The 71,938-nt window shown below is 47.2% G+C and overlaps 1 protein-coding gene across 3 annotated transcripts; it reads right to left on the minus strand.

The window, feature by feature from the left end:
• Positions 1–8,336: 8,336 nt before the first annotated feature.
• Smox (spermine oxidase) lies at positions 8,337–42,365 on the minus strand. 3 transcript variants are annotated; one of them, XM_038330427.1, is made up of 8 exons: positions 42,211–42,365; positions 22,074–22,307; positions 17,297–17,523; positions 13,105–13,278; positions 12,211–12,970; positions 11,284–11,444; positions 9,168–9,257; positions 8,337–8,765 (listed from the first exon to the last, which is right to left on the minus strand). In XM_038330427.1, exons 2-8 carry the CDS (start codon positions 22,279–22,281, stop codon positions 8,628–8,630), a joined length of 1,758 nt encoding a protein of 585 aa, XP_038186355.1. In that variant the 5' UTR covers positions 22,282–22,307; positions 42,211–42,365; the 3' UTR covers positions 8,337–8,627. The 3 variants fall into 3 exon arrangements, with proteins under 3 accessions (XP_038186355.1, XP_038186357.1, XP_038186356.1); XM_038330429.1 differs by lacking the exon at positions 13,105–13,278; XM_038330428.1 differs by lacking the exon at positions 9,168–9,257.
• Between the last annotated feature and the right edge of the window lie 29,573 nt (positions 42,366–71,938).

Raw genomic sequence — 71,938 nt, forward strand, 5'->3', positions numbered from 1 at the left:
TGCTACCTAGAACTGAGTAACCTGGAGGAATAGCTAAAACAATGGCTCATTGCCCTTAACAACCTGCCCACAGCCTTCTCATATGTCTATAAAATCTTGCTTGCTTGCCGGCGCCACCTTGTGGTTGTAGAGTATAAAATGAGACTACAAACTAGATCCAGCATCGAAGCCTTTGAGGAGCTGTCCTGGCCTGGGTCCCCCAGTGACATCTCCTCACTTCCACCCACTGCTGTCATAGTGCTTATTCCAGAAAGACTCCTGAAACAGTTCGAATGAGAACGCCCCCTAGAGGCTCAGATGTTTGAACACTTAGTCCCCACTTGGGGGCACTGTTTGGGGAGATTTCAGATGTTGGGCCTCATTGGAGAAAGTGGGTCACTGGAGGCGGCTTTGAGATACTCTAATGCCCTCTCCACTTTTTGCTGTGGTTAAGGATGGGAGCCTTCAGCTTCCTGCTCCAGCACCATGCCTGCCTGCCACCATCCCTCCCCACCAAGACGGTGATGGACTCATCCCTCTGGAAGAGAAAGTCAAAGTGAACCCTGCCTTCTGTAAGCTGCCTTGGGCCCAGAGTATTCTCACAGTCACAGAAAAAACTAATCACAACTACATTTCAGTAAATAAGTTTACTTTTTAGTGAAACCTTATTTTGTCCCCATGGTGTAGCCAGATTTAATGGGACACATATGTAAATTTATACCTAATACTTATTCCTCACACTTGTGTCATTTGCACTAAGACCTATCAGTATTGTGTGTACAACTCTGACAGCTAGCTTCACTAGAGCAGTTAACTAAAGTCACACTTCTTATTAATTTAGTAAATGCATTTTTTTTTCTCCAGATGGGGTTTCTCTGTGTTGGCCTGGCTGTCCTGGAACTCGCTCTGTAGCCGAGGCTGATCTCAAACTCAGGAGATCCACCGTGATGTGGATCTTCATCCAATAAACAGCAGGAAGCAGTTTGGAGAAAACTACACCCACATTCCCAAATGTTGTTTATAAATGTTTGTTTACATATAAAGGGGGATATGCTAAAGAGGTTTGCTTTGGTATGGATCTTGGTCTACTGATGCAAATTTAGGGTCAATCTTGTTATATGTTTATTTCTGCTCCTGATTAAGGTTTTGTGGTTATGTAGTTCATTTTAAAATGTAATGTACAGTTAAGAAATATAGGTTAATAGTCATCTATAACAGTCAAGCTTGTAGTCATATTAGTTAGATTTTCTAGATATATAGAGATATATTTCAGTTAGATAGGTATTCTTTAAATCTTTCAGAGACTTTCAGAATATGGTCTGAATGTTAATTGTTTTAATGTTAATCTTAAATGTTTTAAGAACTTAGGACTTTTCATGACAATGAGACACATATGCTCCTGGCAGCACCAATCTACTTCAAGAGGATGATGGGCATCAAAGAGGCTTCTTATGGAGTTGGTTAGCCATTTGGGCAAGAAACTGCTCTTGCCTGGACTGCTTGATGAACTGGACATGCAGGAAATGACTGCTAAACTTGCCTAAAGGTGAGACGGTCCTTTGGAGTTCCTGCTTCATGAAAGAGGCGTCACGACATTCTGCAGGGCACAGAAGAAAGTGACTGACAAACTGCCAATATAGGCAGAACTGTCTTTGAAATTTCCTGCTTCATGGAAAAGTCTTCTGGATACTATGGGCCTGCAGGCTGAACATGGATGCCCCAAGGATACAGAAGTTTGGGTGACTGACCAGGCAGCGAGATGTCTCTGTCAATTCTAGAGTTTTGGAAGTTGTTTACAATGTACTTCCTGTTTACTTAGGTAATATTATATTTTTTCTGGAGTCTTTGATGGGGTTGAAGAGCAGATAGAAATAATATAGTTTTCCTTAGTTATGATAAAAGATAAAGTAGATATAAATATCGTAACTGTAATTATTGCTTAATACCTGTTTTGTTATATTTAACTTTACTATGTAAAAGATAAAGCCTTTTTTATTTAAACAGAAAAGGGGAGTTGATGTGGGATTCCCCTCTGTATGCTGTGAATTCCATTGGTGAATAAAGAAACTGCCTTGGCCTGTTGATGGGGCAGAACTTAGGTAGGCAGGGGGAAAACTAAACAGAATGCTGGGAGAAAAAAGGCAGAGTGAGAGGAGAAGCCATCTAGCCCTGCCAGAGACAGACCTTGGAACTTGGCCAGTAAGCCACAGCCTTGTGGCGATACACTGATTAATAGAAAGGGGTTAAATTAATATGTAAGAGTTAGTCAATAAGAAGCTAGAGCTAATGGGCCAAGCCGTGATTTAAACAATATAGTTTCTGTGTGATTATTTCAGGGCTGAGCAACTGGGAACACCACCACCTGTCCCTCTGCCTCCCGAGCACTGGGATTAAAGACGTGTGCCACCACCACCCAGTCGCAAATGCATTTCTTGAAGCCTAAATAGAATTTCTCAGCTCAAGAGTCTGGCATAATAAATGAAACAACTAAATATCTGCTCAATGAACCAAAAAAAAAAAATGGTTGAACAAATGAGCGAAAGAAAATTCCTCATTAGGGACCATCTTTTCATTGTCAGTGGAAAGTCCACAGCAATGTAGGAAGAGCCACAACTACAATAATACGTGTTTGTTCAGCATTAATTAAGGGGACGGGTGCCCCGCGACGACTTGTTTGGGTCATTCTTTTGAATTCAGAAAGGCTCAGAGAATCCAAAAATTCTCTCAATGCAGCAAGCATTGTTCCCATATGGCCAGAGGGTGGCACCAGAGGTCAGGACTTGGTCCAAGGTTTGTCCTTTTTCCAGAGAACAGGCTTATCAATGTCTGCCCCTGCAGGCCTGCCTGTGAGCAGGGGAACCAGCAACTGCTGGTGTGGGCACAGGGGGATGGAGGACGCGCCAGGGGAGAAAACAGAATGTGACACTTGCCTGTGGCGAGGAGAAGGCAATGACAGCAGGAGGACATCAGGAGACTGGGACGTCAGGATAAACTGGGCCTGCCTTAGAGCGTGGGGAACACAGGTGGAGGGTCACCATAGCAGAGGCAGGGTCACCACCCCTCTCGTTTGGTCATGGAGATTCCCCCGAAGGCTGGAGAGCTTGCAGTTTGAGTGAGAAAGTGACCTCAAGCTTTTATTGGTCCATTGCCCGAGACAACCAAGAGAACAGTTGTGGGAAAGAGAGTGGTCTCAGGAATCTAAGGAGGAAAACCTGACACAGGAGGCCCAAGAGGGCTGTCACCAGCACGGGGGGGAGGGGGGAGGTCTCCAGGTTGACGTCATTTTTGCGTGGTGTCCTCATTCCCTTACCAATCCTGCAAACTTTGTCTGTTACCCTGCACTGTTGTTTCAGATGCACCGGATACGCAGTGGTGAACATGGAACTTACACCATAGTGGGGAGGGGCTGGATAGGCAACTGCACAGATAAACTAACACCAAAAACCAAAAGGGGAAGAGAAAATCTGTGAAGAAGAAACCAAGGGAGGGGAAAGAGTGGGTAGCCAGGAAAAGGGATGCTCAGGGTAGTGTCCCCCAAAAGTGACTGAGTAGAAATCCACAAGCAGCAAGGCAGGGTATGGAACTCCAGACAGAGAGCAGTCAGGACTGAGGAAGGACAAGGCAGGTGGATCTCACTGGTGCCTGCAAGCAGCACCCTGGCTCTCCAATGTGAGGGCTGCCACTGGAAACCGGGGAGGCTGGACTGGCCACCCTGTTTGCATGGCCAACGGGCTAAAAGAGGAGGTTACAGAGGAACACCACTTAGCAGACCGCTGCCGCCATTCGAGACAGAAAATACAGGAAAGCGGGGAACGTGTGAGGAGGGTTGATGAGACTGGCCTGTGGCAATTAAGAGGCTGGGGAGTGGACAGTGACGTGGGTGTTCTCCTGAAGTCAAAGGACGGCAGTACCACTCACTCAAACAAAGAAGCATGTCACTGGATCACACTGTGAAGGCATGAGAGGGGGCGTTCTGCTTGGGTCCATGGAGAGACGGTGTAGACAGCACTGCATGTCTGTGGAGTTTGCTTCCTCGGCTTTATTCTGGTGAGTGGGCACAGCCCTTCTCCTCCTGCTGTATGGTGTGGTCCAGGACTGAATTATGCTGACTGGTTTTAGGAGAAGAGGCCAAGTGACGCAATAGGCAGAGGTAAAATCCCAACCCCAGAGCCATTTACAACTGATCAGGACATACCACAAGAGAAATCCAACCCAAACTCGTAAGCAAAGGACAGCTACCTGCCCATGCAGGTAGACAGGACACTGAAGTCACTCAACAAGCAAGAAGACAATGTGGTGACGTGGCCTTGACCTGGGTGTATAGACGGCTGTGTGATCCCATGTGGCACCACACCCTGGGACAGAGGTAGTAGTAGATACAAGACAAAAAGTAGGGGGTGTGATGAAGAGTGAACCTCGAGCCCAACAGGCCCAAATCACACGTACACTGAACCTGTAAAATAAAACGTCCAACGCTTTGCTTTCCTTGAGAGCAGGTGTGGGTGTTGTTTATCATCAGCAACAACAAGCACCAGAATAAAGGGACATGATATGGCTTTATACACCTACCTCCACTCAGTTGTATGGGACAGGGCAGTGACCAACCTCTTTGTCTAGAAATATACAGCATGAGGTTAAATGTCATGGTCACCTTAGCAGGACACTTCCTGCCTGGGAAATGGGCTCAATAAACAGGTGGACCCAGAGAAAATCCAGCCTCCTGCCACTCTGCCATTAAGTTGGGAAAAAAATGTTAATTAGACAGGGGAACTAGCCAGCATTAGACAGGTGAACTAGCCAGGCGAACCAACCCCGCAGCCTGCCTTATACTACACCTTGGAGAGTTCCCTTTTCCCATCCCAAGAAACCCAAGCAAAATGCAGTTTTGCTACAGTTTGGATTTGACCATCCTCCAAAGGCCAATGGGGTAAGACTTGGTCTGTGGCACTGCTGAGATGCAACGTAACCTTTAAGAGACGGGGCCTTATGGGAGGGATCCAGATCATTGTGGGCCTGCTCTGGAAGGGCGTATCAGGACCGTGGCCCCTTTGTTTCATATCAGGACCCTGGCCCCTTCGTTTGTTTCCCAGCCACCATGAGATGGACAATCCTCCACCTCCTGCTTTTACCACGACCTACTACTAGCTGGATGCAACAGAGGCCAAAACCATGGGCCATGTCAAATGGTCCCTTGATTTAAGTTAATTATCTCAAGAAGTTTGTCTCAACAACAAAAGCTAACCCAGAGACTTCAATCCAAGATACTTCACTCCTCCCCAATGATCTAGGCACCGCCATCAAAAGTAAACGTCATTCAGATGACAGCAGCAATGACAGAAACAATGGCTGCCGAGTACCCTAATCCCCTGTGGAAGGAGTCTGAGACTCCCACAAAGTGGCAGCTGAAAACCTTAATTCTGGAGTTCCCGGTGCCTATGACACAAGGTGCCATGCTACTAAGGGCACAGACACCAGGATACGACACAGACAGCAGGAAAGAACTCTCTGCAAGTGAACTTCCAGGCAATGGAAATCACAAGGCAGCAACAGTGTGAGTGTTGACCGAAGTGCCGCACACTAGACAGAGCCCGGATGCCACTTCCGCTTTCAGAAACTTGGTCAGCATGTGGGAAGTTTCCCACGTTCCTGTTAGAGGTAGCTGTCTCCTTCTGAAGGGTTTTTCTGTTCCTTGTCCATAGCGGAGGAAACCCAGGTTCTCAGAAGGGCTTCTGCGGGGCTACCTTTCTGAGAACTTTGGTTTCCTCCGCTATGAACCCTCGCTTCCCTCACTCAGCTGCAGATACAGAGGCTGAGGAGGTGACAGGCAACACACCGAATACAACAATAACCTATTATCTGAGTTCAGGGTCAGTCCTTTTTACCAAGCCACCCGTGGGCTGAGTGATAGTTTGAAGGAGAAATGTCCCCTACAGACTCAAGCATTTAGTTCCCAGTTGGTGGGCTATTTGGGGACGCTTGGGAGGTACGGCCTTGCTGGGGAAGTCTGTCATTGGGATCCCGCTTTAAGGTTTAATTATTTTGTTTATGGGTGTTTTGCCTGCATGTGTGTCTATATACCGTGTGCATGCAGTGCTTGCAGAAGCCAGAAGAGGGTGCTGGATCCCCCACAACTGCAGTGGTTACAGATGGTTGAGTCACCACGTAGGCACTAGAGATTGAACTGGAGTCCTCTGGAAGAGCAGCCAGTGCTCTTAGCCGCTGACCATCTTTCCAGCCAACCCAAACCTGGGCCTCCAAGTTTCAAAGCTATTCACCAGTCTCTGTTCACTCGCTTTGCTTCTGGCTTGCGGTTTAAGATGTGAGCCCTCAGCGTCTGCTCCGGCTGCCATATCTGCTGCCTCCTGCAGACGTCCACCGTCAACCACTCTTTTCCCTCTAGGACTCTAAGCCCATTAAACCCTTCCATCTATAATCTGCTTTGATCACGGTGTTTTAGCAGCGGTGAATTTGGGATGTGAGTCCTCCCTTTTTATCTGCTCTAAAGATGTTGTCAGTCCTTTCTGCTGCATGAAAGAAACAAGCTGGGCCAACACGCCCGTATTTGGGGTTCGAATACAGCTTGTTTTAAACTGAGGCACACGTAAAGTACAGAAATCTTCAGTGCACAACATTTAACCCACATATAAATGCATCAGCTCCGGGCAACCATCCTCATCTCTTACTGCTCATACTGTAGATTCGTTTTGCACATTCTTGAATTTGTAATAAAAACAAAGTGCCTACTGCAGAGCCTTGTGCCTACATTCTTGCATTCAGTATTGTTGAGATTAATCCACTGTGTGGCAAACAGCCCTTTGTTTTATTCTACCACTGTGTAATAATCTGCTGTATTCACATAGCATGCACTAGTTCATTCTTTCTTCTGCCGGGGTACATGGTGGTCATTTCCAGTCTCTAGCAATTATGAATTCATCGCTTCAGTGGGCATCCATACTTTTATTTCTCTTGGGTAGAAACCAGGAGTGAAAGGCTGGCAGGCATGTGGCCAGTCATAGCAGGATCTGCCATATAGACTTCAAGTAGGGCTTCAGATTATTTTGGTGTGGCAGCCTCATTTTTTCAAGTACAACCTGAAAGGTGGTCTTGGCTATGGTGTAGGCAGACTTCACTGCCCACCTGAGACAAGCACACTAACGTTAAAGCTCTGCTTACCTGCAAAAACAAATCATCCTTTCCAACCAGGGCTGGCATCATCCACTGTACCAAGAAGCCGTGTGCTGGGCTGGAGAGATAGATGGCTCAGAGGTTAGAAGCACCACTGCTCTCTTCCAGAGGACTCAGGTTCAATTCCCAGCACCCACATGGCTTGCAATCATCTGTAACTCCAGTTCCAGGAGATCTGACATCCTCTTCTGGACTGTGGGCACCAGGTGTGCACATATACTCATGTAGGCAGCATATACACACATAAAAGTTTAAAAAACGAAAATAATGGGTGTGCCTAGCATTTATGATTGCTACCCTGCCAGCATGTGATTGGTGTTGATCCTGAATGTTCTCTGTGTGTCTGTCTCTGTCTCTGTCTCTCTCTCTCTCTCTCTCTCTCTCTCTCTCTCTCTCTCTCTCTCTCTCTCTCTCTCTCTCACACACACACACACACACACACACACACACATACACACACACACCTAAAGGTCCCCAACAGGCAGTCACCAAATAAACATTTGATCTTCCTTCCCCCATGAAGTTCTTTACAACTCTAACACCTGGTAATTAATTACTTCCCTCCTGCTTTATGTCAGTGGCTGCTTTTGTGTTGTCATTGCAGCCAGTGGAGAAATCCAGGGACCATGGAAGTTAGCCAGAATTTCCCAACACAAGTTCATAGAATGAAAGGTGGCTTCCAACAAAGGAACCTGGGCTACAGAGAAGGCAGCCGGCAGTGACCAAAGGAGGGCCCCGTTACATTGTTTGAGTTCTGTTACGAAAAACATCTAATACATATTGTTAGTTTAAAGCCTGACTTAGACTCACTGCCCTGTGGCCAGCAGTGAACTCATCAGACCCCAGCATGGAGCCACAAGCCGGGTATTCCCTCCGTAGAATTCACCTGCATTGAATACGGCCTGTCGTCCAACCAAGCTTCCAGAAGGGCAAGTGGTCAGAACCAGGCCCATCCTAAGGAAGTGGGCACTGGGCAGGGAGAAGTGCATATTCAGGGGGAACTCAAGGAACAGGCAGGAACAGAAGGTGTAAAAGGGCATCTCCTCAACAAACCTGAACACCGTCCCTTTTAGGAGCACAGCCACGATACTTGCCCTAACAGTCAGCAGAGACAGATTAAACAAATGTGCACACAGAGGCTCTGAACCGAGGAGAGAGGCTGGGAACACGGGAAGGGTCACTTCTTTTATTATCCCAAAATGCAAAGTATTGAAGGCACTTGCAATAACATGGAGGGGGAGGGGAAGGGGAGGAGCAGGAAGCCAAATCCACCTGGTCATTACCCAGCCTGGAGAAAAAGAAAAGCTACAGGGCCAGGTCTGAAGCCAGCCCACTGTCCACTACAAAAGATAAAATTTCATTCTGGAGACAATTAGGCAATTACGAGTACATGAGCAAGGGAAAGGACTAGCGGTCACGAGTTAGTGGTTCTTTAAGGAACACATTTGGCTGTGAGGACACCCTCAGGGCCCCTGCTGAAAGAGGTCTCGGTACATCTCGATGAGACGAGCGGCCTCGCGCTGGCCAGAGAGCAGAGCACCATGGGTGGTGGAGTAGTACTTGCGGTGCGTGGCCTCACCGGAGAACAGCACCTGCATGGGCTAAGTGGGAGGAAGTGGAAGTGAGGGTGGAGAAGCAGCAGAGGCAATGGGCTCCCTGGCTGCCCTGGAACCCCTATTCTTACAAGGCAGACACGAGTAAGCAGGATGTAGGTATCTTCCACAGGATGAAGACTCACCCACCCACCTCGCCACCTTCCCAATCCTTCCCCATACACCCATCCTCAGTTCCTTCTGTCCTAAGGCTGTGAGAAGTCCTGGCTGTACAGTCCCAAAGGCTCCATTTTCCTCTTAAGAATAGCCCTCCTAAGCCTTTATTTTCTTATCAGTCTAACAGATTTATACCACCTACTTCTGAGGCCGGCTGTAAAGATTAAACTATGGTGTAAGCACTTAGAATCTGGAAGAGTGTAAACAGCAAAGTCAGGTGGTGATTTAACAAACCTTCATGGAGCCCCTACTAGGGTCCAGGGACTGTTCTGGGCACTTGGATGAGAAAAGGTGACCAGGCTGCTGCTTTGTGGAGCTTCCATGCTGGTGGGGAAGCCAGACACGAAACCCAGTTACTAAACAGTGTCGTATGTGATGATAGGTGTTTGGTGAGGTGCTAAAAGCCCAGAAAAGAAGTTCAATGTCTGGGAGACCCCCACAAAGCCTCCTGGAGGACTGGACCTTGGCACTGCTTTTCAAAGGATGCTGGGTGAGCAATCAGGCAAAAGGAAGTCAGCCAGAGGGAAAAGTCACCACACGGAAGACAGTGAGTTCTCTGGATTAGCCCAGGCTCAGTCTTAAGAAAGCAGGTGTCCCAGTGAGTCCAAGGACGGTTCGGCTTCTTGCACACCATACTCGAATGTGAACTTCTCTAAGAATGCAGTGCTGAATCCTCCAAGTCTAGACCAAGAGCATGCACCCCTAACGAGCTCCCAGGTGAGCTGTTCCCACCAATAACGAGCTCGGGGGGGGGGGGGGCTGTTAAATGGAAAGACGGATGGGCTGTGGCCAAGCACACGCTGCCCACTCCCACGCTCACCCACCTTCTCTTCTCTCCTTAGTTAAGCCCTGGTTCTTCTGGTTAATGTTTCCTTGTTTTGAGACATAGTCTCAAAACATATAGCCTGGTTGGCCTGAACTCCTACCTGCCTCTACCTCCTGGGTGCTGGGATTAAGGGCGTGCACCACCACTCCCAGCTCAAGTCCTAATTCTTAACTGGTTCCAAAGTCATTCAAAATAAAGACGACATGGCTCAGCCTCTCTGTCAGCAATGTGTAATCATGTAACTAAATTCTAGTCAGTAAGCTTCAGAAGGACTGCTGTCTCAGCTCCAAGAAGTCCCCTTTCTGGTCCGTGGACTTTTCTTCCTGCTATCAGTCGAAGACATAAGAGCCATTGTTCTTGCAGCCCCCTTAGACCAAGGTGACTGACCATGGCAGCCAGGTGCTCACGATGTTTGGTCCTCCCACTAGCATGCAGATTGTTGTTCATTATTTCTGCTTTGCTTTGTTTCCGTCCACAACCAGGGGTCTCCTTTGTAGGACAAGGCCCTCTCTGAGAACAGCTAGACAGACACACCTTAGCTGACAGAAATCGCCATCGGTGACTCCAAAGAATTGCTTTAAATATAAGTGCAGCACTTTAACATTTAATGTATGTGCACACTTAGTGAACAGAATTTACTATTGGGAACATATCTCTCTCAGTTTTTAACAGTGCATGGATGCGTGCGTGTGTGTGCATGCACACACACCATGTTAAAATGGAAATCAGGACAACCTGCAAGAAACAGTTCTCTCCTCCATCTTTTCCATGAGTCCTGGGACTGAACTCAAGTCAGCCACCCACCAAGCCATCTTTCTGGCCTCAGATTGATGAGGCACAGAGTTGGCCCAATTTGGGGGGAGGGCAGTATTCTTAAGTTTTACTTCCCTCTATGTTATCTCAGACTCGCCTCGAGCTATGTAGCCAAAAATAGCTTCAAATCTCTGATCCTCCCTCTCTACTTCTCCAGTGCTATAGAATTATGGGTATGCACCACTACGCAGGGTTTCAGAGGTGCCAGGGATAGTACCTAGGGTTTCAGACACGCCAGGCAAGTATTCTACCAGTTAAGCTACAACCCCAATTTTGTCCTCTAAAACATAGTAAGGAAATATTGCACTGCTGTCAACAGACCATTTGTGCTACATAACCCAGTGTGGGAACCATTCGGCACATGAGGCTGTTGAATTTAAAATATAGGTATTACAACCAAAGGAACCAAAACTTTAATTTATTAATTTAAATTCTACTTAATTAATTCAATCTAACTGTGTGCTTACTGTCTAGCACAGCAAGCAACGATTTATGCTTCAGAAGCTCAGAAAATATTAATTTTCTATATGATTCTACTTTTTTCTTCCAGATGTTAAGTGTCTGATAACTCATTTTGTCTTTCACTATGGGAGTCACCCCCACCGCTCTTCACCATGGCACCCTTACACGACCCCAAGCCTTCTCCCCGGGACTAGACACATGCAAAATACCCCTTACAAGGCCTGTCCTCACCATTCACAGCCCACTCACCGCTGTCTTGGAGCTCTCTGTGTAGGGTAAGGGCTTGGCCAACTTCTCCACATCTGCCCCACTGGAGCCCACCTGTGTGTATGAATAGGAACCTCGGAAGTATGGGTTGCTGCCCCAGGCTGAGCGCAGGATTCGTCGAGGTTTTGGTATATTGGGGTTCCCTGTTGGGAAGTCAGAAGAGCCAAGACAAGGGAGCATAAGAAATGACTACCTAAGGAAGGTACTCCAAGACAGACAGTCTACCTCCCTCCTGGGCTCCAGAAGGTTCAGGCAGCCAGGAGGTAGGCATAAAAGATTGTGAAAAATGAGGGGGACCGGGCTCAAACTGTATTCCCAACTCATTACTTCCTGGTGACCCCCAGAAAACAAACACTACTCATCTCAAGGCCTTGGTCTTCCTACTTTAAAGAATTTGGGGGGTAGGGAGGTGCCTCCGTGGTATATCTCATGGTTAGCACTCAGGAGGCTCCAGGATTGATTCCCAGCAGCATTTAGATCAATTTCAGATACTCATGTTTTCCTTTCTTCCTAATATCATGGGCTCCTGGGAAGTTCTCCTGCAGGCGCGGGCAGGAAATAACCAACTAAAACAACCAAAGACGCTGGGTATGACAGCCTTTGACTGTGGTTCCAGCACTCAGGAGGCCAAGACAAGACGATCTTGAATTCAAAGCCCAGTCAGCTATAGCCCAATGAGTTCTAGGCTAGCACGGGTTATACAATAGCCAGGCTGGGCGTTACAAGAAGAAAAAAAGAAAAAGAAAAAAACCCTGTCTCAAAAAAAAAAAAAACACTCTATCAGAGAAAAACAAATCTACCTCTGAACAAGATGTTATGCAACAGGAAATAGCCATCTCATGGTGATGGCGAACCTAGGGGTTGAGAAAGCAGCCAGACCCCAGGGAGCAGCATGGACACAGGACCCACCTGTGAACTGTCGCAACATCTCTGTGCAGATCTCAGCCACGGCCTCGTCATCGCACTTCTCCATGACGAGAGCCTCTTCCCCACAGATCCAGCCACTCAGCACGTGGCCATAGCGCTCTGGTGGGTACAGGACATCGAAGCCACAGATCTTGCGGTACCACAGCTCAGGTGGGTAGGTGAGGGTACAGCTCTCTGCCTCATCCTCCCACACAAACTGCAGGCTGTTGCACTCAGGGCCCCAGAAGGGCTCCTCGAATTCAAGGAAGATCTTGTCAGTGGTACCGATGCCCAGGCGGTGGATGGCGGCCACCTTCTCCGTGGGCAGACACGGCCTAAAGAAACTGGTGTACTGCCGCTTGAGCACGCCCAGTGAAACCGTCACAATCACATGGTCCGCTGGGATGACCTCGCAATCCTCGCACTCCACGACCACCGGCCACTGATCATCCTCGTCCCACCTCCCCTGCTGGGGACTCTCTCCACTCTGGCTACCCTCCCCAGTGTCGTGATTGTGGTCACCCTCACCACAGGGCTGGATCTCAGGACCCCGGGGGTGAGCTGAAGCCTGGTCCCAGTGGATGCAGCGGACAGGTTTCCCCAGCTGAATGACATGTGGGGGAATCCCCTCAGCCAGCAGCTCCACAACTCGCATGAAGCCCGAGGGGATGATGTGATGGGCGCCAGGGATCTCTGTCCATTCTCCGAAGGCGCTCAGGGACACCTCGTCTATGCTGTGAGAACTGCTCTCACAGCTTTCTACCTGTGGAAAGACCCAGAGAGAAGCCAGGTAATGGCAGGGCTAGGCCAGAGAACGAGAGCTCTGAGTGGCACAGCTCAGACTCCCCCAGAACTGATCATTATCACTCTGGCATCTATACTCCGCAGCAAAGATACCTTCAGGTACTGCTGGATCATGGCGAGCTTCAGGCGCTTGGTGGCCTCTGTGTCGTCAGGGTCATCCCTGATGCGATTGCGCACCTTCTCCCGGGTGAACACCCCGACGCTGTTCTGACTCTCAGCATTGACTGGTTTACCATGCCGGAAGAACTCCTGGGTCAAGTTATAGACCTGCCAGAGAGAGCCCTGGAGACTGAGCACTCTGACCAACCTCCACAGCAAACAGGGCCCAACTAGAGAGCCACCTGCTCCCAGGTGTTCCTGGTGCAACTGTGGCTTCGGCATGAAACTGAGCAGGGCACCTGCCCAAGTCAGCCAGCTCCTCACCTCCAGGCCTAAGAGAAGTGCAATGGACCCATAGCTTTCTTAGGGACCCTTACTAGAACAAACTGCAAACATCTGGGACCTGTAGAACCTAGAAGAAGGAGCTGCCTCTTCATGGGCTGTGTGCATGTCTGCAAGGGCCCCACATTACCCTGGAGAATTTGATCTGCACACGTTACCTTTTCCAAGAACCAAGTGTAGGAAACTCACCCCCTGCAGATACCCCCTTGCACCACTCAGATCTGTAAGAATCACTTCATTTGGCCTGATGTACACGAAGTTAGAGGGAAGAGAGCAGCACAGAAGGGAGCATCTCTGGAGGCTCCAGCTATCCAAGAGACAGAAACCACCTGGCAACCATTTCTCAGCCAAAACACCAACCCACTCCTTATCCACGGTAACCATCAGTCCCTTGAAACAGGGTCCTTCTGCCTCCCCTAAAAGCCTGTCCCATAATCCCCCCATCTTCCACAAACACTGAACAAGTCTACTCCTAGAGAGGCCCCAACATTCACTCAGCATGCATGTGTGGGCTCCACACCCCAGATGTGTTAAGGAAAAGGAAGTCCTCGGCCCTGCCCATACTCCAGCTGATGAGACACTCTAAGGGGATTTCTACATAGCACTGATAACAAGGAACCCACGAGTGCTAAGGTCAACGCAGGCAACCCCGACTCATTAGGGGACACAGCACTGGCCATGAGACATGAGAGTGCTACAGGCAGAGGGATCTGCACACTCAAAGACGGAGGTGAGGCCGTCAAGAAACCTGAAAAGGGTCGTGGGGTGAAGAGGCAACAGGGAGAAGAGTGTGAGAAATAAATGGCCCTGGAGAGGGAGGCAGGCGCCAAGGCAGAAAAGCCTAGACACCACGCCAAGCCCTGGATCCCTGAAGCGCTGTGAGGAGCACTGTGAGGAGGTGGGCAGCAGGATCCCCACCTGCTGCTGTCATTTCCTGGGGCTATAGCAAATACGAGCTTCTCAGCTGTGACCCCCTCATGGCCAGGCTAACTAGTGGTTAGCTCCCTCCTTAAAGAGCATCTGGATTTGGCCAGAATGCATTCACGGGAGAGAGGTCTGCTCCGCACTGCAGCCCCAACACAAGCTGTGGGGCCACAGCAGGGTTCCCTCCAGCCAGCACTGTTCACGGGAGAAAACCTCCACACAAGACAGGCACATAAAGATGCCCCTGCAGCACAAATAGCAGGGAAGACTATGGGTGAAACTGTGCGACTTGTCCTGCCTCCAATCCCAAGATGCCAGATGGCCAGCAGCAGCTGGAGTCTCTGCAAACTCCTCCTACAGGATTACTACCAAGAACTTGAGCTGGGGACTCTCCTTCTCCTCCCTCCGTTTTCCCCTAACAGATAAGCAACATGGTAACTAATATTCAGCTCATGGTCACCAGAGACCACAAAGTCCAGCTCAGAAGTAGCAAATGTCACCATCACTAACTAGGGTATAGGTCTGTTATGTGGGTAGAGTATCCTCCCACACATAAAAGGAGGGTACGGGACGGGGCAGGCCTTGGACCACCACACCAATACTTAAGTGCTTTTCATTGGGATTACAATCCCTGTAACACTGGGTACTAGGTACATTTTACAGATGAGAAAACTGGGGGTCTGAGAGGCCCTATAACTTAAGGGTTCAATATTCTACAGCTAAGGCTAGGGATACAGCTCAGTGGGACAGCACTTGCAATGGGGCCTATCACAGGCAAGACCCTGGGCTCGATCCTGAGCACTGAGAAAGGAAAAAACAAAAACAGAGACGGCTCAGTGAGTAAAGAGCTTAAGCATGAGGAGCCAAGTTGGAATCCCCAGCATGCATCCATCCCTGAGAGGTCAGAGCCAGGCAGATCCTGGGGGTTTCACCTGCCAGCTGTTCCAGCTGAAACCGTGAGTTTCACATTCACTGAGAGACTCTGTCTCAAAATGTAAGGTAGAGAGCAATAGAGGAAGACACCCAACAACGCTGACTCTGACCTGTGTGCGTCTAAGTGTACACACATGAACAGCCCTTCAGAGTCATTGTTGCTAGTAAAGCCACCCTCCAGGCACGGTTCACAGGCTTTGTTCAGAAAGGTTGTCACCACTAACTAAAAGCCACACAAGGAAATCCTGACCTCTCCCTCTTCCTTCAGTCCCTAAGCAGCACGGCAGTTTGACAACCACCGTATCCATTTTATTTTCCACAGCTGCCACTCTTGGTGTTCAGAAGTGAAACTGACCAACAGGAAGCAGAACAAGTCAGGACCACTGAGAGTCATTCTCAGAAGGTATCCACATTGCCAGGCATGGTGGCACACATCTGTAACTCCAGTACTTGGTATCCACATAGCCAGGCATGGTGGCACACATCTGTAACTCCAGTACCCGAAAGGTGGGGGGAAAAAGAATCAGAACTCTAAGGCCAGCCTTGGCTATATAGCAAGTTTAAGGCCAGGCTGAGCTATATGGGATCTATTTTTAAAAATAAAAATAAAAAAATAAAAGCATAAGCATTCATGCTTAAAGCACTTACAATAGCCAAGAACCAGTATGTAGGCCAGCGAAGGCCACTTTGAAGCATCCAGGTTACTACCTGATCATTGGTAGTCTACACTGTGTGAGTGAAAAGAAACCACGGAGCTGCACTTGGGTCACTGTTGGTGCACACACACACACAACAGAGCGTGCACATCCTCCATGGGCCAGGGGCCTCTACACTTGTTGGTGCACACACACACAAAGCAGAGCGTGCACATCCTCCATGGGCCAGGGGCCTCTACACTTGTTGGTGCACACACACACACACAACAGAGCATGCACATCCTCCATGGGCCAGGGGCCTCTACACTTGTTGGTGCACACACACACAAAACAGAGCGTGCACATCCTCCATGGGCCAGGGGCCTCTACACTTGTTGGTGCACACACACACAAAACAGAGCGTGCACATCCTCCATGGGCCAGGGGCCTCTACACTTGTTGGTGCGCACACACACACAAAACAGAGCGTGCACATCCTCCATGGGCCAGGGGCCTCTACACTTGTTGGTGCACACACACACAAAACAGAGCGTGCACATCCTCCATGGGCCAGGGGCCTCCATAAGCAAGAGATTGACAAGTGTTCAGTAAGTGCTTAGTGGTCCATGTGCTAACCTGGACTGGGCCATGACATGACAATAAGAAAGTCAGACCTGTACTTCACCTCATTCGTCCAGTGCAACTTATAGCACTACTGAGAGATACTAAGAATATTGCCACTTTTCTAAAGCATGATGCTTCAATGGTGTGCAGTACTGCTACTTCTAATATTGGACTGCGATACTAACCAATGAAATAAGAATAATAAATACTCCGAGGATGGATTCTCAATATAGCAACCATTAGATACTGTAGCAATTGGGAATTTAATATCAGTTCCTGCATAGTCTCACTAGCTACATTTGAACTACTTGAGAGCCACAAGAACAGAAACTACCACACTGGAAAGTGCGGGCCCATCCACACATTTCCATCAGTGCAAAGAGTTCTCCTGCACAATGCTGGCTACACAGAATTTCAAAAATATTATTACAATACTAATTGATATACTAATAGATATGTTATCTGAATTAAAATAATAACCATCAGGGAATTGAGATCAATGCACAAAAATTAGTTCTATTGCTATATATGAGGAACAACTAAGATATGCTTTTAAAAAAATGTTGAGTGTCCATAAAAAAAAAAACCATAGTGTCCACTGTCACAACCAAACACCTAGCGAAGTCTAGCAGATGACACTTAAGGCTTTTTTGAGACAATCTATCAGCATCTTGCCTACCCCAGCACTTTTTTGTCATATCCCCAAACTGTCCTGGCATTCCCCTTACCTCGTTGTATAAATCGCTGAATTCCTCAACCACGTCCTTGGGGATCCGGCGGCCACGGTTGGTAAGGTAGCAGGCCACGCCATTCTTGGAGTAGAGGCTGATGCGGCCCACGCTGCGCTCCCCATCTGTTGTCTCTTCCAAAAGGCCGTTAGCTTCTGCTAGATGGTAGATAGGATTCCCATGGGACCCATGGATCCAGGTGGCTCCCAGTTCAAAGGTGGCGTGTCCTGGGTGACAATAACAGGACCCTTAGAGCGGTAGAGGTTTCTCCAGAGAAGGACAGGACTGCTTCCCTTCCTCCCATAAGAGGACCCCCACCCACAAATACTCAACAGGGCAGGAAAGGACTTGGGAGCTTGCTCTGACAAACAGATAAAGCCTACATACCGAGGACCATCACCTGACGTCAGATGAGGTGACCAGCAGGGAGCAGTCCTGCCCGCAGTGACCCTTGGATGTGTCCACTATCACCTCATGCCATCAGTCAGACATTTCTCCTTCTAGTCACCTCCCAAAACAATACTACACCCCAGATCCCTGACTCCTGCACATTCAAGAGGACTACTGAGGGTATCCACCAGTATGAGTCTAGCTCCTTAATACCCCATGGCTCTGAAGTCCGACCCCTTCTCTCAGACAGAAGATTCCACCCCCCCCTTCTAAAACTTCTAGGACAGAAAAGAGAGGACAACTCCAATTCAGAGCATTTTCCCCAAGGGTGAGGAATACAAACCAGATCTCCAGAGAATGTTAAGCCCTGAAATCCTCTCACAGGGTGGAGAAGGAGGAAGGCAGACTCTGAGATTCTGTTGAGGAGGGTTGAGGAGCAACTTGGATCCAAGATGTAAGAGCCCTAGGAATCCATCCTCCCTCCTCACCCCCAGTCAAACCAGCAGGTCTGAGGTGGCTGCCTCAGTCCTGAGCCTCAGTTTTTCTTCAGATATTACAAAGTTCTGAAGCAGTTTTCCTGCCTAGCTTCCAGAGAGGTTAACATGGTCCTAAGAGCACAGAGAAACAATTGGTGGTGTTTGCTTTTGCAGGCCAGGCTCAAAATCCATATGGTCCATTTCTTGTCAACTTCACGGTAAGTTCTCCCACCCTTGTGTGCACACCCTTGACAAAAATGACTGTGCATGCCTCCCAACCCCACCCCACCCACACCCCCCAGAGGCAGGCTCTACAGCTTCAATTTGGGTTAGACTGCAACATGCTCTGATTAGCAGAATGTGGCTGTAAAAAACCCTGCAGCTTCAGGGGCCTCAAGAGGCCTTCCTTAGTTAGCCTTTCTATTGCTGTCATACAACACCGTGACTAAGAGTAACCGGGGGGAAGAAAGGATTTGTTTTAGCCTACAGCTCCACCTCACAGCCCATCACTGAGGAAAGCCAGGACAGACACTCAAACTGGGCAGGAACCTGGAGGTAGGAGTTGATGCAGAGGCCATGGAAGATACTGCTTCCTGGCTTGTTCTTCATGCTTGCTCAGCCTGCTTTCTTATAGAACCCAGGACCACTGGCTCACGGTGGCATCACCTACAGTGAATTGGGCCCTTCCACATCAATCATCAACCAAGAAGATGCACCACAGGCCAATTTGGTGTGTGGGGGAGGGGTTAGTTCCAAAATGACTCCAGCTTGGGTCAAGATGACACAAAAGTAGCCAGCACAGGGCCTCATGGCTTCTACCGTCAACTTCTAAAATGATAACTATGGAAAAAAACCACAGGCTCACCTTGCTAGGAACATAAGCCTAGACCAAAGCCTATACCCCCACCACACAAAAGGATGAGGCCATCTTAGAGATCCTAACCAACTGACCCTGGACATGCAGGAATCAGGCAAAGCCCGAAAAAGACCCACCTACCTGAGTCCTGCCCCCACTTCACAATCCACCCCACAGATTGTAAGTAAAAAGACGTTTTAAGCTCTTTCATCTGAGGTGGCTCGTTCTGATACAGTCTAAAGATGGCAGCACTGCCCCTCACCCCAAGAACTGGGCATGTGCTCCTTATTTGCATGCTTTCCCTTTCTTGGGATGTTTCTAATTAAACTATCAGTTACTAAAAATAGCCCTGTAACATGAATGTGCCTAAAACTAGAAAAAGCACAACCTCATGCTCCAGCTTGCGAGGTAAGGACAGTCTGTGTATCTGAAAGGAGCAGGCACGCACAGGCCCCCGGGCGTAGGGTAAGCAGGCAGACTGAAGGCCACCAACGCTGAAAGTCTCAGACCTTGCAACAGAAGTGTCTGTTGTAGTTTGAGCTCCCAAAGGGAGCAGAGGAAGAAGAGGGATGTTACTGTTATCGCTATTATTAATAGTGAAGTTTGTTTTTAGACCATTCTGCACACGTACACAATGCAGTACCAACCACTCTCCCCTCCCCTACAAACTCCTCTCTAACATTCATGACTATTCCATTTTGTTCTGTGACCCACCCAGACTAACCAAGACTCTCTTGTGTGACCGTTGTCGACTACTGTCGGAGCCTGGTGGGGTCATAGTGGAAATGACTCAACACAGTAGTCTCCCTTTCCCAGAGAATTAATAGTCAGCAGTTCAGAGATAACAGGGAAAACACCGATCCCTCCCCCTGGCACAGTAGGAAGTTCCAAGCCACACAGAGACTGGGCAGGTCAGAAGCAAGGAGATACCTTTCCTGTCTTCTCTAGATGTTCCTCAAATGTGAGCAGAGGTGGGGAGAGAATTCAGGCCAAGGTTTACCAGGAGCTGGGAGGACCAGAATAAGGCCTCCGCTGAGGGTGTCTCTGCCACTCCATCTCTACCGCATCCATACTTCCAAAGGGCAAGAGGTGCCAGTCCATGCCCACTCACCTCATAGCATGTGGTGTCCTCAGAGTCTCTGGCTCTGGATCCCTGTTCTCACTGCTGACAGGGACATGGCCACTATGCCATGCTGAAGCATGTCAATCTACACAGTGGGCCCCGGGGCCTGCCTACATGCATACAACAGACACCCCATGCAGCAAGCTCTCCCCTATCTCCTTCACATTCCTCATTCCACACCACCTGTGCCCTCCTTCTTCTCTGCCCAGAAAACCTTCCCATCAAGCATTCTACCATCCCATGCCTTCCCTGCGCAGACTCGGTTGTCAGTTGCCCCAGAGACTGGGCCACCTATCTCCCCATCTTTTGTCTGTATATCAGACTCTGAATATGCCCCAAGAATCATAAGTGGGACTGCTCTTTCCTGAGGCTGCTAGCCAGCCAATCAACAGCGAGTAAAGCACTGGGGCTCGCTGGCTGCCCCAGCTTTATGAGCACTTGGATGGCACTTTCATTTTTAGTGCCAAGAGACAACCTAGTTTGTGCATGAAACGGGGAAACAAAACCTCCAATGTGCCTTCCAGGAATGGCTCTAGGGGAAGATACTTACATCTTCACTAGCTCTACAGGAAGGGAAAAGGCTCAAGGGTGTCCTTGATATTCGTGGATTCTCAGCCTGACCACCTATCTAAGCAAGCAAGCAAGCACATAGGCTGGCTCTGTGCGGCAAATACAGAATCCTCTAGAGGCGCAACTGTGGTGGCTCACACCTGCTACTTCAGTACTCGGAGTCAGAGAACTGGAGGACGAAACCCTGTCTCAAAACAGAAGGCAAAGCTAGGGAGACACCCCAGTTGGTAAGGTGCTTGCCATAAAAACATGATGACCTCAGTTAGATCCCCCAAAATCCATGTCCAAAAAAAAAAAAAAAAAAAAACCCAGGCAAGGTAGTGCATGCCCATAATTGGCCGAAGCGGGAGGACCCTTAGGGCTTGCTGGTCAGTCAGCCAGTCTAGCAGAATAACTGAGTTTCAGGTTCAGTGAGAAACAGAGACCCTAGCTCAGAAAGAAAGAAAGGGAGGGAGGGAGGGAGGGAGGGAGGGAGGGAGGGAGGGAGGGAGGGAGGGAGGGAAGGAGAGAGGAAGGGAGGGAGGGAGGGAGGGTGGGAGAGAGGGAAGGAGGGAGGGAGGAAAGAAAGAAAGAAAGAAAGAAAGAAAGAAAGAAAAAAGAAAGAAAGGAAGCCATTGAGGGAGACACCCAATATCATCCTCTAGCCTCTAAACACACACACACTAATCTAAGAGTATCCACGTCACTCATATACTCCATCCAGGTCACAGCATGAGGTCTCACTGGGTCATCATCACAGTCCCAACACACTCGACCCACCACTGGCCACAACACCCCACACACAGGCTATGGCTGTGGAAGCCCTAATCACCAGCTCCATTTCAGGAACTATCCCTGCTCTCTAGAAGCTTGGCAAAGTCTCGCTACCCCAGGGGCATGTCTCTTATCCGGCTGCTTTCTCCAGGGTTCTCACTATTTACAACCTGGATTGAGACAATCCCAAGACCACGCATCACTCACGAGGAAGCCTAAACCCCTCTTCCACTCCACCCAACCTTAGTTCCTGTTGCCTGTAATTCAGTCGTGATACACTAATCCATACTAAAAACTAATGACTAATCAGAACTTATACAGCCCCCCTCCTGTGACATTAGAAATGAGCCCCCACAGTCCCCAGATAGTTTGACTCTGAGTATGCCCTCTCCAACAAGCACCGTCCACCCCAAGTCTTGCACCAAGCCAGCATTCTCTAAAAATGGAATTGTTGGTGCAAGGGGCAAAAGAAGCTTCTGGAAAATACCCACATAGGTTGCATAATCAAACATTTATCCCAAGACCAAATCAGTAAGATTTCAGGCAGGACCAGGGTACTGGGGGAAAAAAGATGGCCCAGAGAGGTGGCTAAGCCCGAGGGACGCTTACCAAGTCTCACGCTCTGCACGCGGCCCCCAATGTGTCTGGAAGCCTCAAGCACAGTGACATCGGTGAAGCCCTGCTCGAGAAGTGCTCTAGCTGCAGCCAGGCCAGCCAGGCCAGCTCCGATCACCACCACACGAGGCTGTCCCCTTCTCCGCAGGCCGCGACTGAGAGGGTCATCCGCGCTGTCGCCACTGGGTTCACAACTTTGCATACCGTCCGTGCTCACCTTCTAGGAGCCTGTGACGACAGGGAGCGGGTGGAGGTCAGCTTACCCGACCCAAGGAACAGTCACAGCCAGCGCAGCTGCCCCCCCCCCCATCCCCAAGACCTGATCAGGAAGAGACACCTCCCAAAAATGCACAAAGGGAGACAGGAAGGGGCAAAGAGAGTGGAGAGCCAGGCAGGGAGACATGGGTTAGGCCCTACCAACAGGTAGACCCCATCAACCCCACCCTCAAATCTCTTGAGCTCTGCCTGTTCCCTATCCACAGGTCCTAGAGTGGAGATAAAGATGGCCTGAGAACAGAAGCTGAAAAAGGCCAAAGTCAGGGGACCAACCCTGACGTTAGTTCTGTTCAACTCAGCATGGCTGCTTTGTGCCAACCCCAGGCTGCTCATACAGATACCAGGATATTCACACAAACGAAGGATATTTGCACAGTCCCCATAATACTCACACCAGCCCAGGACACTTGTACACATGGCACTGGGCTCTGTCCCCATCTCACCTGGTTTTTCCCTAGTATTCTCTATCCCCTTATGCCTTTCTCTTCCTGGTCTTTCTGTCGGCTTTCCGAGTCTTGGTGAGGTGGCATTGTGGTGGGAAAGACAAAGGCTTCACCGCCCCACTCCTCCAGAAAGTGCTGGTGTCCAACAAGCCTTGCTATTCTGGGTAGGTCCTTTTCCCCATCCACCCGGCCCCACAGTCACCACAGAACAGCAATGAACCCAGGAAACAGTGAACTGTGATGACCCATGGCACCAGAGACCAGACATCAAATTGACAGTTATACTCTGCCAGTTTACTTAAAGATGCCAGCCTTTGAGCAGCTGGTACTGCAGGGAAAGGAGGTGGCCCAAGCTGGAATACACTGTTCCTCTAGTCCCAGAATGAGCAGGATGGTTTGGAGGTATCTGAGTACCACCATGTAGAAAACACTCAGCTCATATCCCTATCCCTTGCATTCCCTGATTCAAGCAACTTAAAGAGTCCAGCTGTCTTGGCTAAGGTTTGCGTCACAGATGCTACAGAATTTAATAGTACCAAGACCCAGCAAAGAAATGAATACAGGTGGATGAAGCTATGACCAAGAAGCAAATAAAAACCTGTCACCCACACCCATAAAGCAAGCACGACCTTCCCCGGACACAGCAATCCACCTCTAAGAACCCACCAGAGACGCAGACCACATCCCACCACACAGACAATGTCAAAGAAATTCATAAATAGCTTTACCCTGCTGACCAAATCCTGAAACAGCCCAAAGGCGTGAGCTATGCAGTGTGTCATCCCATGCAATACTCAAAAGCTTCAGAACCACGCTGCGGTGACCTTGACGGAAACGAGACTGAGCCAGTGGCCAGACACTCAGCAACACCTACTGTACAACCCCATCTATACAGAGTTCGGGGAGAGGCAAACACAGGGATTAAGGGAGGGGAGGGGAGTGAGAAGGGCAGAAGTAAGTTTCCTGCAGGGGAACAGAAGGAACGGGAGGAATGGAGGTCCACGGCATGTCGAGACATGCTGACTTCCATCTGAGCTTTCCATTTTTCTTGGGACAGTGTTCTCTAACACTTGGAGGTTTAGCAAAGTAAGTGTGGTTTTGGGGTTTTTTTTTTTTCTGTTGTTCTTTTGCTCTGTTTTTCCTAAATATACTCAGGCTAAGAAGCTGTTTCTCCCCAACTCATTCATATGATGCCTGAGCCTGAGCCGAGAAAGAAACTCCCTCCCCTGCTGTACCTCCTACCCCACTCCCAGACTCAAACTGGCCAAGGCAGGGTAGAACAGGTTTCCTAGACTGCAGGCAGGTGGCGCTCGAGGCCCAGACTGCCCCCGGGCAAGCCTAGCTTTGCCAGAGAAGGAGGCCACCAGGAGGTGGGCGCGCAGGCCTTTCCTACCTCCTCCTCCCCTACCCTCTTCCCCTGCTCCACGGTCCCCACCCTCCAAGGAACACGCCACGCAGGGCTGGCTGGACTCTCTCCCTCCCTTCCCCTCTGCTCTCGCCCAGGTTCCTGCGCACTAAATATAGAGGTGAGGATGTGGCAGACTACACGCGCTGGCAGGGTCAGCAACGATGCCACCGGAAGTCTGCCAGCCACCGCCGACGCCGTGACAAGCTAGTAAATACACAGAGCGACACGGAGGGCCTGCGTCAGCTGTAATGACGCCAGGGTGCTCAGGCATCGGGTGAGACGTGACACGGCTGCGTGCCCCAACCCAGTCTCTGGAACAAGAGTGGGGATTCCCCTTTCCAGCACCCCTGCCCCAGGGACACCCCAGCAGACTCATTTTTGCAATAAAGGGTGGGATGGCAGCAGTGTTTGTAACGCTTACTGGTGGAGCCACATCTTGAAATGCTACTAGGTTGAGCAGGTGACACAGGGATTAAACTGGAGTTCCCACTCTGACTGGGGCCACACACACCTGTAATTCCAGTACTGTGAAGGCTAAGGCAGGAAGATCGTGAGGTTCAAGCTAGCCCGGGTTATTCGGCAAGACATTATCTAAAAACAAAAACAAAAAAACAAACGAACAAACAAACAAAAAACCACGGGGTGTGTCCTGCTTATCGCAGGATCCCAAGATACCTCTCTAAAAGCCAGAGAGGTCTAGCTGACCTTTCTTCCCCTAGGCTTGGCTGGCTGGTCCTCACTCCACGCTGTGACTGTCAAATAAGGCTATCACAGACTGTCAGCGTCTAAGGACCTCACACATTAAGGATCAGGTGCTGCAAGTATATTATGAAAGAATTCTGGAGTAGACCACAGGCCATCTTAAAGATGACTACAGAAATAACCCTCAGCCCCCAACACCAAATCTCAAGAGACCTTGAACATGGGTATCAGAAAGAAGTCGTACAAGAAAGCAGAGCCCATGTGGGTCCCCTGCACCACTGACCTTCACAGCTAACCCCACAGTCCTGATCTTCCATAAGCCTTGTCCGAAACCAGCTTCATCCACCCTTGTTACCCACAAGAAGTCAGGGGCACCACACACACAGCCACAGAGGACAGAGGACTGTCCACCATGGCCCCCCTATCACCCTGCATCCATCCATAAGGTTTTTCCTGTCAGTTTTTATCACTTTCCCTTCTGGGGTTTTTTTTGGGGGGGGGGATGTTGTTTTGTTTTTATTGGGAGGGAGGGAAAGAGAGGTGAGGGAGAGGGAGGGGGAGAGAGAGAGTGAGAGAGGGGAGAGAGAGAGAGAGAGAGAGAGAGAGAGAGAGAGAGAGAGAGAGAGAGTTCTTATTAAGGAAGAAGAATCATTTAAATGGTCCTTGGTGCATGCCTGTCCCCTTCTTGCCTTGATCTGTATGCACAGGAGAAACAGAACGCCCTGTACTTGCCCACAGATAAAGGAATGAAGAAAAAGTGCTGGCTCAGCCAAGCGGTGAAGAGGGAGGAGGGGTGCTGAGGGAGGCACAAAACAATAGCCACTTGCCATCTTGCTCTGGCTTCCATGGTAAATTGGGGTGGGGGTCTAGGGCTTCCTGCCCAGTATCCATGTCCCCAAGCAGACCAAGTTCCAAAGCTTCAAGAAACCGGGTCAGCCAGAACATAAGTGCTCTACTTGAAAATCCCCCACTGCCTCCTGACACCACTTCCCTGGCCCTAGGCCACAGCTGCCCACTGCTGCCCAGGGCCAGCACACCTCTGCAGGATCCTGCTGAGCCCCTCCCAGAAATGCCCAGAACTCCTGTACTCATCCCATCAACAGCCCAGGGTCAAAACTGTAGGCGTCCTCAGAAGAGGATCCCCTTTCTCCACGGGGTCAAGCCAAACACCATGGCCTCTGCCTCAGTGTTCTCAGGGACCCTTAGCTTCCTCCCACTCTTGAACCTCACCTGCACCCAGTCCCAATCTCCACCCTCTAAAGCAGCGGGTCTCAACCTTCCTAACACTGTGACCCTTTAATACAGTTCTTCATGTCGTGGTGACCCCCAACCATAAAACTATTTTTGTTGCTAATTCATAACTGTAATTTTGCTACTGTTATGAATTGTAATGTAAATATCCGTATTTTCTGATAGTCTCAGGTGACCCCTGTGAAAGGGTCATTCAACAACTGTGGGGGTCACAACCCACAGGTTGAGAACCACTGATTTAAAGGCTAACTGGCTAGGCCTCAGTAATAGGACCAGAGAATACAATCCAGCAACTCACTGAATGTCTGCTCCACACCAAACATGGGCAAGTCCTTCATCCTCTGGCCATGCTGGCCTCAGTTCTCCAAGATATTCCCCTCCACATACAACAGAATCCCTGACTACAAAGCCTTGGGCTTCCCCGGCCCATCTAAAGCCTCAAGGGGAACATTTTCCTTGCCAACATCAAAGAAGCTGCCTCTGGTTCTAACCCGCACAGTCCTCATTGGGACTTAGGAGCTACGCCATCATCCCCCAGGGTGACTGTGGACTCCACATACTGGCTCTTAGGTACAACTTCACCTCCTTTAGAGTCTAGGACCACACCAGCTGAAACCCTCCAAACTAGGTCATTGCTTTAACCAGCATCCTTCCCCTCCCTCAAGCCTGATGTTTGCTCATGAGAGATCTACCCAGGACTCCCCAGGACTCAGGGTGCCTGTCCTCAGCTGTAGGAGACAGAATGCCTGCACCCTCCTCAACCAGCCCTGGGGACTTCATGACTCTTTCCAACAGGCGGTCTGGAGCAGTAGCCAGCTTCCCCTTCCCTATAGGGATGCTCTTTCCAAGCTTCTAGCAGGAGGAAAGGGAAAAGGAAGCTGGGGCTGGTCCGGGGGAACATCTCTGGACTGCCCGGCAGGTCTGCAGAGGGATTTGGAGTCTTGAGACCCCCTAGACAATGCAATTATTCTTCTAAGGTAAAAAAAGAAAGGGGGAAAAACTCCTCCCAGAAATCCCACACCAGCTGCCTTGCTGGGCTGGCAAACAAAGGGGCTCTGTGTCTGGACAAGCCTCCTCCCACCCTCCAGTCTGGGGCAGGCTGCCCCAGCCTCCCAGCCAGACCCTTCCCAGCCTTCGTGCCCAGGCCACAATGAGTATACTGCACAGCACCACAAAACCAGAAGGGTCAGGCCAGTGGAAAGGAATAGCAGGAGCAGAGGTAAGCACAGTGGGCAGAAGGGCAATGCAACTCTGTATCCTACTTTCTTGCTAGGGCCTGCCTTTCTCTGGGCCCCATTTGACCAGCACTCCTGAACTCGCCCCAAGAATATCACATATGCTCCCACCTCCTGAAGTCACGTGTCTCAGCCCCGTCGGACACCTACAGGCTTCAAGTTTCTCTATCTGTTAAGTGGGGGAGTCCTGCCTGCTTGTGGACTGCTGGGGGAACGAAACAGGCACTGGAGAGAAGTGTGGTTACCTATAAGTGCTACCTCACAAAGAAAGGTCAAGGAAGGAAGGTCCCCAAAGGACTATTATAAGAGATTGGAATCACCCCTCCAAGATCCCAAAGCTCCACTGCATGTAAAGAAACCAAAGTTTTGTCTTAGCTCAGAGCGCAGCATCAGCCTTGGCCCCAACCCAACAGGACCTTGACCTTGGTGTCAATCAAATACCCTCAACTTGACTCCCAGTTCAAGCCCAACTGGGTCTGAGCCCCTCACCCTTCCCAGATTCAATAGTCATTAGGCAACTCCAAGTTCACGACAGGGAAACACCAGAGGGACCTTATTTCACAGGCCAGCCGCAGCGCTGATGAGAACCAAGGCCCCAGCTTCCTCCTGGTGCCTGGCTTCTCTCCCAGCTCTGTCTTTGTTATGCACCTCTCTTCCCTCAAAATGTAGTTCTAAAAAGAACAACTTCAAAAAGCTTCTTGTAACCCTCTTTCAAAAGAGAAGAGGGGAGCCAGGCACTCTTTGGCAGCCACTGACTGGCAGGACACACACACACAGAAAGAACACACCTCCCTCATGGAAGGAGTGGGCAGAGTGGGAGGTACGCTGGGAGGGGTACAGACTCAATTTCCTGCCACACTGCAAAGCATTAGACACTTTTAGCTTCCTGAATGGGCAGCCCCAGTAAGAAACCTAGCTGGGGGATCACCAGCTCGTGCGCTCATGCGCTCTCTCTCTCTCTCTCTCTCTCTCTCTCTCTCTCTCTCTCTCTCTCTCCCTCTCTCTCTTTCTCTCTCCCTCCCCCCCCCCCCCCTCCCTCCCCCCCTCTCTCTCTCACACACACACACACACACACATTTAAGATCACAAATAGTCCCCTCCCTACAGAATAACTTTAGCGCCACGTTTTCATGTGTGTTCTAAAATGTGATCACCAACTTTCCAATGTCAGTAATCTGAACTTCCACCATGTATTAGGTGGGTGACAGGTTAATTGGCTTTTGGTTTCAAGCTAGAGTTATCTGTGAAGAGGAACCTCACCTGAGAAAAGGCCTCCACCAGATTGCCTATAGGCAAGTCTGTAAGGCATTTTCTTAATTAATGACGTGGGAGGAGGAGGGCCAAGGCCATTGTGGGTGGTCCTATCCCTGGACCAGTGGTCCTGGGTTCTATAAGAAAGAAGGCTGAGCAAGCATGAGGAGCAAGCCAGAAAGAAGCATTCATCAATGGCCTCTGCTTCAGTTCTTTCTGAGTTCCTGCCCTGGCTTTCTTCCATAGACTGTGACCAGGACATGTGAGCCAGATCAACCCTTTCTTCTTCAAGCTAATTTCTGGTTAGCTTTTATTGCAGCAGGTGACCTCATCAGTACAATGGGTTGTGTGGGAATGCGTGCAGAGGCCTAGAGCCGAGCACATGGCGGCAATGTTTCCTTAGTCGTCCACAGTGCCCCACCTGTGCACAGCAGGACTCACCAGAGAGAAGGCAGAGCCAGGTGAAAAGATGTGCGTGGAGCCTGGAGGAAGCAAGCCCACCCGGGAAGGCCACAGGCCCTCCTCTCACAGAAGTAATTTCAAAGCAGGAATGTGAAGCCTGACAGAGCTATCCACTCCATAGAGACATTCCTGATGTGTGTGGTAAGGGAGGGAACACGTTAGGAAAGAAGGGTCCACCCATACTCCACCTGCTGCTGCTGCTTGGACCTTCCAGGCCAGAGTGCATGAGTGCCGGCTTCCAAGAGCCCCTGTCGGGTATTCATGCCCTCTCCTCTTCAGCCGACCTTTATAGCTAAGAGGGTATTGCAGAAATGACAGAATGTGACATCTAAAACTGGGTTATAATAGACACAGTGGCCACACAGGCATGACCCACCATGGAAACATCCTCCAGTCCCCCAGCCTTCAGTTGGCTGCAGCCTCCAGGGAGACCCTGAAGCAGAGCCACCCAGCTCAACTGCATCCCCAGCCCTGACTCACAGATGAGCTACCAGTGATGATTCCACTGCTTTAGAACCTACTAGTGTGGAAGTGACTTACTGCCCAGAAATAGATAATGAATAATCTTTAGTTTCCTATCCAGAAAGCCTTGAGGAGGAGGGGATCCCCAGGTAACACCTCCGTCACTCAGGAGCTCCATCCCCTCTGTTCTGAAAAGCAGACCTGGAAACCGGGCCCACTGACAGGAACATTACAGTTCCCCAGGAGATGTCTACAAACACCTACACTCACACTGCCTCATTTAAGTCAGACTCCATGGAATGAAGCCCAAGCAAAGGTATCATTTTAGGGTCACCTGTAAAGCCATCTATTTCATACCAAGGCTCCAAATGCAGATACTCCAGGAACTGTATCAGAGAAGGGAGCTGAAAAAGCTGAGGCCAGATCAGGGCCGAGGTACCCCTTTATGTTGTCACTGCCTAGATTTCACAGTCTGCTGCAGCCCACGCCTGGACACACTCAAGCAGTGAGTGTCCTTGCCTTCACACTCATCCACATCTTCCCCTTTCTCTGCAGCCTCTGGAGATGCTCTTCCCCTACAGGAGAGGCCCCAGGACACAGGGCTAGGGTCGAACTGGCCAAGTTTGTAAAGCCTCTTCTTGTCCCTGAAGTGGCAACAGTCATCATACTTGCCCTAGTCAGGGTCCTAGGTCAGGAATACTCAATGAAATCCATAGTTACGGTTTGTCTCCTAAAGATTCAGTCTTGCCTTATACTGTATTTGCCCCCTGTGGAGGACAGAACATCAAATCATAGAGACGGTGCTTCCCTGAGGCTCACAGCTGGCTAACTCAAAGGTACAAGAGGCAGCTAAGATCCAGATTGGGGAACCTAATACAGTCTGGGAAGTAGCTCCAGTCCTGGATTGTGATGCTTAGAGGTGCTGCTGATGAGAATAACTCTCCACGTGAGATCAAGGCATCCCTGTCCACCCTACCAAAGGTCTCCTGCTGAGCCCTGAAGCCCCAGGTCCCAGATGCATCCACCTGACCTTCCTTCCATGCCTGAAGAGTTGGGAATAGAACATCTCAGCAGGTGATGTGGGATTCCCCTCTGTATGCTGTGAATATCACTGGTTAATAAAGAAGCTGCTTCAGCCTATGGCAGGACAGAATATAGCCAGGCTGGAAGAGATATATATAGAGAGAGTAGACGGAGTCAGGAGACATCATGTAGCGGACAAAGGAGAAAGTCGCCTCTGGAACCTTACCCATAAGCCACAGGCTCGTGGTGATACTGATTAATAGAAACGGGCTAATTTAAGATGTAAGAGCTAGCTAGAAATATGCCTAAATCACTGGTCAAACAGTATTGTAACTATTACAGTTTCTGTGTGATTATTTGAGTCTGGGTGGCTGGGAAGCAAACTTACAAGCAGGAGTGGGAAGGATGCATCCCACCTTCTCCTCAGGGTCTTCAGCCACACCCACAAGCCTCACAGAGATAGTCACACAGACAAGGCCTGTGCTATTCCTAGGAAGAGACCAGGCCCACCCACTGGATGACAGAATGCCCATGAACGGCATTCTCCATCCCTACCCTCCAAAGGGAAAGAGTTGTATCAACAGCATATAGGCACACAGTCTCTACAGGCCATGTCCCAGGGGTGTGGAGTCTGGGTGAGCACACGGCATGTGGGTGGGGTGGGGTGAGTTTCTTGTTAAATCACAGGGCACTCTAGGCCTGGGCTGGGCAGATCTGAAGAGACCGGACAGCACACACAAAGTGGGGGAGAAACTCGTGTTGAACCAGAGCCAGGTGGTAGGGACAAATCTTTTATTCATTGAGCAAGTTTTAATGAGTGCTTCTGTGTGGGAATACAGAAAAGCTAAAACTAGCCCCTTAAGAACCTGACAGGTCAGAGCTTATGAGAGCCACAAAGAAAGAAGTTGGGGTAGGGGACAGGGAAGGCACTGGCTCAGAGGAAGTGAGAATGCTGTGTGGACCTCCCAGAACTTACAAAGAGGCAGGATGTGGAGCCAGCGTGACTTCAGTGACTAGTCATGATGCTGCTAGGATAAACCCAAACCAGTTCTTTCTCATCCAGCTGACCCTTTTACCCCTCGTGGTTAAGTCTAGGGTGTGGGAAAGATCAAAACCGACCCAAGACCAAATACCATGATGCAGATCCAACCGGTTGAGAGGTGAAGCCTGGGCTCTGTTCTCCTGCCAGGGTCATCACCAGAGATGATCAAGCTTCTGCAGTTCACAGCCCCTAGCACACACACACACACACCCAAACACAGCAGAACTGCACTGGGCATCGCCTGCACTGACGACTGGGCACCACCTACAGCAGAGGCAAATGCGCCCAGCATCACCTGCAGACACAGGTCAATCCACCCCGGATGTGAGTCATCATGCCCAGAGTCAGATGCAACAGAGATCTGCATTGGTAGATACTGGAAGATGGGCACCTGGGAGGTGTGAGCTGGCAGATGAAGGAAGGGGTGGCTTTCTCATAGGCGTCTTTCCTCTCCCTTCCCACACGCTGGCCACGGCGCTGGGGCAAAGGAGAATAGCACAGTCAGCAGCTTCTGCTGACTCTTTCAAAACCACTTGCAAGAACTGAGGCTGTGAACACAGCTCAGCCACTCAGCTCCCCCTCATCCGTCAGGGGCCCTCGTGACTCCGCACAAAGCCCAACTGTGCCTGACAGTAGACTGGGGGGGGGGGGGAGGTCTCCAGCAAGCCTATCTTCTCTCCTGACTCACAGAGCCTCCACTTCACCCAGCTTGAGACTTCGGTTCCTTGCATGCAAAGAAACCCTTCAGCCTCACAACAGCAGAGCTGTCTGAGGGCTACTGGATCTGGGGAGCAGTTGAGATGAGGGAGCCCTTGTTTTCAATAAATCCCTTTCTAGCAGAACTACCACTCCAAGGTACCCCCCTTTACAGCACAAATTACAAAGCTGAAGTACATGACCACAAAAAGATTCACACTAACAAAAGAACCCCCTCAATCCAACAGCAGATGAACACCTAAGCGAGCAGGCAGACTGTATTTGATTTTCATATTCTATACCAAGCTTCCATGCTCTACGTCCTTCATGCTCACAAGCACCCTGCTGCCCGTTGTACAGATGAAGACACAGGCTAAGAGGACTGAAGAGAGCAGTGGAGGCCACAGCAGGGTGCTCCATCTTTACTCAGGGCAGCAATCCCAAGGGTTGGCACTTCTCCTGCCCTACCCTCTCCATATACTGACACTGTACATATTACGCCAGGCACTTGGGGCCGGGAAGAGTCACCTCAAAGCCTGGCAGTTCACCTCAGTCACACAGCCAAAACCTGGACTATCACTAGGAGGATACCTGCTCTTGGCCTGAGTACTTGGCAGAGTAGACTATAGAGCACTCTGGTCTCCCTGCCCCAGGGCTAGCTTAGGCTGGCCAGGTAAACACTGTCAGACTCAACCCTTCTCCTTGGCTCCCCTGCATAAATAGGGCCCAGGATACTACAGTGTTGCTTTGCCGGGCCAAATGGGAACTCCAAGAGTGGCAATCCATGATCCCCACTAGTCAGTCACTAGCCCAAGACTTCCCCCTCCTGGTGACTTTAGGGTGCTAACCAGTGCAGGAGATCAGCCACTGAAGGGCTCTTCACGCCATCTGTGCAGGAAGCACAACCCACACACAAGCCAGCAGTCTGCAAAGCCAACGGTGTTCCCAGCAAAGGCCACAGCTGGGTCCAGGGCCTGTGACTTATCCCATAAAACACCTGGGGAGCTAAGACAGCGAGCTTATGCAACAGACATACCCTTCAAGTCTTTCTGTTAAGTTCAAAGAGACTCAGGAACTCCCTGCTTTTGAAGTCTAAGGGCCCTCAAAGCATTCTGCCATTGTTGTCACCACTTTTTATGGAGCAAGCTGAAGGCACAGAGTGTAGCGCTAGACACCTTCCTGCGGAAGGTCCAGTTCTCACAGCAGCGCTTCCCTATTACAGAGGTGGGAGCCAAGGTCCAGAGATGTCCTAAAGTCACCACAACGCCTGGTGCTCACTCTTCCCTCTCAGTCAGGGTCACGTTCAAGGTCCTTCCCAAAGTTACTCTCCAAACACCAAATCCTTCGGGTCTAACTCACAAAGTTTTGCATTATATACGGTTTTATGTTAATTTGCCAAAGTTAAGGAGAATGAGAGTCTTGTGTACTGAATAACGGAAACTCTTTTTACACTTTCTTCAGAGTGTTTGCCTGCAGGCCACCCTAGGTGTCTCCAGCCAGCATTATCCTAAAGTCTATTTGACCTGGAGTCTAGGGTTTCAGTAGCCTTCCAGGGACAACAAACACCCTTAGCCCCAGGATCAAGATGGCAAGCAGACAAGCAGACTAGGGATGGGGCACAGTTGAAGGTTTGGGTGCAGGTTCTGAGGAAGGCTATTGGATGTGGAGAGAGCATCAAGTCAGAAGGAGCAGAACCTGGGTTTGACCAGTGTTCCCTTTCTGTGAAACAAGACAGTAGCCCATGGAGGTGGGGGTGGGGGTGGGGCAGGAACTAGCTCATAGCTGGCGGGGTGGCTAGATTCTTTGATATGTTTTCTAATAAATCCCAACTCACTTCCAAGAGAGGCTTCCCCTGCTCTTAAATCATACTGGCCTTAACACCCTTCCCTAAGCAGGCAGATGACCGAATGGCAGGTTATTAAATCCCACACCAGGCCACCCAGCTAGGCACAAATGCAAATGCTTTTCTTCAACCTCCAACCTTGGTCCTCGAACCCTGGACTTACAGAAAGCCCAGGGTTGCAGGCTGTCTAAGAGCAGGGGCAAAGGACACAGTGACACACGGTGCCATAGGACTGGGCAGAGCCCCACGAAGCATCCCCTTCCCAGATTCCACAGCGGGCCCATGGCTGCAGCACCAGCTTGTCAGCACCTGCGACTGCAAAGTCTGGCCCCTCCTCTGGGACTGCTGGATGCCACACCCTGTCTCCCCACCTGAGTGCTGAACAAAGAGTCTTCACACTGCAGATGTGCAGACAGAGGAAGGGGGGAGCCCAGACTGCCCCCCCAGTCACAGGGAAGTATGGGGCAGGCACCCCAGAACACCACCTCCTCCCTGTCCTGTGCTGACCACACCCACTCTGAGGGGGTCACATTAGCAACCCAACCACTTCCCCCACTCTGAGCCATGAAGAGGCACAGATACTGGGGGTTCCTGTACCTCACCTCTTCACTGCATACACTACCATGTTTCTCACTAAACCACTGTCCCAATTGATCACCTGCCCCCCCCCAGACCCTAAGTAATTAAGTCAGGCTCCTACTGGTCTCTTGCTTTTCATTGTCTGTTGTTCTTGCTATTTTTTGTTTGTTTGTTTGTTTGTTTTGGTTTAAGTGTTGAGATAGGGTCTCACTGTATAACCCAACCTGAAACCCTTGACCACTTCAGTTAACACCCTGTCTCACAGGGATCCTCTGACCCCAGGACCAAGCCTGTGCTATTTTACCCCTCCCCCACTGGCCACTACACCTTAAGCCGCTAGTCCCTGCTGCCCTAGCCCTCACTCTTCCTTTTCCTAAGCACTGCACTAGTCCAGCAGGTCTCCACCCCGGCCTCCTTACCCAGGCCCTTCCCTGGGTCCTTCCTGGAGACATGGCTTCCATCCATTTGTTAATCACACTAGTGGAAAACTTCAAGCTGGCGCTCCATGTCACACAGCCCTTCAAAGAAGGCGATACTGTCCCCATGACATAAGTAAGAAACTGAGTCACAGAAGGTTCAGCCTCTTGCCTGGAGATCATAGCCCTGCTCAGGTAACCTGTGAAGGAGAGGACGGAAGAGGAGAGGAGTGCAAGAAGGAAGTGGCAGGGCAGTGTGACACCTGCAGCAGGCCTGCCCAGAATCAAAAGGTCCGCGCGCGCCTGCTACCATCAGGTGCTGGGCATTGAGTAGTCCTTCCGGGTCCCTTAATCATTCACCCAGTGAAGACAGCAGTGACCACAAGAACCCAAAACCAACTCTGGGCCTGGGATCCATCTAGCCTATCCCTCCCTCTGCAAAGCCCTCTGTGTCCACCGACTGTCTAAGTGTGGCTGTCCCACCAGGCCTACCTCTCTCAAGAAGCTAGTCTTCAGCCCCTCCTTGCCTCCCAACCACTGCTGAGCCCACCCACCATCCATGTTTGCGGTTTCCAGGGAGCAACACCCTTCCACATCAGCCATTCTCAAACGGGATTTTCCTGCTCAGGAAGGTTTTAGGAAATCTCTAAAAACACATATTTCCTTAGTCAAGTCAGCTTTAGAAACATGAGATCGTCTTTCTTTCCTATATAACTTGTCTGGACCTCCAATTTTCATAAACACAGCATGACCCTCCCCCAACAGGACGGCAGAATGGACCTGCCAATGTCTTCTCTTCTTTGTCCTCTAATCCCTAAGGGGGCTTACCGCAGTCCTTCAGAAATGGTACCCTTCACTCCTCAGGGAGGCCTGAAAAGGGGGCAAGACAGGCTTGACTGTGCCCTCCTCTGAAGAGCTGGTCGAGATCAACCTAAAAGCAGGCCAACCCCAGCCCTTCCAGCCCCTCTGGGCACGGGGTGGCATTCACCTTCAGTCACCATCTTTGGTGCCAGCATCCAATGGGACCTCAACTGACTCTAAGCTGCACTGAGCCAGGAGAGCAAGGAGCCTTGGGAGAGCCCAAGGCAAGCCAGACAGTTTTCCACACAAATCACTCGCTCTACTGCAGCATTAGCACAGTTTTTAATGGTAAACTAGAACTTAGGTGTATTAAACTCCTGCTCTGGAAATACACAGAGCCCCACCCATCAAACCCTGTGACATCACTCCATGGGGGAACAGGACCTCTCTGTTTACAGACAAGGAAACTGAGGTGGCAAAAGGGAGCAGACACTTGCCTGTAGTGGTTCGGCCCAGGTCCTGACTCCCAAATACACTGGGGAGGTGACCAGGGCAGAGTAAGACCACAGCCGCAGCTCAAGTGACCACCAGCAGCAGCAGCGACAGGGACTCCCACAGGGCCAAGGGGAAGGAGACAGACAGCTTGTCAGAAGTGTCACAGCTATGCTGGAGCTGAAGCCAGCTGCAGCCCCAATCTCTCGCTCCGCCCTGGCTAGAGGAAGGGTGCGCACCCCAGATTGGCTCCTCCACTAGAGTAGGCTGCAGGCAAAGATAAGGTGCCCTGCCTGCCATCTACAATCACCCTGTGTTAAGAACCAGTCATCCCAGACACCCACTGTGGTCTTGGAACTCCAAGAAATCAGGCCTGTGCTGCCAGCATCTGAGACCCAAGCACCCACAGGTCCCTCATCTAGCGCTACTTCCAAGCAGGTCACCCACAAGCATCTCTACACCCCTTTCTGCACTCCCCACCCCCTGGCTCCTGTCCTCACAGAGGCTGCTCCCTGAACTCTGCCAAAACAGTCCACAAGGGACTGAGGGAACCTCCTGTGGGTCTCATAAACTGAGCCTGTCACACAGGACACAAGTCTAAATTCACTGTGCAGACAGGGCCAATGGAGTAGCAATTCTGCACAGCCTATATGCTCTTAAAAATGCAGAGTCTCCACTAGGCATGGTGCACTCTGGAGGCAGAGGCAGGAGGGTCTCTATGAGGTGGAGGCCAGTTTGGCCTACATACGAGTTCCAGCACAGCTACAGAATGAGATATCGCCTCAAAAAAAAAAAGAAAGAAAGAAAAAGAAAGGAAGGAGGGAGAGAAAAAGAAAGGAGGGAGGGAGGGAGGGAAGAGGAAAGAAAAGAAAAGAAAGGGAGGGAGAGGGAGGGAGGAAAGGAAGGAGAGTGGGAAGGAGGGAGAGAGGAAGAATGAAAGAAAAGACAGGGAGGAAGGAAAAGAAGAAAGAAAGCCTAGACAGGAAGGAAAGGGGGAAATGCAGATCCCCAGGCCTCACTCTGGACCCACACAATCAGACAGGGCTGGCCTGCGTTTCGGTACGCTGAGCAGGTGCATATCTGTGCTCAAGCCTGAGGAGTGAGCTTTAAAACCACAGCTCTAACCATCCTGTGACGGCCATGCCCTTAACCTCCGGTGGTTCCCTGGGCCTGGTAAAAGTCCAGATTCTGCAGCTGGGTAATCAAGCTTTTCTCAGCCTAGCTTCCACCCACTTCCCCAAGCTTGACCTCCTTCGCCACCCCGGGAATGCCACCAGTCCTCTGACTGGTGACACCGAAGCACCATGTCTTCCAGGAAGCTTCTCCCAAGCGCACCTGCCGTGTCTGGCTCCCTTTCATTTCCTGAACAGTGAGAACCATGCCCTTTGTCCCTGTTGCCTCGGGACACCAGGCTAGGCACAAGAGATGCCAGGGGCCAAGGACATCTAAGGAGACCCAGTGTCCAGCTCAGGCTCTACACAAGCCTCCAAGTCAACTCAGCAAACTAGGAAGCAGGCAGAGACAGGCCTCCTCTATGAACCTCCTGACAACTACAGCAATGTGCTTGGTGTGTGCCTCAGTTTCCCCCAAATGCAGAAGAGAAGGTCCAATGATTCTACTTTCTCTTCTTGGGAGGGGATGGAGGGTCTGCCCAAGTGGAAGAACAGAAGCCCTAAACTCTGGGACTCATAATTTGTAATAAACGTCACCCCTGTGTGGCCAGCATCCCCTCCTCAGCCAGTCAGGGCCTTAAAGGTGGTCATGGAGGTATCCCTGGAAAAGGCTCACCGGAACAGCTGCCCTGGCCTGGGTCCCAGAACTGGCACCCCTTAGAAAGCCCCTCATAAGAACATAATCCCCACAGAACTGCCAACCTCTACCGCCTCCAGGGGCCAAGAAAAAAGTCTGTCTCATTCCATTTTACAGAAAGGCAGAGAGAGGCCAAGTCACTTTCAGTCCCTTGGCTCTGTCCTCACACCCTGTCCTGACCCACCTCAGACCCCAGCTGGGCTCCCAAGAGCTGGGCTGCAAGCACCACCCCGTTGTTCTTGGCAGGATCATGGAGAAGCGAGCTTGTCTGTGAACCCCACTGAGCTTTGGCCTCTCCGGGGAGGGGAATTCAAAGAAGCAGTGACAGGGACACGAAGCAAGAGTCTAACTAGTGTTTAGACTAGAAGCACAAGTCGTCCCCACCCCCAGAACCCTGAGATCGGTGTGCATGAACCCCAATTACCTGACCTGGGTCAGATTTCATCCCAGAAGAGGAAGTGGGGCCAGAAGCAGAAAATCTTGGCAGCCCACCCCAAGCAAGGGCTCCAGCTTTAAAGGCGATCAGGCACCCCTGCAAGGCAGGAAATGCCCTTGCTCGTTAAGAAGCCCTCCACTGGCCCAAATCTAAGAGGATTCCAGAGCCACAATTGACTCTGCCACTATGAGCTGTAGTACTGTACCTCCAGTCTGCCCTCAACAAAATGGAAGCAAAGAGCATCAGTGTGGATCTGAAGAGTTCTTAACAATACCTAGTGCCCACTGAGCACTAGGACCTTGCCCTTCCCACTTGCCCTTGGCCAGATTTCCTCTACTCAGGATGCTCTCTTTGCCCCCACCTATGCCAGTTCCTGGCGTTTCCTAGATATGCCCGTCTCACCCCAAATATAAACTGTTAGCTCCTAACTCCAGCACTTGATTCACAGGATGACTTTTAGGTCTAGCCTGGGTTCCCTGTCAAGATCTCAGCTCCTCTTCCTTTCCTTCCATATCAGGGGTCCCCTGGCTCTCCCCCCTACTCTGAAGTATTGACTCCATGATGCAACACTCAAATTGACTTGTTCTCTACAAACTGGAAAGCCGTGAACAGCAAGATGAGGGTTCATGAAAAGACACACTCCCAACCCCAGCTTCTTCTTCCTCTCAACTCCCTGGCCCCTAGGTTTGAGCACGCAGAAGACGCCCAAGGGAGTAGGCTGAACTAAATCCCAGGCTGTCCCCACGTCCTGAATTAGAGACCCTGCTTCCTACATTCCGCATATCCACTCTCTCAAACACACGTACACCTTGATTTCCAGCCAAGAAAGCAAAGGAAATAGTTTGGCTGCAAACGACAGTGATCCCCGCACCCATGCCTGGTCTCCCCATGATAGACCGGAATGACCTCAAGGTACCCGTATCCTCCCAGCTTCCCCTTTTCACATCCTACTGGCTGGCTCACATTCTTGCAGCCATTTGCACAACTGCTTTTGTGGAAACAAAAAAAACTCTTCAGATCACTTAAGACTACAGAAATTTCCTGTGCTAACTGCAATGCCCGTGTCTTTCTGCCTAGCCCAATCTCACCTTTATGGGTCAAGATTTCCTGAGGGGTACCTACAGGACACCAAGAAAGATGCTTCAGATACAGCAACGGGACAATTTGTCAACAGGCAGAGCTTTTAGGAGACCTGTAGTGAGCCAACCAGTCAAGGTTCTAGCCCTTAAGAAGCCCAAAGTCAAGACAACTGTAACAAGGGGTTATCAACCCTTAAATAGAAAATGAAGAAAGTAAAGCAAGTTCTAATATGAATCACTTGTAGGGGAGGGGTCTTCTGCCTAGGCTAGGCTGGTATCTGGGGAAGGGATACTTAAATTTAGAGCTAAAAACTATAAGCAAGGCATGTCCAATAAAAAGCACTGGAAAGTAACCTTTCAATCAAGGAAGACATCACAAGCAAAGTCTCTGGGCCAGGGAAAAGCTTAGGGTGTTGAAGAGACAGAAGTGACTCAATTTGTCTGCCAGGGAGACTGTAAAGATGACAAGGGTCAAATCAGGCTGGGAGGTCATCAGTGGCCACATGACAGAGGGTCAGACAGAAGCCATGGGAAGGCTTTGTGACTTTACTCAAGTGTAACAAGCCATCAAGGGATCAAATGATCTGATCAAAACGTTCTATGCTATTCTGGCTGCTCTGCTAAAAGCAGATGCAAAGGAGATAAGTACCGGTACTGGGAGAGGGCAACTATGGTATTGAGGAAGCGCTGAACGGTGGGGCAGGGAGCATGGGTCCTAGATAAACCCTGTGGAAAGAGTCAAAAGGCCTTGCTCTGGGACTGGCTGTGAAGGCAGCAAGGAGTCCAGGCTTCCTGTCCTAAAAGATGGGTAGATGACCAGCCATTTTCAGATGGCAGGACCTGAGAAGCTCCCCCCCCCCATGTTGTCAGGAGCCTGCTGTACCCACATTAGTTTTCTGTCAACCAGGACACGATAAACAATCAGAAAGAGTGGTGGGACCCAGCTGGAGTCAGAGACAAAATCTGCTATTCAAAGTCATGAGCATGAAACACTTAAGATCTTTGTGTTCGGGACTGGTGAGATGGCTCAGCGGTTAAGAGCACTGGCTGTTCTTCCAGAGGACCTGGGGTTCAGTTCCCAGAACCCACATGGCAGCTCACAACTGTCTGCCACTCCAGTTCAAGGGGATCAGACACCCTCACACAGACATAGATGCAGGCAAAATACGAACAGACATAAAATAAATAAAAAAGAGATTACTGTGTTCATAAATTAATAGAGTCTTTTTTAATCATAAGAAAGAATGAAAACTGGGGTAGAAAGTGAACAGGGGATGCTGAGAAGGGAGTCAGGAAAGGCAGTGCTGAGAACAGAACGCTGGAGCCCTCCAACACTCAGGCGCTAAGTGAAGCCATTGCAGGAAAGCAGCTGACAGGCTGGAGGGAGGAACCAGAGAGCCCGGGAAGAATATAACTCTGGGACTGAGCTTTTAGGAGACCTGCAAGGTGGGCAATGCCTGCCAGAATGACCAGTCACTGGAGACCCCCGGTGCCTCTTAGGGGCACTGCTAAGGACGGAACTTTGGAGGAATATACATTGTAATTGGAACTGGGTCCTGGGCTTCAAGGGGGTGAAGTTCAAGGCCCAAAGGGGAGACTGTGGAATGAGAGGGAGGACTTAAGACTGTTCTCACAACCTGCTGGGTAGGAAACCCTGAGGACACATAAGGGGATGGTCACAGGGCCCAGGAGCCTACAAGGAAGCATGACCCTTCAGGCCCTGTAAATACGAGGGCCATTTACACACCTTCTTGACCCTCCATTTACCCACAGCCCCGCGGACCTCCACTCAGCACCCGCTGTTTCTCCCCTAAGCTCGGCCAAGTGGACCCCAGGTGGGACCATGCTGTGCCACTACCAGTAGGTTCCTCCAACAACCTGTGGGCACGGCTGGAAGAAGGGCCAGTCACTGTGCGGTGCTTGCTCCTGGTGCAAGATCCGAGAGGTCCGTGGACCGCTCACCTGCTCCCCAGCCGCGCCACCCCGAGGCCGACAGCCGGCCTCCGCACCCCTTCCCGGCGAAGCGACTGCTCCAATTCGCCCTACCCTTCGGGAGCCTGGCTCCCCCCAAGCCTGGGGCAGACTGCGAGTCCCCGGGCGGCCCTCGGGAGAGCTGCTCCCTATTCCTCTCGCTGTCCCAAAAAGAACCGCGGACGCCGGGCCCCGGACGCCGGTGCGAGCTGCGCTCCCTCCGCTCCCCAGCGCGCACCCTCTGGGCCGCTCGAGTGTCCAGCCGGCTTTGTCTGCGTCGCGGTGCGGGGCGCCCTGGGGATGCGGCCCGGCCCCCAGGGTCGCGACCGCCCGGGACAGCCGCCTCTGCCCACCGCCCACCGCCCACCGCCCGCCGCCGGCCTCCGTGGGGAGCCCCTCGCCTGCGCGGCGCGCCGTGGCTGCCTTCGCCCGGGCCGGGGAGGCCGCGCCGTACCTTTCCCTGCGGAGCCGGGGAGCGTCTTCGCGAGCGGCCTCGGCCTCTCCGCCTCCCCTCCTCCGCAGCCGCCGGGCTTCCTCCTGCAGCCGCCGCGGGGACCGTAGGGCCGAGCCAGCCGCCGCGGCCTGTGCGGGGGCCCCGCTCCGCCTCGCGTCCCCGGCCCACCCCGCCTGTGCGCTCCGCCCCGGGCCCGCCCACCGGGGGCGGGGAGCCCGAGGCCACCCGGCCTGGAGCCGCCGGCGGCACTGCCACCTGTGCTCCCCTATCTTCGCAAATGGGACGCCTCACCCACCCATCTGCCGAGGCTCAGAGCCAGCTCTGCGCTGCCCCGCCCTGCAAAGCCAACGAGGTCTTCCGGCACTGTCAGAGCGCGCTCGCCTCAGTTTACCCAGACTCAGGAGCCGCCCTTTCGAAAGGAAAGAGAGCCCCCTCACCTCCTGGGCTGCCTCTCCGTACCCAGGTCTCGGCTGGGTGTCCACGTCAACCGGGAACCTAAGGTGAAAGGGAAAGAGCACCTGCATACCAACCCATCCCCTCACTGCCAGGCCCATGGTCTGAAGTGGCTCTTCTTTAAAAAGTGTATTTCCCTATAAAAACCCCAAACTTTTAATGAAAGCTGAAGTTAATATTAAGTGACACTTTTTTCTTTAAAAAAATAATTGCTTAGAAATTATTTGTTAGCGAAGCAGTGGTGGCATATGCCTTTAATCCAGTACTCAAGACTTCCAATGTTGTGACCCTTTAATGCATTTCCTCGTGTTGTGGTGACCCCTCAATCATAAGATTATTTCGTTGCCACTTAGTTAATAACTGTGATTTTGCTACTATTATGAATCATAATGTAAATATCTGATATGCAGGATATCTGATATGTGACCCCTTTGGGGTCACAACTCACGGGTTGAGAACCACTACTTAATCCCTGTACCCAGGAAGTAGAAGCAGGCAAATCTTTAAATTCAAGGCCAGCCAGGACTACAGAGTGAGTTCCAGGACAGTCAGGGCTACACAGAGAAACCCTGTCTTGAAGCCACCCTCCCCCCACCACGCCCCAAAGAAAGAAAATTATTTGTTTATCCATCTCTGCATCCCTATTCAGTTTTCCATGTTTTATTGGTAACACGCCATGTCAGCACTGGATCCAAAGGAATACAAGCCTTTGGTGGCATCAAAGCCCCTACTTTGGGCTGTGGCCGGGCAGGTACCCTCCCTGATTTCAACCTGGAGCAGGCCAATGCTGAGCACAGGTCACTATAGGTTCAGCCAGGAGAGAAACTGGATGTGATGACAAACACTTGTGATCCCAGCCTCAGGAGGCCAAGTCAGAAGGGTTACAGAGTTCAAGGCTAGCCTTGGCCGCTTACCAACTTCAAGGCCAGGCTAAGCTACACAGTGAAAGCCTGCCTCAAAGGAACAAAGAGTAGGGGTGTAGCTCATCAGAACAGCACTTTTTAACATACCCAAGACTCTGGGTCCAATCCCCAGGGCTGAATTTTAAAAAGAGACCCAGAGAGCAGACATGGCCCCGCAGAAATGGGCTCTGATGGTCCCTGCCAGAGGGAACCACCTAGGAATCAGCCTCAGTCAGGGGCAAGTCAATTTCACATGAAGTTTCGTCTCACTCAAGATCTTGTCATTGACCAAACTTGAAGTCCCTCTTTCCACTTCTCTTTTAAACACCAGGTCCTCCTGGGGTGGAGCTCAGACTTCCTATTCTCCTCTGTGACTCCTCCCCCTCCACCAGAGAGCAGACCGATTAAGGATGACTTTAAGGGCTCAAGCCCTTGGGTGAATTCTGCCCCTGTGTAGCTACTTGGTCTTAGGCAAGTTACTTAGTGTCTTGTTTCAGTTTCCCTCAACTCTAAAATGGACATAATAAATAGTGCTTGCTCCAAAGAGCTGTGTTAAATAAAAGTATTAATCTGGTCTCATTGGGTAGGAAACTACTTAAATGGCTTTGGGGCAAATAAACAAGAGGTTTAGTTTCTTGTGTAGCAGAAAAGCCCAGTGGTGAGTCAGGTATGCAAAGGCTCAAAATAAACAAATTAATTAATTAAATAAATAAAAATCCAGACTTGATCTTCCTATCACTACCTGAGACAGGAACAGTGAGACAGGTTGTCAGCAACTCAAAGAACACATCCTCTCTTTTTTTTTTCAGTACAAATAGTTGGTTCTGACTGGTTCATATGTCATCCCAAGGCAGTCACTGATGTGATGCCTGGAATCAGTCCATAAGACGTATGGATAGAGTGAAGAAGGAGAATTACAGGGCCCTGTTTACCACCAGAAAGTGAACAGGCCCAGAGCTGTGTGTGCCAAGCATGCAGTAAATTCCCCTCCAAAAGTTATTAAAGATACACACGTTCCAAATGAGACAGATAAGAAAGATCTCCCTATTCCTGGGGCATTGGACAGGTATTAAGAATTATTAAAAACTCTTTAAAAATTGCTATTACTAGCCAGGCAGTGGTGGTGTATGCCTTTAATACCAGCACTTGAGAGGCAAAGGCAGGCGGATCTCTGTGAGTTCAAGGCCAGCCTGGTCTACAGAGTGAGTTCCAGGACAGACTCCAAAGCTACAGAGAAACACTGTCTTGAGAAAAAATATGCTATTACTAGCTGGGCATGGTGGCACATACCTTTAATGCCAGCACTCTGGAGGCAGAGGCAAGCAGATCTCTGAGTTCAAGACTAGCCTGGTTTACAAAGCAAATTCCAAGACAGGTAGGGATACACATAGAAACCCTGTCTTGAAAAAAATGTTATTAATGATAGGTTTTTAAGTTCTTAATGAATGTACTGCTGATTTTCATGTTCTTGTCAGTAAGTGAAGCTGTTGGGGAATGGGGAGATTTTGCTCCCTAATTAGCAGCTATTGGATTCTATCTCTACAGGATTCTGTCTGCCTCGATTTCTTCGAGCAAAAGATTACCAATCAAATATCCAACTGAACTACCCTTGGGCCAGTTGCAGCTGTTTGAAGCATTTGATGGACGCAAAGATTACCCTGGTTTTTCTGGCTCCTGAAGGCACAAAGGCAAGACTGTTTCAGTTTGTAGCAGACTCTTTGCTATCTGAAGCCCAAATGAACTCAGATGATCCCCACCACCATCTCCACCCAGGACAGAGGGAACACACTTCTCCTAGTGGCCTAGCAAAGGGACTGCCATGAGCTATACTAGACTTGTAAACACAAATATCCATTTGTATGTAGATGGAAGTTTCTCTATCCCACACAGGTTCCACAGTAATTTAGTCCCAACAAAACACACAGAGACTTATATTAATGATAAACTGGTTAGCCTATTAGCTCAGGCTTATTATTAACTAGCTCTTACAATTTAAACTAACCCATAATTCTTGTCTATGTTTAGCCATATGACTTGGTACCTTTTATCAGTAAGGCATTCTCATCTTGCTTCCTCTGCATCTGGCTGGTGACTGCAGACTGAGCCTTTCCTCTTCCCAGAATTCTCCTAGTCTGGTGTCCCTGCCTATACTTACTGCCTGGCTACTGGCCAATCAGCGTTTTATTAAACCAATACAAGTGACAAATCTTTAGAGGGTACAAGAGCATTATCTCACAGCACTTCCCCTTTTTTTCTTCTCAAAACAAGAACTATGAATCAAATCTCCTTTCTTTAGCTTTTTTCCCCTGACTATTAACCATAACAACTTGTAACCAACACTCTAAAAAAAGCCAAACATCCATAATCCATTTTTGGAGAATGTGGGAATAGTTTTCTAGACTACTTCCTGCTGAGTGGGAGCACTGATAATCTCATGGGGACCCAAAGAAAATTTAGGATTACAATCAAGTTGTGACTGCTGGATCATCTCAGCCAGCAGTCTTGAGGCTGATCTGGATATAGAACTCAGAGGAAACTGTAACAGAGGTTCTCTGAAACATTGGATCATTTGGTACATCTGCTCCTATCGGAGATTTTTCAGGGGGGTCTTCTTTGATCAAACCTGATTTTCCTTAACCCAGAATGAACTCACAGAAATGAGAATTTCCTGTGGGAATAAAAGCAAAACCTCTCCAAAGTAACATATCTTTTGATTTAAATTTTGAAATCAAGGCATTTTCAAAACATATAGGTTGGGTTAATCCAGCAGCATTTATAATTAAATGTTTTTTAGCAGCTGTTGCTTCCTCCTAAGCAGACAAGTAATTCAAAGACAACACAATAACATACAGTATCCAGATTCTGTGTTTTTCCATCTTTATGTGCCTTTTAAAACTCTATTATTTTATTTTTATATTTACTTTTAAATTTGTTTTTTTGAGACAGGTTTTCTCTGTTTTCTTTGACTTTCCTGGATCTCTGTAGACCAGACTGGCCTTGAACTCACAGAGATCCATCCACCTGCCTCTGCCTCCCAAGTGCTGGAATTAAAAGTGTGTGCTACCATGCCTAACTACTATTTCTTTTTTTAAAAGGACTTTATCTATCCTTTTTCTCCTCTCTTCCAAGCCTATGTATATTTTTAAACACATTGTAAACCATTTAGAGGGTTTTTTTTTTGTCTGAATCTGTCTTTATTGTATATCTCCCTTTTTCTGGTCACGTGACTCTTTAATTTGCTAAGCAATAAGCTAGGATTAAAGTTGCAACTTTGACGGCTGAATCCTCCCCACTCCTCGGCTTCCTCAGAGTCTAGCTTCACGGAAGAGATATTGGAAGAAGCCACATTTTTCTAGTTTCAGTTGGCAGAGCATGAGACTCTTAATCTCAGGTTCATGGGCACGAGTATAATGGTAGTTGCAACTCACTTAAAAATCAAAGCTGGCTTTGGAGTTGGACAGTGGCTATCCTCTAAATCCAAGCATGTTGTTAAAAGAAAAATTCAGAGTTTCTGTCTCATATCAGGAGCCACCTGGTGTGGGTCAGAAGGAAAATAAAAATCTAGGGACTAAGGTTATCAAACTCTGCTTTCAAAAATTCTACTTCTTCCCATACCTATTTTTGTCTCCATGGTACTTTTCTTTGAATATATATGTCTATCAAAATTCAAACTTTCTATTTTAATATGAATAATGTTTAAGTTTTCCACAGTGAACAATAAATTTTCCTACAGTAACCTCTAAGGTCTACAGGAAGAAGATGGGGCCCCATAATGACTCCACCTGGTTCATATGATGCCATTCAGCTGATAGCACCACTTAAGGATTGGATTTGGACTATGAAATGCTCAGAACAATTTCAAGGTAGCTAGCTGAGATGATCCAGCCTCACAGACTACTCTAGCCAGGACTTGAGACAAGCCCTGGACTTCCCCATGATACTTAGACTGAATGATACAGCTACTTCTCCCAGGACTTAACAATTAGCTCAAATTTTTCTTCCAGGATCTCCTAAAGATACTGCCACCCCCAGGTAGAAGGAAGTAAATTTAAGAATATGACACCCACATTTCCAAGAGGTGGGATTGGTAGGTTTTGGTCATTCAGTGGATTATGGATAATATAGAAATGATAGGATAAAAGGATAGATTATTGAATCTACTCTGAAAAGAAAAAAGGGAGGATATAGCTATGATAATATAAAAAGGTAGATTCTTTTTTTTAGAATAAATATTTTTATTTTTTTTCTTTTTTTCTCATTTTTTTTTTCGAGACAGGGTTTCCCTGTAGTTTCTAGAGCCTGTCCTGGAGCTAGCTCTTGTAGACCAGGCTGGCCTCGAACTCAGAGATCCGCCTGCCTCTGCCTCCCGAGTGCTGGGATTAAAGGCGTGCACCACCACCGCCCGGCTTTTTTTCTCATTTTTTTTATTAAAAATTTCCATCTCCTCCGCTCCTCCTCCCCCTTCCCTCCCCTCCCTTCCACCCATACCCCCACTCCGCCCCTCTCCAAGCCAAAGAGCCATCAGGGTTCCCTTCACTATGTTAAGTCCAAGGTCCTCCCAGCTCCCCCTAAGTCCAGGAAGGTGAGCAACCAAACTGACAAGGCTCACAGTGAGCCCATCCATGCTGTAGAGTTCATGCTCATCGCCATTGTCCTTGGTTTCTCAGTCCTCCTCCACCGTCAGCCACATTCAGAGAGTCCGGTTTGGTCCCCTGTTCCATCCAGTCCCATTCCAGCTGGACTTGGTGGTCTCCCATTAGATCTGTCCCACCGTCTCACGGTCCTGACTTCCTTGCTCATGATCTCCCTCCTTTTGCTCCTCATCAGGACCTTGGGAGCTCAATCCAGTAAAAAGGTAGATTCTTGAGTCTACTTTTAAAAGGCAACTATGAGTTTTAAATGTTTTACATTGGATTGGACTTTTGTATATTGTATACAAATTTTGTATATTAAGATTAATTTTGTTAGAACATACTGTACATACATTCCTACTCTTGTTCAAGGTATTGTACCCATACAACTCATTTAACAATGTAATGCAAATTTCTAGTCCTTGAAAATTAGTATTACCAGCTGTTTAGGATAATAAGGAAATGCAGGTTAATAATTAGTCACCTGTTATAATTGAACTTGTAGTCACATTAGGTATGTTTTCAAGGTCAAACAAAAATATTTTATATAGATAGGCCATTATCAAACAATTATATGGCATTTGAGATATTTTAATAACATAGACTCTTTTTTATAACAATGAGACATATCTGCTCCTGGCAGCACCAATCTACTTAAGAGGAGATAATGGGCATCTAAGAAACTCCAATGGAGTTTACTTTCTTTCTGGCAAAAGTAAGCCACTGGGCAAAAAAAAAATCTCCCTGCCTTGACTGCTGACAGTATGCTGTCCTAATTAGATAAGCTGGACACAAAATATCCCGCTTCACAGAAAAATCTGTTGGATATGCTAGGCCTGTAGGCCAAAGATGAATGCCCCAACATTGCAGAGGAACTTTGGGTGACTGTCCTAGCAGCCAACTGTTTCTGCCATTACTCACAATTTTTGGAAGTCGCCTGCTTGCACTTCCTGCTTACTCAATTAATATTATTTCCTTCTTGGGTCTCTGAGATAGTTGAAGACTAGATAGTTATAGTCTCCCTTGTTTATGAGACTCAGAAAAGAAATTCACTAAAGAAATGTAAAGTATATAAGGTTGAGAGATATCAAAAGATAGTTTTGGGTGGTAATGCAAGTTATGATAGAAAGTAAATTAGGTACAAAACTTTAGACTCACCAAGATAGGATAGATACGGAGTATTTTCTCTAAATTTGTCAATGCAAATGGACTAGACATTTTTGATATATTTATTGCCTGTATATATGTATATAGTTATTGCACTTATTGTATAATAGTTTTTCTTATATTAGTTATAGTCTTCTTTTTATTTTAGACAAAAAAGGAAATGTAGTGGCATTTCACTTGTATTTTAATAAATAAAGCTTTCCTGAAGATCAGAGAGTAAAACAGCCACTCTAGTCAGACTTACAGACCAGGCAGTGGTGACATATACCTTTAATCCCAGTAGTCACACTAGTTTACCATAGAAACCAGGCATTGCATGGCTTTAATCCCAGAACTAGAGACTGGAGAGGATTATAAAATGGAAGGAGACAGTTCTCAGACACAGTCTCATTCTAGGATTCCTGGAGGCTGGATTGCCATTTTTGGACTGAGGTCAAGGTAAGAGCCAGTGTTTTGCTTTTCTGACCTTCAGGTTGAGCCCCAATTTCTGTCTCTGAGTTTTTGTTAGTCATGTTTCATTATGCTAGGCATGCTATCATTGGTGCAAACACAAATCATCATCATATGTACATGAGATATGCTGTGATTGATCCAAATGCTTGCTTCCTAGCTAGACAGATTTGGTTCTTGATGCATCATCTAAGAGACACCCTCCTGTGCTGCCTCCACTGATGCTGCAACATTAAACTCAATAAGAGCTTCTCTCAAGTGGTTTTGTCTACTTTTAATGGAGCCAAAAGAAGCAGTAGAGATGGCAGGAGGCAATAATGGCGAAACTCTGGAGTAGCAGTGGTGGTGGCAGCACAACTCAGCAATCATCAGGTCAACCTGCAGAGTGATCGAGCAGCTCGCTGCTTGACAGCTGAAGAAGAGGCACCTTAACAGCTTTTAAAAACAGCCAGCGCAGGAACAAGGGGTATGAAGGAGTAAATAGAGTGGAAAACTGAAGCTGAAGCCAGAAGGCTGTAGGAGCAGAAGAGAAACTGCAAGCTCTGGTCACCAAAGAATTCTAGAGGGCTGTCTGGTCTTTAGAGCCAGTGGGTTTAAGATACCCAAGGCTCAGAAGCTGTAACACTGACTGCTGTCAAGGACTAGGAAATCCTGACTTCCTAGCCCTACCCAAGATAGATATATATATATAGATAGATAGATAGATAGATAGATAGATAGATAGATAGATAGATAGATAGATAGATATAGATTTGTATTAGTCAGATTTCTGTAGAGTAACAGAATTTAGGGGATGAATACTTTCTCTTTCTGTCTCTGTCTCTCTCTCTCTCTATTTCTCTCTCTCTCACACACACAAACAAACAAACACAAATATACATATGGCATTTACTGGAATAATTTACAGGCTATAGTCCAGCTAATCCAACAATGGCTGGATTTGAACAGAAAGCTCAAGAAATCAATAGTCGCTTGTCCACAAGGCTGACTATGTCAGCTGGTCTTCAGTATATGCTGGAATCCAGAAGAAGCAGGTTCCAATGCCAGAGAAAGGATGGACTTGCCAGCAAGAGGGAGAGCAAGCAGGCAGAGAGCAAAAGCTTCTTTCTTCCACGTCCTTACATAGACTTCCAGCAGAAGGTGTGGCCCAGATTAGATATTGGTTAAAGGTGTGTCTTCCCACTTCAAACATCCAGATTAGAAGTAGATCTTTAAATTTCATACTCACAGCTGTGTCCTCCATTTGGGAGTTTTAGTTAATTCCAGATGCAGTCAAGTTGACAACCAAGAATAGACATCACAATACTTGAAAGGTGAAAGGTCCCCAGTGTCCTAGGCTGGCAAGAACATTGTTAACACTATAGGGTACCACCTACTGTGGCTCCTACCTGCCCCTGGTTTCATATATTATTGTCAGACACTGGAGGATACAAAAGATGCCAAAGATCACAGGTGGGAGCACTTGCCTATGATTTCTATCTGGGTGAAACGTAAGGACCCCAGGCAGAGGACTGAAGCATAAGGAATATTTGTCTACGTTTGAGGAACTTCCCAAGCCACACATCCTTCTTCACATCCCTACTTCAAAGCCAGAACCTCACTTTCCCAGGCTCCTTTGTAGCTAAGATGTGTTGTGGGATATTCGTACACTGTGTGAAAATGTATTGCTGTGATTGGTGTCATAGAAAGCTGAACAGTCAATAGATACAAAGAGCTGAGGTAGGATTTCTGGAGACAGAGAGGACTCTAGGAAGAAGTGGGGTAGAGATGCCAGAAGACACAGAGAGGAAAGAGGAGGCGCAGTTGGAAGAGAGGTAACACCACATGATAGAATGTAGATTCATTTAAATGGGTTAACTTGTTATAAGAGCTAGTTAAAAACAAGCCAAGCTTTCATAATAAGTCTCCATGTTGTTGTTGTTGTTGTTGATGGTGGTGGTGGTGGTGGTGGTGGTGGTGGTGGTGTGTGTGTGTGTGTGTGTGTGTGTGTGTGTGTGTGAGTGTGTGAGCTGGTGGCCCAAAGTAAAATCCATCTACATATGGCATCCAATGTGGAGGCTCAAATATCCAAACATAGGGCCTGAAAAAGCTAAGAGAAGTTCTGGACAGGGAGCCAGATGTGGCTTCCTAGTTTTGCAGTCTCCCAGGAAGGCCAGTACTCAGCATACAGAGGCACAGCTACCGGTTGCTGCCCGCAGTCTGGAGCCAGCCACCAGTGACATGTGCCAGCACCATATGCTAAGCTGAGTCACACCACAGTTGACCTGGTAGTTTAAGATTTGTCTCATGCAGTCAGAAAATGCTGTTGGCACTTAGCAAAGCCCAGTCCAGACACACAAAACCTCTAAAAAGGTACACTATGTTTTAAAATGTGCTTAGATACTAAAGAAAAAAGAAAATGGGTGTAGACAGTCATAGAAAAATCATTTAAAAATAATAGTCTTTAAAAAATTTAAGTAATATAAAAAAAATAAGCCATGTAAAGATGGAAAATACGCAGGGTTTCTGGTTCCTGTATGGTGCTTTGTTGACTTTGAATATTTAAATGCTAATATGCAAAAATTAATAGCTGCCAAGAGACATTGTATTATGGAAACTACCAAATTAAACCAACCTACATATTTTAAGAATGTCTTAACTTCAAAATGGAAGTCAGAAAATATGTTGAGTTGAGGAAGAGGTTATGCCTTTGTTTCCACAGGCATAACCTGTGGATGTTCTGGTTCTCTTCAAAATCAATGAAGATCAGATTTGATTGAGGGAGACTTCATGAAAATCTTGGCTACAGACATAAAAGAAGAAATCAAGAAAGACTACAGGACAGGTGACATACATGCTGATCCTTCTACATGGGAACAGCTCAAACTGGATGAGACATGATTGGTCCTTTTAGCTATAGAGTCTTCATGACTTATTATTACATGCCATCTTTTTATGTGGCATAGACAGAGCTTTAGTTATACAGTACAGACAAACTTATAAAGTTGACAGGTGCTTTTTACCTACTCAAACAAAACAAAAAAAGTTTGCTGACTTGTGCACACTGCATGCTCTTTTATACAGATATATAAGTTACCTTTAAAAGTTTATGTGTTTTCAGGCCAGGTGATGCTGGCACATGTTTTTAATCCCAGCACTTGGGAGACAGAGGCAGGAGGATGTCTGTGAATTTGAGGTCAGCATGGTCTACAAGAGCTAGTTCCAGAACAGGCTCTAAAGCTACAGAGAAACCCTGTCTCAAAATAAAATAAAAAAACAAGTTTATGTGTTTTTGGAGGAAAAAAAGGACAGACACTAATAAAGAAAAGTAGCCCGGGTGATCCAGCCTCTCAGAATGTCTCTGTTGTAGTTTCATCAAAATTCTGCATCTGGAACAATTTTGAAGCTGAGATGGTTCAGCCTCACAGACTACCCAGCCAAGACTTCATATAAGCGCTGTCTTTCCCATTACACAGAGACTAAACAGAAAATAACATGGCTAGCCCCACCAGGATTTGACCATTATCCCAATTGTCCAAGGGTCCTCTAAAGGTACTGTTGGCCCAGTGAGCAGTATCTAGACAACAAAAAGCAGTCTAGAGAACACAACACCCACATTCACAAGAGTTGGGGTGAGTAATTTTTAGTCATTAAATAGATTATGGATGTTTATCATCATTTAGGGGGGTTGGTTACAAGTTATTGTTGGTAGTGGTTATGGTCAGGAAAGAAGCTGAACAAAGGAGATTAGATTGAGAGATCTCATTCTGAAGGGAAAAGGGGAGAAATAGAAATGATGAGATAAAAGGATGGATTGCTGAGTCTACTTTGAAACAACCACTATTCCCAAATATTTTACATTGGTATGGATTTTTATATATTGACACAAATTTAGGATTATATTTGTTATATTGTCTATATGTTTCTACAGTTTCTATACTGTCTATATGTTATTTTTAAGGTATTACACCTATGCGGATCATTTAAAAATATAATGTAAAGTTCCAGTCCTTAAAAACTATTATTATAAACCATTTAGGATAGTTAAGAAACACAGGTTAGTAGTTAGTCATCTATAACGATCAAATTTATAGTCATGTCAGGTATGTTTTCAAGGTTAAACTGATATATTTTAAGTAGATAGATGGTCTTCAGACACTTTAGAGACCTACAGATATGACATTTAAATTTTTTTAATAATATAAAGTTTTTTACAACAGTCAGATATGTCTGCTCCTCCTACACCAATTTACTTCAAAAAAGGATGATGGACATTGAAGAACCCCCATATGAAGTTTGCTTTTATTGTGACAAAGTTAGCCATTTGGGCAAGAAACTGCCCTGGCCTTGCCTGCTAAGCAGAATACAAAAAAGGCAACTGCCAAACTTTGCCAAGACAAGGTAGGAAAGTCCTTCAAAATTCCTGCTTCACAGAAAAGTCTATCAGATATTCTATGCCTGTAGGCCAAAGATGGATGCCCCAATGTTTCAGAGAAACCTTGGGTAACTGTTCAGGCAGCCAGCTGTTTCTGTAGTTTCTATAGTTTTAGAAGTTGTTTGCTCTATACTTCCTGTTTACTCAGGTAATGTTCTATCCTTCTCAGGTATTTGATGGGGTTAAAGACTAGATAGTTATAGTTTTACAATTTTCCTTGTTACCAAATTAAAAAAAGAAACTTACATAGAAGTTGTAAAGTTTATAATGTTGAGAAACATAAAAGCTTAAGTTGTTTATCTAAGAAGATGTTTTAAGGTCTATAAAGATGTTGTGAGAAGGCCGCTTGGCCATGTCAGCCACCCCACAACTCAGACCCACAATAATCACACAGAAACTATATTATTTAATTCACTGCTTGGCCCATCAGCTCTAGCTTCTTATTGGCTAACACTTATATCTTAATTTAACCCATTTCAATTAATCTGTATATCACCACATGGCTGTGGCTTACCAGCTAAAGTTCTGGCATTTGTCTCTGGCAGGGCTACATGGCTTCTCTTTGACTCTGTCTTCTTCCTCCCAGCATTCAGTTTAGTTTTTCCCACCTAACTAAGTTCTGTCCTGTTATAGGTTCAAATCAGTTTCTTTATTCATTAATCACAGCATACAGAGGGAAATTTCATATTATCTCCCCTTCCTGTTTAAATAAAAAAGGAAGGTTTTTAATTACATATAACAAAACAGGTATCAAGCAAGAATTATAGCTACAATACTTATATCTACTTTATGTTTTATCATAACTAAGGAAAACTATATAAGTTCTTCAACTCCATCAAAGACTCCAGAAGAATATAATATTACCTAAATAAACAGGAAGTGCATTTTTAAAAAACTTCCAAAACTCTAGAATTAACAGAGACATTTCACTGCCGGGAAAGTCTTACAAAGTTCTTCTGTATCATTGGAGCATCCATCTTCATCCCACAGGCCCATAGTATCCAGCAGACTTTTCCATGAAGCAGGAAATTTCAAAGACAGTTCTGCCTATATTGGCAGTTTGTCAGTCACTTTTTCTGTGACCTGAAGAATGTATGGCAGACTTTTCCAGGAAGCAGGAACCCCAAAGGACCATCTCACCTTTAGGTAAGTTTAGCTGTCATCTATCCATGGATCCTGCATATCCAGTTTATCAAGCAGTCCAAGCAAGAGCAGTTTCTTGCCCAAATGGCTAACAAACTCCATAAGGAGCCTCTCAATGCCCATCTTCCTCTCGAAGTAGATTGGTGCTGCCAGGTGCAGCTGTGTCTCACTGTCGTGAAAAGTTCTAAATTCTTTAAAACATTTTAAATGCCATATTCTGTAGTCTTTGAAAGATTTGAAGAATCCCTATCCATCTAAAATACATTTCTATACACCTAGAAAATCTAACTAACATGACTACAAACTTGACTATTATAGATGACTCTCTACTTACCTATATTTCTTAATTATACATTTTTAAATGAGTTGTACAAACACAGTACCTTAATTAAGAGCAGAAATATACACATAACAAAATTGACCTAAAATTTGTATCAGTAGAACAAGATCCATACCAATGCAAATTATTCATATCTATAGCACATCCCCCTTTAAATGTAAACAAACATTTACAAACAATATTTGGAAATATGGGTGTATTCTCTCCAAACTGCTTCCTGCTGTTTATTGGGCAAAGTAATTATTGGGGATGTTCACAGGGACCTTTCAGGAGGTCTTGGTCCATCAAGCCACATTAGCCTGGAATGATTCCATGAGTTCTCATCCTCTGTGGAAACAAAAGAAGAATCTTTTTTCCAAGGCAACATATCCTTAGACCCAAATTATGAAGACAAAATACCTTTAAAGTATATATGTTGGTTACTTAGCTCCTTCACAGTCAAAAAATTCAAACACAATAATATACATAATCCAGACTTGGTGTATTCTCCATATTTCCATGGCTTACTTGTTTTAAATATATTACTTTTTGATATTTAGTCTATTATCTTTACACCTTTAATTTATGACTGTCTGTACTCCGACTCTTTAAAGACTACCTTTTTAAAAAAATATTTACTTCTTTTTATAACTGTCTATTTTCTTTTTCTTTTCTCTCCCAATCCTATGTACATTTATCTAACACTGTGGCCCATTTAGAGCTCATTTTTATCTGAATCTGTCTTTATTGTATATCTGTAATTATTTTCTGACCAGAAGTATTTCTTAAAATGCTAAGCCCTTCTTATGAACTTAAGCAGCACCATTGCTAGGGGAAATACGGCACTTCCTGTTTGCCCTGCCCAGTCCAACATGGCGGAGCTGTTCACTGCCTCTGAGAGCCATGTACATTGCCCCGTTTTTAAGCACACAGCAGGTCTATGTCTCCATTCAGCGAGTTGTAACACTCTGCTCACAAAACCCCATTTAAATGCTTGGCCTCCCAGAGGAGTCAGAGTTCATGCTAGCACGGACCATGGCTGGGAAGAAACAGTTTTAAAACAGTGTGGCTTTTTTTCTGCTACCGCTAAATCAAGAAAACATCTCTTAAAGGAACTATGCCTTTTCTTGCTTCTAGCAAACAGAGCCCACCCAAGAAAATGCTGCTACCAAACCATGCTTAACTCTGTTCTTTTGTGCCTAGGATTCCTTTTTAAGCTTTCTTAGGTTTTACATGGATTTAGTTGGCCACGTTGGCATGCCAATTTGTTGTAAGAAGACCACTTGGTTATATCAGCCACCCGGCAGCTCAGACCCAAAATAATCACACAGAAACTATATTATTTAAATCACTGTTTGGCCCATTAGCTCTAACTTCTTATTGGCTAACACTTATATCTTAATTTAACCTATTTCAATTAATCTGTGTATCGCCACGTGGCTGTGGCTTACTGGATAAAGTTCTGGCATCTGTCTCTGCTGGGGCTACATGGCTTCTCCTTGACTCTGCCTTCTTCCTCCCAGCATTCAGCTTAGTTTCCCCCACCTAGCTAAGTTCTGCCCTGCTATAGGTCCAAAGCAGTTTCTTTATTCATTAATGGTAATAACAGCATACTGAAAGAAATTCCACATCATAAAAATATTTTAGGATGGAAATACAAGTTATTATAGAAAATGGTTTAGATATAAAACTTTTTGGACTCATCAAAAGAGATGGATAATAGAGTGATTTCTTCAAATTTGAAATACAAATAGATTAGACATTGTGAATATAATTCTTACTTGATAATTATTATTATTGTATATAATTTTACTGTATTGGAGTTAAAAAAAACCTTTCCTTTTTATTTAGACAAAAAGAGGAAAAAGATGTGGGATATTTGCACACTGTGTGAAAATGTATTGCTATGACTGGTGTAATAAAAAGCTGAACAGCCAATAGATAGAGAGAGGTTAGGCAGGATTTTCAGGGAACAGAGAGGACTCTGAGAAGAAGAAGGGCAGAGAGGCCATGAGAGACGGAGAAGAAACAGAAAGTGCAGGAAAAAGAGAGGAAATGCCACATGATAGAATGTAGATTAACATAAATGGGTTAATTTAAGTTATAAGATCTAGTTAAAAAACAAGCCTAAGCTAAGGCCAAACTTTCATAATTAATAACTCTGTGTCATTTTTTGTGAGCTGGCAGCCCAATGGAAAAAAATCAATCTACAAAGATGATCAGACAACATAGACCCTGCCAATGAGAGAAATCACTGAAAATTTGTATGTAAAAGGAAGTAATGTGGAGAGCCAGGAAACTCAGAATCTGTACAGAAGAAGGATAGCAAGCTGGGACTGGAGGCTTATGGACAACAGCAGGAGAGGGATGTAGTGTCTGCCACATAAATGAAAACACACCGTCAGGTGTCTATTATTACATCACTCCCCCAAACCTGGTAGCTTAACAAAAACTCTCATTTTTCACAAATCTTTGAGTTAACTGGACAGTCTGCGGCCATATGGCATCGATTAGACACAGCAAATGGAAATCCGGCTGCAGCCACACAGGACATTCCCAGCAGAACCGTCTAGACTTCCTTACAGAACGGCAGCCTGGTTTCTCAGAGGACGAAAACGGAAGCTGCTAAGCATCTTAAGACTCTGGTCCAGGTCTGGCAAATAATCATGTCTCCCACACTCTACACCAAAGTCAGAGAGCCAGCCAGGACTCCGAAGAAAGGTAATGGAGCAGGGAGATGGGAGGAATGATGTAATTGTATTATAATCTCAGAAATAAAAGAAAAAAATAGGAAAAAAATGTAAGCCCACGGTACCACTTGTAGTAGAGCTGAGCATTCTCTAGGGTTCTCCTTTATAAAATAGCACAGATTAAATATACAGCAAAACTCACTGTCTCAGAGTTGTGGTAGGTAGAAGTCCACATTCAGGATGCCAGCAAGATTGGTGCCTCTAGGAGGAAGAATCCGTCCCGCTCTACTCCCAACTTCAGCTAGGAGGCAGAATCCGCTCCACATTATTCTCCAAGCTTCTGGAAGGTGCGGGCAATCTTTGCCATTTCATGACTTCCAGGTGTGTTACCTTCGTCTTGGCTATCATCTATAAAGGGTCATAGCAATTTCATTTTTATTACACTTGATTACATCTGTAAAGAATAGGGCATAGTGGTGCACACCTTTAATCCCAGCACTCAGGAGAGTGGCAGAGGCAGGCGGATCTCTATGGGTTCAAGGCCAGCCTAGATATCACAGAGAGTTCCAGAATAGCCAAGATTATGTAAAAAGACCTTGACTCAAAATTAATAATAATAATAACAAATTTCCAATTAACACTAAATAATGTCAGACTTGGAGGTACTGGGTAATAGAACTCCAACATGTTTTGAGGAAACACAAGCCACCATATAACAAATATGCACAGAGAAGAAACAGGAAAGCTTGGCAGTCGTCTTTGCAGGTAATAAACAAAAGAGGAACATTACCAGGGGATACCTCTCTTTTCTCTTTGGGAACAGATTCCTGGGGCAGGTAGGTTCAAATTTAGGCCTGGAATTTTATCCAGTTCTTACAAGCAATTCCAGGGGCAGTGGTAACAGCCGGGCATATAGCGTTTCTTCTCGCCCACCAAAGGAAGCAGGAGAGAGACACAGAGTGAATTCTCCCTTCTAGAAGGAAGTCAGGACTGTCTGACATTTTCTCTTCATACTCGATGTGCAACCAGGCCAGAAGACCGGCTGCCTGGAAAGCTCTGGGTAACTGGAAATCCCAGACCTCCCTCGAATTATTCCAAACCCCTCACCTAGACTATTCGTTTACACGAGTGTTGTTTGTTCCCTGGCTTTTTGTCTCACTGTCTTTGTGTATTTAGACCCTTGTACTCAGAGTTTAGGAATTTGGTCTTAGGCAAGATTCATGCCTCCTTGTAAATGCCCACCCCCACCTAACCTCCCACGAGCATGCCCATTTCCTTCCCCCAACCCAGAAATTTCCATCCACTACATCCTAGACAGCGACCATTACTTGGGATTTAGGGAAATTAAAAAGGAAAAAAAGCTAAGGAGGGTACCTCAACTCACATGCATTATAGAGAGACTAGCCAAGGGAGGCAGACAGAGGGAGGAGGTGGGAAGATACACTCGTTCAGCAGGTTCTTTTACTTATCTGTACCTGACTATCTCATGAGAAACAGACACTGGACTGAGGTACCTTTCAAGGTCCCTACACCATGCCCAGCCTGCTCACTGCTGAGATGCCCCCCACTTTCTGAAGAGCTGTGCAATGTGCCCTTACTCCGAAGGTCTCTTCTGAGTCCTGAGCCATGCCCAGGATGCTGGGCCATTGACGTCAGCAATCCAGCTGACTGTCCCTGACATGGGTGCAGAGAGAACACTGAACCTCCTTGGCTCCAGTGAAACAAACAAATCTGGTCACAGTGTGTGTCAGCATCCTGGCCCTTCCCACATTGGGGGGCCTTGGTAGATAGGTTTGCTGACCACAACCTATGTGTCAGCAAGGAGTAAACAGGATGGACGGATGGCGGTCTCTATAGACAGATGCCACATGCCAACTAAACAGGAAAGGAAGGACTTAGCCCACACAAGGCCTGCCTTCGGTGCTTCATAATGTAGAAAAGAGAGGGGAGACGAGGACAGGGGAAATGCAGGGAGGTTGGGTAGGGTGGGCAGTAGTAACACATGGAGAAGGGAAAGACAATGAAAACAGAGGCAATGAAGGAGACAGAGACTATGGGTGGGGTCCCAGAAAGAAATTCTTGGGATGCTATGGCTGTACTTGCCAAGTTCCTCTCTCTCGTTCTCTCTCACTCAAGACCCTGCCACTGAGTCGCCAAACCTGACTTCCTCCTATCCTTTCCCTGTTCCTTGTGACCCAGAGACCCCCGTGTGTCCTCCCGCCATCCTTTACCAGGCCTTGTTCAAGCTGTGGGTGGTCCTAGAAATCTTCAGGGATTAGGTCACCCCAGGACCCCTCCCTTTGGTACCAGAAAGTAGCTCCAGTCAGGATGATTCCCAGAGTCCTGGGTTTACCTTTTCTCCCCTTGGGGAGATTGGTTCCCCAATCTGCTAATATTCTAGGATACACAATATCTCTATTTCCATATAAGAGCACTGGACCCTTTGTCGGTCTGCCCAAGGCCACCAGCAAATCAGGAAAAGCTTCAACCCTCATCTGTTTTCTTAAACCCACACGTAGCTCATCCTTTTTGGCTCCTCTCCCTGGCTTCGGTGGTGATTTTGCCTTGACAGGAGCACCACAAAGCTTGTGACTCAGGTAGGAGGATAGGGCTGTGGACTTCCTGGGAGAAGCCCTTGCCCATAAACAGACCGTCATGTGAGTCACCAGAAGGATGGGGAGACTCTGAGTCACCCTTGCTTACATTGCATCTGAGAAGGAAAGCGCTCCCCTGGGATAACAGTCCCTTCCTTGCTTTTTCCCCAGCAGCACCGAAAGCTGGAACTGAACTGTATGGAAAGGTAGGCCAGCCTCCTTGGGGCTGTCCTGAAGGAGAAACCTGGGAAGCACAGTCCAGAGGCTTTGCAAAGCACAGCAGGCAAGGGCAAGGAGCAAGACAAAAAACTCAGCATTCAAATCCAGACTCAAGAGAGAACATAGATGGACACATTTGAAAAATGCCACTTGTCTGCAACATACATTTTTAAATACTTCACTAGAAAGATTTGAGAGTTCCTTTAAATGGCGCTCCATTCCCCATATGGATCTGTGGATCAGTAAGAGGTTAGACTCCCCCATATCTCACAGCACTAGAAACTTCTGCCTGGGAGGATGACCGCCCTGCTTGCCTAGACTTGCTCACGCTATGTCCTTGGTTCCTTCCCACCCACCCCCCATTCAGTGCTTCTAGGCTTTCAGAAACACTGGAGGGCTTGTGAGAAACTGAGCAGACCAGGCCTCACCCCCACAGTTTCTGTTTTCAGCGGGTGGAGGAGGGGCCTGCGGTCTGCTTTCTGAGTTCCCAGGTTGCTGCTGATGCTGCCGGGCCATGAACTCCCTTTGAGAGCCACAAGTGTAGGTGGCTTCAGCCTGTGTTCTCTTCATATCCTCAAAGGTCTAGGAAGGTTGCTGCATATTCAGGCCACAGGCTTCCCAGATCACTGTCCTGCAGGCCCACTGCCCTTGTCCTGGGAGTTGTCTTTCTCAGTTCCCACCGCGACTTCTTTTTTCTTTGAGTGTTCACAAGCCTCTTTCAGCCCCTAGCCAGCCCTGCTGGTGACCCAGCTTCATACCTCACTGAAGAAGCAGAAGTCGTTGTTAGTGATTCTATTGCAGTGCTAAATACGATGACCAGAAACAACTTGGGGGAAAAGAGGGTCACAATCACTGAGGCAAGTCCAGAACTCAATGCAGGAACCTAGAGACAGAAAGTGAAGCAGAGGCCATGGAAGAACGCTGCTGACTGGCTCACTCCCCCATGGCATGCTCAACCTGCTTTCTTATACAAGTCAGTGCCCATGTGCCCAGGGGAGGCACGATCCCCAGTGAGCCAGACCCTCCCACAAGAATCATTAATTAAGAAATTGTCCCTTAGGCTTGCCCGTAGCCCAGTCTGACGGAGGCATGTTCTCCACTGAGGTTACATCTTCTCAGATGAGTCTGAGTTTGTGTCAAGTTGACAAAAATCAACCAGCACAACCATCATCTTCCCATCATCATATCTCCAACCTCACTCACATCAGGACCACAGGCTCTTCTGGAAGGTGCAGGGGGCGTGCTGCTTCCACAAAGGTCCTACACCACTCATGTTCCTGCTTCAAGTCATTTCACACGAGCAAAGCCATCTGAGCATGCACAGGGAATGCAAATCAATTTAAAAAAAAAAAAACACCTGAGACCACCCTCAACTGCCTCATCAGCCTCTGGTGGCCACACCACTCCTCCATCCAGGCCTTCTTCAAAGGGTGGGGAGGGGTTCCCATCACCTCTTCCTGGCTTTCATCAGAAGCACTCTGCAGAAACACTTTCACATGGCCACATCTGGTAGTTGTCTCCTCTCTCGGTCTGGAAAATTTCAGTACACTGACTGCTGTCTCCCATGGGCAGGCTTTCTGCTTGACTCTCCTCTCTCTTGTCTTCTCTTACCTTCCTGGACACCACTCCACTGTAACCCAGTCACCACTACCCTTTCCCTACATTCTCTCTGGCCTCATGTTTCCAATATGGCACATGCTAAATCTTTATTGACACCTTAGGTCATTACCTGATCCAACTGCCTAAGCATCTTAATCTTAGCATGTCTCAAATCAAGCTTTATTCCCTTTCATATACATATTAAAATATTCATCATATTAGGGCAGGGTGAGATGGATCAGCTGTGAAAACCTAAGGGCCTTTGTTACAACCCCAGGACCCACGTAAAAGCGGAAGAAGAGAACCAACTCCACAAAGTTGTCTGGCTGATAAACACACACCATGGTACTTATGAACACCCCTACAATTATAACAATTAATAAAGTAAAATGTATATATATATATACATACCACAATAAAGATGTTATTTTAAGTGTGTATTCAATAGCATTGGATATACCCACGGTTTGGATACTATTATCTCTACCCACACCCAGAACTTCCGTTGCCCTAAACTAAAATCCTGTATCCATCAAAGACGAACCCCAGTCTTGCCTAACCCTCAGCCCCTGGAGATGGCAATTCTGCTTTCTGTCTCATTAAACCTCACAACTGTAGGCCACTCGTAAAACTGGAACCATGTGGGTTTCGTTTCTGTGTCAGCCTGCCTGACTTTTAACTACCCCAAGTTCCACCATCCCCCAGCTGCCCAAAAATATTTCCCCAGACAAGAAAATTAGCTTCTCCAAGAAAGTTTCTGGGCTGTTATTCAAATTGTTTTCATTAATTTCTATGTATTTCTTTTAAATCCTTAAATTAAAGAAAAAAATAGAGGGCAAGAGAGATGGGCCAGCAGTTAAAAACCCTTGTAGAGAGACCACGGTTCTTATCCCAGCATGCACATCTGGCAGCATCTGTAACTCCAGCTCTAAGGGATCTGATGCCTTCTCCTGGCCTCCATGAACATACCCACATACAGATACACAAAGAGACACAGACATAGACAGACAGACAGACACATGCACACGAATAACTAAAAATTTTAATAAAAACAGAAAGAAAAGAATTCTCAAGAAAGGCATCACACCCACTTGTCAGATTTGACCATTTGTATCATTTGCCCTATGGGCTTTTAAGAATTTTTTTATGAGAATATAGAGGGGAGGGGTCAGAATCGCCCAACAGAGTGGAGGCACTAGTGTCCATGAAGTTAAGAGAGAAGACGAGAGAGAATAGGGTCAAATTAGCCACAAGCAGAAAGCCTGCCCTGTGGGAGGCAGTGGTCAGTGTAGGAGGAACTGAAAGAGGTGACTGTTAGATTTGGCCATGTCAGAGGGGTCTGATGTTTTACCAGAGCCCTTCCAATGGAAGCTCTGTTGTAGCAGGTTAGGAAGGAAGATCGGGTCATACAAAGCCCCTTGTTTATTTCGTTTGTGTGTGTGTGATTTGGGAGCAAACCGCGAATGCAAGCGGAGATCAGAATCAACGTGTGAGCGCGCTCAAACCAAGCCCTCAGGTTTGATGGCAAGTGCGTTTACCACCTTACTAGCCCTGCCCAGCCATTCTTCAGCACAAGAAGCAAACCATTAGAAGTCAAATTATGATCCCTTTGGGCTTTGGATCACTGCTGCTGTAGTCTGATGCTTAATCTTAACAACTTGATTGGGTTGGAAAACTACCTAGAATATTAACGAAGCACACCTCTGGGTGTGTATAAGGCACTGACCTAAGAACAAGTCAGTCCTTCTGTAGATTTAGAAATTAAATAGACTATTTGTAAGTAGTAGAGCTACTGAAAGTGGGCCGGGGTACAAAAAGAAGGTCACTAGGGCGAGTCCCTGGGGACCGCATTTTGTGCCGCCCTTCCTGTTACTACTCCTGTGTGCTATGCTGTGAGCTTCTCCACCATGCTCTCCTACCATAAAGAACTAAAACCACACACGTGAGAAATCTTTCTTCCCGTACATTGTCTGTGCTATGTATTCTGTCATGGCGCTGCAAAGCCATACACAGACAATAACACATCAATTCCAATTCGCTCGCTTTGCCTTAGGATTCAAACTTATACCCTACTTCATCTAACCTGATGGGTTTTATGATGCAAGACTTGCCGTTACTTTAAGGCCCGTTGAAAAGAAATATAGAGGGCCAATGAGATGGCTCAATGAGTAACATGTGAAACACGCACACACATACACACACATACACACGCATACATACATACACATGATTTTTTAAATAAAAAATTTAAATATATAACAATAATATTTTAAATGTTGCCAATGAAATCACAATATCGTACTGCATTTATCTATTTATTTTGAGCATGTAAGTGTGCATGTTTGTACATGGGTGCCACGGGACTTGCGTGTAGACAAGAAGACAACTTAGGAGAGTAAGTTCTCCCCCTCCCTCATGTGGGTTCTGGGGACAGAACTCAGGTTTGCAGGCTTGGCAGCAAGGGTCCTAAGCTGCTCCATCTCACAGCTCCAAGACATGACGCTTACAAGTTTAGATTTCTATCTCATTGCAAGAACTGTTTGGTACCTATTTAAACAACGGTACCTCAGAGGACACTGCATCAAATCTAAAATGCCTGCCAATGTAACATGCAGCCTCATTTTAGAGATTTTTTTTAATGAATAGATTTTTTTGGTTTTTAGAAGTTTTAGGTTAAAATGAGTAGAAAGTAGAGTTTTCATATATGTTCTCGGACACCCACCTCCTAATTCTCCCTATTTTTGACCTTCTTGCAATGGAGCGATGCATTTGTTAAAGCCAATGAGCCCAGATTGATGGCTGAAGTCCAGTTTACAGCTCACTTTTCATAGTTTATTTTATGGGGTTTGACACACATGAGTGACAGACATCCAGTGTGCTGGTTAGCCTTAGGTCCCCTTGACACAAGCTAGAGTTATCGAGGGGGAGGGAGCCTCGGTTGAGAAAATGTCTCCATAGGATCCAGCTGCAAGGCAGTTTCTTAATTAGTGGTTGATGGAGGAGGATGCAGCCCATGGTAGGTGCTGCCATCCCTGGGCTAGTGGTCCTGGATTCTCTAAGAAAGCAGACTAAGCAACCATGGGGAACAAGCCCGTAAGCAGCACCCCTTCGTGGCCTCTGCATCAGCTCCTGCCTTCAGGTTCCTGCCCTGCTTGAGTTCCTGTCCTGACCTCTTTGATGACAAACAGCAATATGGAAATATAAGCAGAATAAACCCTTTCCTCCTCAAGTTGCTTTTTGGTCATGGTGTTTTATCACGGCAATGGTTCCTACAGAATAACAGTTTTGCTCTCCTAAAAATCTGCTGTGGTTCCCACGTTATGTCTCCCTCCTGTAGAACCCCTGGCAGCCACAGATTATTTCACTGTCTCTATGGTTTTGCCTTTTTCACAAGGTCACAGTTTGAATCATGCTGCCTTGTCTGCCCGGCTTCTTGCATTTGCCTCAAACGTAGTCCTTACACAGTCCTGAAATGGCCTCGTGTGCAGTGTCTGCTCATCTTACCAAGTCACAGGGCTTTGGGTAAACTTACTGTACTTTGTAATAGTATTTGTAAAAAGTTATTTTCCACACTGGACCACAAATTTCCTGAGTTGCTCTGGATTATCTTGTTTCCTCGTATACGAGAGGAAGTTTGAGATGGGGGAGAAAAGAGTCAAATGTGTGCATCTGATCCAGTACTTAGCAAAGCAGGTGGAGAACTCATCAACTACCCGGGGAATAGTCCTGAGAATCCCACTCGACAGCCACAAATGTATCCGGTGTGGGATGAAGGCGTTCGGGGGCAGGGAGGGGAATCACAAAACAAACGGAGCAAACGTGGAATTGATGTGTTGTCTGAGTGTGACTTGGCATCTCTCAACAGAATATATGTGCTTCTGTGGCAAAGACTGGGCTTGCACGAGACAGAAGACTCCATCGTCTTGGGTTTTATCCCTCTTTTATTAAGGTATCGTTGACATTGAGTGACTATCCTCTAAATACAGAGTTCCGCAGCCTTCAGCATGTCACACAGCTGTATTATCACCAATAGAAGCACTATACAAAAGTGCCATCACCCCAGAAGAGTCCCCTTTGTCCCCTGCAAATACCCCATACCCTGGAGACCACAGAAAATAAATGGTGCCATGCAGCAGGATGTCTTTGGAATCTGGTCTTTTTCACTTAGAAAAGTGTGTTTGAGATTCTCCCATGCTGATATGCCTGTTGGGAGTTCTTAGAGTTCACTATCACCGAGTTATGTCTCCAGCCTGTTGACAGCCCTTGAGCGTGAAGTAGCCTTGAATTATCCAGATACACAGCAATTCACTCTCTCATAGCTGAGGAACATTTAAATTGCTTTCTTTTTTCAGAAGATTCTGAATGAAGTCACTAAATACTTAGATTATAGATTATGTGAGGATAGCAAGGAGTTTTTGTTATTGTTGTTGTTGTTACTATTTTTTGTTGTTTTGGGATTTGGGGAGCGGGTTCTCATTTAACCCAGACTGGTCTGGAACTTGCTAGGTAGCTGAGCCTGGACTTGAATTCAAGATCCTCTGGCTTCCATAACTCCACAAATCTCCACGAATGCCAGGATTACAGCCATGTGCACCCATGGTAAGTTCTTATTTCACTTGGATGAATCCAAAGAGTTGATCTCATAGTTGTTATATGAAAATATAAATTATTTCTCAAACATTCATTAACACTCTGGAGAGCATTGAGTCCGCTTTGATGTAGTAAATTTCAAATTATTTTGGCAATGGCTCACATCAAGAAATACATTTTATAACATAACCCAGTTCCACTTGCAATCACATATACAACCATAGTTGATATTCCATCAAATAGCGTGTACGATAAATTCTAATGTTCTCACGTGTTACAATTTTTTTAAATCCTAGACAACGTCACTGGATCTATTTAAAGATTCATTAAGGGGTCACAAATCTCTACCTGTAAAACTCCAGCTGGACGTACCTTCTTATTAATTAAAACTGTGCTTTGATGGCTTCACACATGTGGATAATGCTTTCTGCTCATTCTCTCCTCACTGTCTGACCTCCTGCCCTGTCAGCCCCTTTCCTCTTCATTGTTTTCTCCATTTGTAATCCCAGAGTGGCAAGTGGTGCTGAGCACCCGGGCAGGTCCTGAAGTCTTTCTATATCTTCACCAGTGAATTATCTATTGAAACTCTTATCGACTTTTTGTGTGGAATTAAGTCTTATCATTGAATTTTAATAATTATTTTTCATATCTAAGAGCTTTTAAATGGAAGAGCCATGAAATGAATCCATCATCTAGTTCCTCTCGGCCACAGGTTTCTGACTTTGGTTCTATCACAGATTCCAGAACAGTCTTTCTGATAACAAAAAATGTTCTGGCCTTGAAAGCACTTTTAACTCAGAGTGTGTGGTTGTGGTGGCTGCATTTCATTCTGCAGAAACTCCCGAGAATTGGTCAAGTAGCAAATCTATTAGGGGAGCAGGTGTGTGTCTGGCACTAAGAGATAAACAAGGGACAGACACACCTGGAGCTCTCCCGCACACCACCTGGCACCTCAGCCCCGTTTGTCTTCACTTGACTTTCATTCTTCGGAGAAACATTTGTATGACTTTGCTTCATCTTTCTTCGAAGATGTCTCGTCAAGGAATAAAAGACTTCAGATTTTGCCCCCAGACACACTGAAGACACCATTCTTACTTTCTTCGTCCTTCCACTACTATCTAATCAAAATGCCGCTGTCTCCCCAGCACAAACTAGCTGTTCTTAAGAGCAGGTCAAATAGGACCAGTGAGACGGCTCAGCCCTTGCTGTGTAGCCTGAGGATCTGAGTTTGATCACCAGGACTCACAAGGAAGGAGAAAACAAATTTCCCTAAGCTGTGACACATACATACACAAATAACTAATAAATGTAATTTAATGTTTTAAAAAATTGATGATAATTTCTCTAGGAGTAAAATCTTGACAAATGATTTCACAACAAAGAGCAGATGAAGCATGTTTAAGGAAAATAAGGTATTTGAACAATTTAGTTAGTTTGCTTGTAAAGATGTAGAATTTTGCAGTCATGAAAAGAGAACACCATTATTATTCTTGAATGCCTACATGGTATTTCTAAAACTAACCACATGACGACCACATAATTAACCACATTAATTGACTAGAGAGTAATTTGCACCCAATAGCAAGGAATGGGCACCAAAAATGTTCTCTTGGTAGAACTTGGTAGAACTAGAGCTGGAGAGACAGCTCAGTAATTAAGAGCACTGGCTGCTCTTGCAGACGAACCAGGTTTCATTCCCAGCACCCACACGGCAGCTCACAAACATCTGTAACTCCAGTTCCAGAGGATCTGATGTCCTCTTCTGGCCTCCACTGGCACTGCACACATGTAGTATACAAGCATACATGCTGGCATAACACTCATACACGTAAAATATATTTTTATTTTTAAAAGAAATGATACAAAAATAATAACTGTTTTAGGCTGCATGTGGAGGCAAACAACCTTAATCTCGGCATTTAGGAGGCAAAAGCAAGTGGATCTCTGTAAATTCCAGGCCGATCAGAATAAAAATGAGATCCTGTCTCCAAAAAGCTTTAGAAAGAGATACCCTTAAAAAATGTTTGTTCTAGCTGGGCAGTGGTGGCACATGCCTTTAATTCCAGCACTTGGGAGGCAGAAGCAGGAGGATCTCTAAATTTGAGGCCAGCCCGGTCTAAAAAGTGAGTTCTAGGACAGCCAGTCCTATACAGAGACACCCTGTCTCAAAAAAAAAAAACCACAAAACAAAAAATTACTTTAATATGTTTTTAAATCAGTTATGGACTAAAGAAAAATCTATATAGCCGTACCTCAAGTATGAAGTTAACAAAACTACTATTGGTGATTGAGAGATAGTTTGGTGGTTAAGAGTACTTATTGCTCTTGTAGAAGATGAGGCTTTATTCCCAGCACCCAACGCGGCAGCTCACAACCTACAAAAAAACCAGAGAAGCAACCTGCAGTGACTATTCTTGGTTGTCAACCTGACTACATCTAATCTGCATCTTTGAGATAAGAAACATGCCTTTAATCCAGATCATTTGATCTGGGGAAAGACTCACCTTTAATCTGGATCTTGAAGACATACCTTAAACCCAGATCTTTAATCTAGGCATGTCTTCTGCTGCAAGCCTATATAAAGACATGGAAGAAGGAAGCTTTTGCTCCCTGCCTGCTTGGCCCTGCCTTGCTAGCAAGTCCATTCCTTCACTGGCATTAGAACCTACTTCTCTGGGATTCTGACATGTACTGAAGACCAACTGAAACATCCAGCCTAGCCTTGTGGACTGAGCAACTATTGGATTCTTGGGTCCTCCATTCATAGCCAGCCATTGTTGGATTAGCTGGACCACAGCCTGGAAGTCATGCTAACAAACCCCATATGTGTATGTGTATGTATGTGTCTATAATATATACATATGCAAATATATTAGTATATATACACATATATATGTATAGAGAGAGAGAGAGAGAGAAATTCATTCTTTAAGTTCTATTACTATAAAGAACCCTAACACAAGGTCATTTCATCTGCACTTTGTGTGTGTTGGCAGCCACAGTACAGACACAGTCACAATGCAGACAGGACAACTCCTTTACTAGAGTTTCCATGGTCATGGTGTCTCTTCACAGCAATAGAAACCCTAAGCCAACCTGGAAGAGGGACACAGCCATGAAAATTACTGGGATGCCCAAAGCGGTCCAGTGACATCTTGCCCAGGAGAAGAGACAGGTAGACCTTGCCCAGCCTAGGTTGGGAATCTAAATGCACATTGAGTATCTCAGGCCTGTGCTATGCTGATTTTGTCTCTTTCCTTTCTTCCTCTTGGTTATACAAACAGCACAGGCAGTGTTATCAGCCTCACTATGAACTAGGGTAAAAAGCTTTGAGGTCATGAGACAGAGAGACAGGTATTTCATCTGCAGAACAGTTCCTCCTCTGGTATTTAGTCCTGGAACAGGAAGGGACACGGCTTCAGGTCTCTGGGGCTAACTTCACATTTGACTTTTATCCTATCATGTTAGATCAGGTTAGCCTCTGTATTTGAGATGTATGCTTTCTGCCTACTTCCTGGCAGGGGGTGGGGAGAGTGTCAGAAGCAGAGAGAGAGAGAGAAAAAGGGGACAGAGAGAGGAAGGGTGATGGAAGGTGGGCAGGGCCCTTTTAAAAGGGAACATAGTAAATGTACACAGGAGGTGCTCTTAGTGCTTCAGCTGAGGACGTATACTGTCAGAACCCCAAGGGCAGGCCAGTGCAGATGCCTGAAAACTAACATTTCACCTTTTTTATTTATTCTAAAAAGGTGAGGAGTTAGAAAGAGTTAGCAGGTGAGGCAGGGATGAGGACACCGTGTTCTCAAGACTACTTCTCGCTAGCCTGGGGGGGGGCATTGTTCATCTTTGGGGGGCCTGGGGAGGCTGAGGTGCTGGCCATGTCCTGGTGTATCTGGCTGTTTCATTTCTCTGTCCAGGCTCTTTGGAACTGTCAGGTATCACCTGGACTTGGCAAAATGCTGTTCAAGTTGGATCCAAGTGGACTCCCTAAGGAGTTAAAGCACCTGATCCTTTCCCATCACCACAGCATCACCCAAACAAGCTTGCTTATCTTGCGCCTCCAACTCTATGGCCAACAGCTGGTAAGCCTGCAACAATAGCTCACTAGGATTGGTCAGTGGGTCCCCAAAAAACATTCCAATGGGAGCAAGGAAGTATAAACAATGACACAGTTCCCATGAGTGAGACAGAGAAGTAAGACCCGAGGGGCTGCAATTCCCAGCGTCCCAGGAATTCAGAGAGGGTCAATTTTGAGACAGGCACAGGCTACTTAGAGATTCATCAAATAGACAGGAGCCAAGGGTTCTGGGCCCAAGAGAGACACAGTCACCTGGTACCAGGACTTTGAGAAAAGCCAAGAAGGTGAGGAGAGGACTGTGCTCCAGAAAGGAAGCCTCCCATGCAGGGGAATGGTCAGAGGCCGGTAGCTCTGCCAGAGACTCGATTGCTGATATTGAATGGAAGGCGAAGCCACCAGTGAACAAGAAAGCAGATTTGTTGCAGGCAGGTGGAAGAAAGCAGATCTGCTGAGGGTGGAGCAGGTGGGTAGGGTCCCAGCAT

Source organism: Arvicola amphibius, chromosome 5 (genome assembly GCF_903992535.2).
Source record: "Arvicola amphibius chromosome 5, mArvAmp1.2, whole genome shotgun sequence".
Taxonomy (NCBI): domain Eukaryota; kingdom Metazoa; phylum Chordata; class Mammalia; order Rodentia; family Cricetidae; genus Arvicola; species Arvicola amphibius.

Bases quoted from the DNA above. Each gene is read 5' to 3' on its own strand.
- Smox (XM_038330427.1), bottom strand. From the start codon at position 22,281: ATGCAAAGTTGTGAACCCAGTGGCGACAGCGCGGATGACCCTCTCAGT. The intron at 17,524-22,073 runs GTAAGCGTCCCT...ATTGTCACCCAG, and splicing joins CGTGCAGAGCGTGAGACTTG to GACACGCCACCTTTGAACTG. The intron at 11,445-12,210 runs GTGGGTCCTGTG...ACTTCCCAACAG, and splicing joins GATGTTGCGACAGTTCACAG to GGAACCCCAATATACCAAAA.